General features: G+C 45.0%; 2 protein-coding genes across 8 annotated transcripts in view; one reads left to right on the forward strand and one right to left on the reverse strand.

Annotated features, from left to right (window-relative positions):
* Positions 1-2,925: 2,925 nt before the first annotated feature.
* On the reverse strand, positions 2,926-52,437 carry LOC308591275 (discoidin, CUB and LCCL domain-containing protein 1-like). 2 transcript variants are annotated; one of them, XM_081201952.1, is made up of 15 exons: positions 52,294-52,437; positions 42,297-42,518; positions 18,286-18,423; positions 15,434-15,485; positions 14,644-14,716; positions 13,125-13,258; positions 12,928-12,965; positions 12,452-12,646; positions 11,194-11,315; positions 10,904-11,084; positions 9,558-9,650; positions 8,882-8,972; positions 7,511-7,548; positions 6,293-6,415; positions 2,926-4,145 (listed from the first exon to the last, which is right to left on the reverse strand). In XM_081201952.1, exons 1-15 carry the CDS (start codon positions 52,364-52,366, stop codon positions 3,598-3,600), a joined length of 2,121 nt encoding a protein of 706 aa, XP_081058078.1. In that variant the 5' UTR covers positions 52,367-52,437; the 3' UTR covers positions 2,926-3,597. The 2 variants fall into 2 exon arrangements, with proteins under 2 accessions (XP_081058078.1, XP_081058077.1); XM_081201951.1 differs by having other exon boundaries at positions 7,511-7,551.
* A 5,916-nt stretch (positions 52,438-58,353) lies between these two features.
* The window catches only part of GMEB1 (glucocorticoid modulatory element binding protein 1), a 22,341-nt gene continuing 9,212 nt past the window's right edge, over positions 58,354-71,482 (forward strand). For 2 of the 6 annotated variants that reach the window (XM_081201966.1, XM_081201967.1), the window contains exons 1-7: positions 58,354-58,462; positions 62,910-63,076; positions 63,576-63,661; positions 64,341-64,465; positions 66,941-67,044; positions 68,461-68,615; positions 71,333-71,461. In XM_081201966.1, coding sequence (XP_081058092.1) covers positions 62,949-63,076; positions 63,576-63,661; positions 64,341-64,465; positions 66,941-67,044; positions 68,461-68,615; positions 71,333-71,461 — 727 coding nt within the window. In that variant the 5' untranslated portion in view covers positions 58,354-58,462; positions 62,910-62,948. Of the gene's footprint in view, positions 58,463-58,719; positions 59,220-62,909; positions 63,077-63,575; positions 63,662-64,340; positions 64,466-66,940; positions 67,045-68,460; positions 68,616-71,332; positions 71,462-71,482 lie in introns of those variants that run through there. The other 4 variants (XM_081201964.1, XM_081201968.1, XM_081201965.1 and 1 more) reach the window with 4 other exon arrangements.

The following is a 71,482-nucleotide window of genomic DNA, read 5'->3' on the forward strand; positions in this document are numbered from 1 at the left end:
GGTAATAGCAGCCTCTCGCCCAGCCGACCGACAACCGTCTGTGCACCCGCTGTATGCATCCCAACTCAGGCAAACCTCTCCTTTGCAGCTTTGCAAGAATTAACGTCGCGATCCTAGCAGACGCACTTACTTTTGAGTAAGCCCCATTGCCACATAGTTTGCAGCTACTCCCCCGAGCAAACATGCGAGCACCCGCATTGCAAAAGTACTGCGATTTCCCTTTGCACCGGTAGGGGTAAGAGCGAATCTTGTTTGCGGCCGCTGAAAAGCAGGGTTCGGAAAGGTACCCAGAATGCACTGCCTATATTTGCATATGTATTGAAACGTGGGTATCGATAACTTTCTACAGAAATACCGCTGGATATCGAGCGGAAGAGGCGGGTGGGGATCGAAGGGAACCTGAAGCCACTGTGGCATTATGCCCTTCCCAAATATTATAGCGGTGCAATATTATTCGCTGTGACTGTAAGAGGCGTCGCGGGCAGCTGGGCATGGTGTGAGCCTAAAGTCTTGTTAAAAAGGGCTTCTGCTGTGAGTGGCACATGGGGAGGGGCGGCTGTGGCTTTGCCTCTTTCTGTGCGGAATCGCTATCAAGAGATTTCGGAAGCATAATTTTTGTGCTCGGGGCAGCTGGTAATCGCTTGTTCTGGCTCCCCAACTTAATGCGGTTGAAATGAAAGAAGAGTGAAAATTGGAGGTTACAGTGAGCTTAGGGTTTTTCCAACAGACATACAGTGTGCTGATTGCTGATAATGAACTGCTTGTTTTAGGTAGAGAAGCAGCCAGTAAACTTTGGCAACTCTATTAAAGACACAGGAGCCTGGTTAAGTGGAGGGTGGGTCCAGTTTGTAACAGTCCCCTCCCATAATAAATTATGTCACTCAATATGTCGCTTTCAGGCCAAGGGAGCTGGTGTTTGTCTGCAGGCAGCTTTCTGGGTCAGGTGGCCAGCATGACTAAACTGCTTCTGGCACAACAGAACACCATGACAGAAGCCAGAGCGCATGGAAATGCCATTTACCTTCCCACTGCAGCAGTACCTATTTGTCTACTTGCACTGTTATGCTTTTGAACTGCTATGTTGGCAGGAGCTGGGACAGAGCAACGGGAGATCACCCCATTGCAGGGATTCGAACCGCCAACCTTTCCATCGGCAAGCCCAAGAAGCTCAGTAGTTTAGACCACAGCGCCACCTGCGTCCCTTGTCAAACACTTGCTATTCCACCACACTGGCTCATGTCTTGGCCCTTGACCAACAGTGATAGTGGAGGGCAGAGCTTCCCAGTCCCTGAAAGGCATGCTCTCCAGTTTGCATCTCAAACTAAGAGGTTTGTCTGCCTTGTGTGGTGAGTCACGAGAGTTACAGGCCCAGTAGTGAGAGTATCTTTTTTTGTAGCTGCTCTCTATACTGTGGGCTTGTTTTGTGGCCCCCTTGCCAAAAGCCTAGGCCCTTTGGTTCTTAACGAAGAGAATCCTTGTTTCGCCATCGTTTTTTGTCAGCATTATATGCCTGTTTTGGCCCATGGGTACCATGATATCACAGCTCATGTCAATGAGTATTTTGATGTATGAACGTCAGAAGAGCTGGCTGGATCAGGCCAGTGGTCAAGTTTCCTGTGCTGACAGTGGCTGACCAAATGCTTGTGGGAACCCTGTTCGCAGGACCACCAGAGTTTCCAGCAACTACTATCCTGAATGTCCTGCTGTCTTGAACCCTGGCATACCTTGATGTAAGTCTTGCTGGTGTACACAGTCACAAGGGCCATGTTAGAGAGTAAGGGTAAAGGGACCCCTGACCATTAGGTCCAGTCGTGACTGACTCTGGGGTTGCAGCGCTCATCTCGCTTTACTGGCTGAGGGAGCCGGCGTACAGCTTCCGGGTCATGTGGCCAGCATGACTAAGCCGCTTCTGGCGAACCAGAGCAGCGCACTGAAACGCCGTTTACCTTCCCGCCGGAGCAGTACCTATTTATCTACTTGCACTTTGACGTGCTTTCGAACTGCTAGGTTGGCAGGAGCAGGGACTGAGCAACGGGAGCTCACCCCGTCGCAGGGATTCAAACTGCCAAACTTCTGATCGGCAAGTTCTAGTCAGTCCTAAAGGTAAAAAAAAAACAACAGTCCAGTACCACAAGCAAACAGTAAGGCCAAGTTCCGCACCTCTGCAGCAGACCCAGAGTCAGAAAAAGTCCCTAAGTCACAGTCCAGTGGCGTTTGTGAAGCAGCCAAGCTGTGGTCCATCCACATCGAAAGCTGAGCAGAGTCTCTGCCTTGCTTCCCTTTCTCCTTACCATCTTGATGGACACATCTGGGTTTGCTCCACTTGATGAGGCAGATGAGATCCTCACCTGCTCTGAGCCTAATCCAACCGAGTGACCACAGACCTCCCAGAACTAACAAATCCTGTAATCTTCATCTGATCAACTAGTAAATTTGGCCTGTTCTGTTCCCTGTCTCAGTCTCCTGGAGCGCACTGTTCCCACTGTTCCCAAAGCCTCAGAGCCTGCTGTGTCTGTGGAGATGGGAGGGGGCACCTCTGATTTCTGGCAATGTGTCCCCCTCCCCTGACTCCCGTGACCTGTCAGCTGCCCCTCGCTGTCCTCTGATGTACCTCCTAAGCCCCCAACCACCCCTTCCCCATCTTCAGCTTGCCCTGGGGTGTTTCAGTCGTGGCTACACCCGTTCGCCCAGATTCCCCTCCCCTTCCTCGGTGTCCTACCATTTCATGACAACTGCCTCCCAGCTCATGGAATTAGTCGCCACTGATAGCTAGCAAACATTTTCTTGATGTATTAATGTTTTTGACCCTCCATGAAGTGGGGAAGGATATATCAGTGAGCAGCAAATGAATAGTTAAAGCAGGTAAAACAAAACATCTGGCGGATTTGTGGCGACTGCTGTTGGGAAGACGAAGAGAGCAAAGGATTTTGATTTGGTTTACGAAATGCCTTCAAGTTTTTAATAAGGGAATGTGATGGAGGATCAGGGAGCTACGGTGGCTCTGTTCTTCCTCCTAGGAACCTCATGTCACAACATGTATATATATATTATATATCTGTTATTCACAAAAAAAGTAATTGCAACCGCAGAGCAGTGATAATAAATGTTACCATATGAATGCAATTTTCCAACCCTCTGCCCAAATACATGTCTGGTTCCTTCAAGTCCTAATGAAGATAAGCCAGAGGAATTTGCTAAATTAAAGTAAGAGGGAACCCCAGTCAAGCCCCCTGGAACTGAAAGCTTGCCCAGGCTCCATAGGAGTTGAGCATGGGAAAAACCGAATTAATTTTCCTTTGCTGGTGGGAGGAAGAGTGCTATGTTTTTCCTACAAGAAGGACCACAGTTCAGGGGTGAAGCAAGCCCTTTGCACGTAGAAGGTCCCCGAACGTCAGTCAATTTTTTAAAAAAGGATCAGGTGTCAAGCATTAGGAAAGATCTCTGCTTCAGAGCTGCTGCCGGTCAGTGTAGACCATATTGGGCTAGATGGACAGAGAGCCTGATTAAGGCTTTCCTACGCCCTTGACCTGAAGATGCTCTGCAAAAATCCACCTCTTTCCTAGCAGCCTGGGCACCAGAAGATCCTTTCTGCGCTGCTCACAAGGGCTCGTGATAGACGTGTGTGAGCGGGGAGTCCGTGAGCTGGAAGCAGCGGCTCTGCGGAGAGGTAGCTGGCTGCGCCGGAGGGCGTTCGTCTCTCGGGCTCAGAGTCCGGTCGCCGTGAGGCTCTGTGTAGATGGTGCCGGTTTGGGCAGGTCCCTCCCGCAAGCCAGCCTCGCCCTCTTTGCCCTCTGGCTTCTCTGCCAGCCGTTGAGCAGGCGAGTCATATTGCGCCAGGGCCTCTGGGCAGACGGGCGAGACCAGGGGTCCTGCCTGGCTTTGGGGAGAGGAGATGATTTTGATGACGCAGACGTTCTTCCTGAATGCGCCTCCTTCCGGCTCCGCAGGAGGAGACTGATCTAAGAAGGGGGTGGCATACTCTGGCTCGGGAGGCAAGGGTTCTGCGTACTCGTGGTGTTTTCCCGGCACATCGTAGTGATTCACCACCAGGGGGAGCGTGTAGCCTTCGTCCAGAGCCGGCTTGAATGTGGACGGGATGGACTGGGTACTGGGGCTGACTTGGACCACATCTGGCTCGGCGTATTCTGTAAAGGGGGAAAACAGAAATCCTGGTGAAATTATGGATTCAGCACTCTGAGACACATCACCTAAAATCAGCCTATGTATGTACATACGTACATACAAGTGATAGATTGGTTCTCGAACAGCTTGGCTCCCGAACAAATCGGCTCCCAAACGCCGCAAACCCAGAATGAAGTGTTCCGGTTTGTGAACATTTATTGGAAGCCAAACGTCCGACGTGGCTTCCGTTTGAGTGCAGGAAGCTCCTGCAGCCAATCGGAAGCCGCGCCTTGGTTTTTGAACGGTTTTGGGAGTTGAATGGACTCCCGGAACAGGTTAAGTTCGAGAACCAAGGTACCACTGTATTCATTCATTCATTTACAAATAATTGTATGCCACTAATTTATTCTATATATCAGAGTAGATCACCACAATTGCACATAAAATCCATGCAATCAAAGCCATATTAAAGAAGTTGATTTTTTTATTTTTTAAAAAATCATGTCACTGTTGTGGAAAGATGTATTTTGAATTGCCTGTATCACCCTGACGGAATAAAAAGAGTTTTTCAACAGGCATATTTAAAAGTTGAATCGGAAAATGCCTGCTGAACTTCCATTGGTAGAGTATTCCACAATACTCCCACACTAGAAACCTTTTTTGTGTTTGACGTAATACCATCTCAGGATGTCTCTTGTCTGCATTCTTGTATTGGTGAACAAAGCCCTATGCGGCTCGGAACCTGAAGGACTGTCTCACCCCTTATACAGTGGTGCCTCGCAAGACGAAATTAATTCGTTCCGCGAGTTTTGCCGTCTAGCGAATTTTTTGTCTTGCGAAGCACGGTTTAAACGGCTTAACAAAGTCGCAAGACGTTTTCGTCTTGCGAAGCAAGCCCATAGGGAAATTCGTCTTGCGAGGCAAATCGCGGACGAAAAAACCTTTCGTCTAGCGAGTTTTTTGTCTTGCGAGGCATTCGTCTTGCGAGGTACCACTGTAGTCCTAGTCGATCACTGTGCTCTGCAGCTGAGGGCCTTGTGAAGCTACCATCTTATCATGATGTCCCTTGCACCCAATGTAGGAATTGGGCCTTTAGTGTTGCGGCACCAGCCCATTGGAATGCTCTCCCCTCCCTTTGAATATTAGACAGGTCCCACCTCTGTTGTCTTTTCCCACCTACTGAAGACCTTCCTGTGTCGACAAGCTGCCTAAATGGAGATCTTCATCCTAGTTTGCATCTGTATCATCCCCCCACCCCCAAACATGGATTCTGCCAGGACATATTTCCTTGGTCTTACTCCTGCAAGCACTGCTGACATCCTGCACTCACCCCTGAGAAATGTGCGGCAACAGGCCTTGTTCCAAGTGGCTTTGTATAGCAGGGACAAAGGGTTGGGCCATGGCAGGGTGCAAAGTGGAGATTCCCGCGAATTCCTCCCGCCTCCCTGCTTCCTTCCTTCCTGTGGGCCTGACCCCTTTGCACGAATGGCACTGCCACCAGCTGCTCCAGAATGCAGATGTTTGCTGATGGCCTCATGCCCAGTTCTCTTCTCTCTCCCCCCCCCCCCCTTATGCGTGCTAAGCATCATGGATGGAAATCGGGAGTCAATGGGCTGAGTGTTTGGTCCCATCTGTGTGGGGTGAATGGAGCGAATATGCTGAGCACGAGCTGGTAATAAGAGCTGTCCAAATTTGCCGGAGTTGTTTCTGCACAATGAGTTGCATTGGCTTGAAACTAATTTATGGGCACCCGAACCCGGTTCCTTAGAATTAACCCTGTGTTTTCTCCACCACAAAAGAACAAGACGGCCATTCAGAAAAGGCATTCTTTTCCCTCCCCGCATCCCCAGTGTTTTGGGGGGAATGAAGGGCAGGGGAAGAAAAACAGGTGTCTGTAAGTTGTATTCGGGATGGTTTGCTTGTAAATATTGTTATGCTCTCCCTACTTCTCCTTCCAGGAAGTGATTCCTGGGTGGGTAGTACTTACCTGGGTCTGTGGAAGCTTACAGCATTTCATAATGATTCACAGATATACAGATTGAATAGTGCTTGCATGTGGCTCCTGGAAGGCTATCCAGAAGGAATGTGGCCCTTGGGCATAAAAAAGTTCCCCAGCCCTTGCTATGGGCAACAGTGGACCTTTCTCAAACCCAAAACAGACACCACCTACCTGGAGACTGAGCTCTGCTGAGATCTACTGGTGTTCCAGACCTAGGAAACGAGGTGATTTCCGAGGTGGACAACTGCAGGCTCCCTCTGGGACACACCTGGCTGGCTTCTGATGTCGGGAAACCTAAAAGGGAATCCTGAGGTCAGCAGGAGTAACAAATGAACAGCTTGAAGCCACTTTGTATGCCACAATCAAGCAGTCCATTTTTCATTTTGGATAAAACTACGGTAAATGGGCAGACAGCTCACCACCACCAGAAACACACAGATTCTGAATTGGGGCTTGGACTAGAGCAGGCATGGCCAAACTTGGCCCTCCAGATGTTTTGGGACTACAACTCCCATCATCCCTAGCTAACAGGACCAGTGGCCAGGGATGATGGGAATTATAGTCCCAAAAGAGCTGGAGGGCCAAGTTTGGCCATGCCTGGACTAGAAGATCTCTAAGGTCCCTCCCAGCTCTGTGATAAGAAATAAAGGAATGTTCCTTTCCAGATACAATTGAAGCAATTTTTTATAATAATGAGCAGGCCGCAAAAGGAAATGACATTCAGTTTTGGAAGTTAGCGAACATAAGCTGATGGGAGGCTGTTATTTGTCTGAATTGGGGTAGGCAACATACATGCCCTGTAGATGTCACTGGACTCCAACTCCCACTGGCGCCGACCCACATGTCCTATGGTCAGGAATGATGGGAGTTGAAGTCCAGCAACAACTGCATTTCGGCTAACTCTGGTTGAGGAAATGCACGTACAAGCCAGCCTTTAGAATTTCACTCCTTGAGTGAAAATACACAGTGAAAAAGTAAAACCTCTCATTCTCCTCCAAAACCCAACAACAGAACAATTTAAAAGATGGAAAATGTCCTCATCCATTCAGCAGACCAGGCGGGAGCATAATAGCTATGAAAACCAGCAATTCAAAGAGCTGGAATGCCTTGTATTACCTGGAGCAAAAATACAAATTAGTGAGTGTTGGGCAGGTTTCTGTGGGGAGGGCATTCTAGACGCAAGGTGCCATGACTAAGATATTGGAATGATTTGTGGGTCAGCTCTAAAAAAAAATTTTTTTTGGGGGGGGGAGAGCTATTTCAAAACAGGTGTGCAGAAACACAAAATAATCTGTTTCCCTGCACCATAGACACTTGTACTGGAAAAGCAGGGCAATCTGCTCACCAGTTCCCAAACGTGACTACCTGTGCTAGTTCTGTATGCCTTACCTTTTATGAGGTTGCAATCCTGATCTGCTGGTGTCTTTCTGCTGGGGAGAGAGAGGGAGAAAACTTATCAAGCAGGTTCAGCCAGATTTTCCACCCCGACTCCAAGGTTCTGGATTTCCAGGAACACTCCCAATTCATGTACCTGCTCCTTCAGAGCAATTCAGGGCAGGCAACTGGATCCAAGAACCACACATTCACAAAGCCTCTGTCTTCTCAGGATTCAGACTGAGCTCAATGGCCCTCTCAAGGCTGCTACAGACCTCTCAAACCTAGAGATCTCTCCCATCAGCATGGCCAGTACTTGGGGATGATGGGAATTGTAGTGCAGCAGGAGGTTTCTGGAGGGAGTCAATTTGTGTGAAGTGAGAGGGCGACAGCTGCCTATCCCTAGTGCAACATGATCTCAGAAGGCGCAATCTATTTGCAGACTCTTTGCGGTGACTGGATGGGAGATTTCTTGTATGCATGTGTTCAACTTGTGTTTGTGGCTGTATGCGTATCGTACTGTTGAAGCAAACAGCTTTTCCCCAAGGAACCGTAGTTTATCTCTCACAGAGACACAATCCACAGCACCCTTAATTAATGATGATGTTGATGATAATAATAATATTTTTTTTATTTATACCCCACCCATCTGGCTGGGCTTCCCCAGCCACTCTGGGCGGCTTCCAACAAAATATTAAAATACAGTGGTCTGTTAAACATTAAAAGCTTCCCTAAACAGGGTTGCCTTCAGATGTCTTCTAAAAGTCTGGTAGTTGTTTTCTCTCTGTGAGAGGGCGTTCCACAGGGCGGGTGCGACTACTGAGAAGGCCCTCTGCCTGGTTCCCTGTAACTTGGCTTCTCGCAGTGAGGGAACCGCCAGAAGGCCCTTGGTGCTGGACCTCAGTGTCCGGGCAGAAGGATGGGGGTGGAGACGCTCCTTCAGGTATACTGGACCGAGGCCATTTAGGGCTTTAAAGGTTAGCACCAACACTTTGAATCGTGCTCGGAAATGTATTGGGAGCCAATGTAGATCTTTCAAGACCAGTGTTATGTGGTCTCGGCAGCCGCTCCCAGTCACCAGTCTAGCTGCCGCATTCTGGATTAGTTGTAGTTTCCGGGTCACCTTCAAAGGTAGCCCCACATAGAGCGCATTGCAGTAATCCAGGTGATTACAGTTCCCAGGCTTCCTTGTGTATGTTTATTAAAGCCAAGTGTCTTGAAAGTATGGTGTGTATGCAGCCCATTGTCAAGGGGAGATTGCCGGAAAGCTAAAGCTCATGGACCTTGTGACTGTGACATCTCCCGGCCTTCCAGGATGGGTTTGAAAGTAGCCCCCACAAATTACAGGGCTGATTGGTGAGAAGTGGGGGAGGGGGCGCTACTCACCTCTTCTTACGACAGAGGAAAACCAGCAGCAAAAGGGCTGAGGAGATGAGCACAAAGCCTCCAATCAGCAGCATCACCAGCAATGGGGGCCCTGGAGAGAAAGGAAGGGAAATAGTTCAGTGCAGAAAAAAGGGGAGAAATTGGCAATGTGATGGAAGTGTACAAAATCAGGCAAGGTGTGAAGAAAGTGGAGACACAGAGAAGGCTTTCTCCCTCTATCATAATACCGAAATGTGGGGTCACCCAAATATGCTGAACGTTGAGAGATTCAGCACAGAAGAAAAAAAAGCCCTTAGAAGCATGGAATCAGAAGGGATCGAAGGGTCATCTAGTCTAACCCCCCTGCAATGCAGGAATCTCAGGTAAAGCATCCCTGACAGATGGCCATCCAACTTCTGCTTAAAAACCTCCAATGAAAGAGTCCACCGCCTTCTGAGTGAGACTGTTCCACTGTTGAACAGCTCTTAACTTCAGAATAATTCTTTTGAATGTTTCATTGGAATCTCCTTTCCTGCAATTTGAATTCACTGGTTTGGGTCCTAACCTCTGGAGCAGCAGAAAACAAGCTTGCTACACCATCCATGGAACAACCCTTCAGCCCATGGAACAACCCATCCTTTCTGCCTCTGCTCCAACAGCTAGGCCAAGCCACTCCTTGCCGCCAGCGAGCACTTACCTGTTTTTTCCGAATTGATCACTATTCCTGGGATGCGGGTGAAAATGGCTGGGCTGCTGGTCAGGAGAGGGGACTCCTTGGGGCCACTGCGAACTGCAAAGGGGTAGAGCTTCAGGGGACGTACTTAACACACCACACTTCAGGTGTTCCCTCCTAACTCTTACTCCAAAAGGGTCCAAACACAACCCACTGTCAACCTCCGGCTGCAACATGGGTTATAGGGGGCAGGTTGCTTTTCTCAAGTCAGGGCATTTCTCCATCTGGCCTAGTATTGTCAAGCTCTCCAAGGTCTTAGGCAGAGAAGATTTTTTCCCAGCAGCTGCTCAACGGATGCTTGACAATATGGGCAAACCTCAGCCTGCCCCTGCTGTCTACCTTTTAAAATAGGGTTACCAGACGTCCCCATTTCCCGGGGACAGTCCCCAGATTTGCAAATCTGTCCCTGGACAAATTCTGTCCCCAGATTTCCTAGGACCCTCGTACCTACGGGACCGCCTCTCCCAGTATGCCCCACGGCGGACCTTAAGGTCCATAAATAGCAACACCCTAGTGGTCCCGGGCCCTAAGGAAGAGATTAGCTTCAACTAGAGCCAGGGCCTTCTCAACACTGGCTCCGGCCTGGTGGAACGCTCTGTCTCATGAGACCAGGGCCCTGTAAGACAGAGTTGTTCCGCCTGGCCTTTGGCTTGGAGCCAATTTGATTCCCTCCCCCTCTTTCTTTTTCCTTTCTCCTCCTGTGATGAGGCTGCATTTTAATGTTTCAATATTTTAATGTTGTATTTTAATCTTGTTTTTAAGTTGTATTCATTCAACTTGTTTTTATTATTGCTTGTTAGCTGCCCTGAGCCTGGCCTTGGCTGGGGAGGGCGGGGTATAAATAAAAATTGTTGTTGTTGTTGTTGTTGTTGTTGTTGTTGTTGTTGTTGTTGTTGTTGTTTTATTATTAAATGTCCCCGGGAAACGTGGCAGCGGCAGTCTCAGCAGCCTGGAGCCAGGCTTCAATGAAAAAAATCTGGTAACCATATCCTAGAACAAGTTCAGAGGGTGGCACAGACTTGTCACATTCCTCCTTCTCAGTCTCTGCATTGCCTTTCTAGGCCTCACCAGGGACAAAACTTGAACGAGCAGGCTCTGGCTGTCCTTGGCTCTGCCTCTTCCTGCCAGTAGCTCTGGCCTCACCTCCAGGCCGTGGCGGTGCCACCACCACCACCGGGGGCTGCCTGGTTGGCCTTGACTTGTGACGGCCTTATACAGTGTATAAAATGTTACAAACCCCATTAAAAGCCACAAATAAATAAATCGTCTTTCCAAGAACCAAACATACAGCCAGCCCCACCCCTCCTTACTTCCGCCGTCGCTATAGGGGTGCTGGGACTTCAGGCGAGCCACTTGGCACCCCAGAAGTGCCACTTTCAGAGCCACCCTCTGGTTCCAGCTGTGGGGCACGATGCGCAGGTAGCGAGCCAGGATCGGGGGGATGAAGGCGTTGGAGACTTCTTCGTGGCTGTTTTTATTTCCTTCGAAGACCTGAGAGGGTGAAATGGAGGGTCAACTGCGGGGACCATTCCAGAGCGAGCTTTTGCCACCCGTTTTCCATCCTGGCCTAAACCATTCACCGATACTAATCCCTCTGCACCTTCTCCTCATGACCACCGTTGGATTTGTAGACCTTCCAGTTCTTTCCATCCCTGCTGGAGAGGACTTGGTAGGACTTGACATAGTAGTCGTGCTTGTGAGACGATCCCTTAGTTATGATTCCTGGAACAGAGATGGGTTAAACTGGTACCTCACATACGGCAACGGTGCTAATGTGTGAAATAGGCTCTTTTCATGGAAGAAGGAGCGGTTGTTAAAAACACTGAGAACTGCAGCTGTGAGAGGGGAAAAGAATCCTCCTGACATCTCCCAGCTCCCTTAAAAAAAAACTACACTTCTTGTGAATCGCCCTGACATCTTAGGATGAAATAAAATAAACACACTTCCCAGGATTCTACAGGGGAAGCCATACCTGTTTAAAGTGGTATGATCCTGCTTTAAAAGTGTGGTACAGATGGGGTCTATGTTTGCTCCATAGTTTAAACTATGCCTTTCCTGAATCCTCTCACATTTAGCTTTATCGGATGGCCCCAAGTTCTGATATTGCGAGAGACTTGTTATATAGAACAACAACAGCCACCGTCCCTCCTCTGTGGACCACTGGGACCTGATTCTTGAAGCTTTTTGAGACCAATCAGCTTGTATGTTTAACCCTATCCCCTTGCTCTGCCAAACACCAGCCGGAGAGGCAATCAGATAAGCCCCCTTTCCATTCATGCGTTCCCTTCCTGCATTCCACTCAGCCCCCAGCCACTCGGCGTCACAATGCCTCTCTTCTTCCACACGCCAATTAACAGGCTAGCGTTCTGGGTTTGCCACAGCAGAAAGGGCCCATCTTGTCCTCAGGCCTTGCCAAACAATAAAGAATGACTCTGAAAGGACATAATATGAAATTTGTTCTGTGCAATGGTGGCCTGGGCCATATCCCTGAGGTAACGAGGGGCAGTGGAGGAAGGAATGGGGGAAAGGAAGCAGAGGAAGGCAAGAGGAAGGCCTCATCTGCACTGTGCATTTAAAGCAGGATCGTACCACTTTAAACAGTCATGGCTCCCCACTGCTGACAGCCAGGGGCACCCCCCTGGACTGGATGCAATAAGTAAGAAGGCAGACTGAAGTTGGGAGGGCAACACCCCTTTCCCCCTAATGGACCAGTCCCCACTGAAGTGATGGGAAGGATATCTGCTTAGGACTCTGGAAAGCTTCTGCCAGTCAGAGCATATTGGACAAGAGTCATTATCTATCTCCCTCCACTCCGCCTGTGGAAGCAAACAAACAAAAAGATGCAGATACTTACTGACCTGTGATGTTCCTCTTTCCACCCAAGTCTATTTCCAACCACTCATCTGCAGAGCTCCGAAGTGCTGCCCAGGAGGTGCCGTCGGCAGCGAAAGAGGCGTGCTCTGCTATCCAGGCCTTGTTCTCCCCCATGACGTTCTGTTCGTGCCAGTAGGATGAAGCGTTGAAGCCAGATACTTCCAGGAAACTGGAGCAGGCTGCGGAAGGAAGGAAAGGGTGGCTTTTGGCTGAACGCTAGGAAAAAACATGTTTCCAGTAACAGAAGTTCAGCAATGGGACCAATTAACTACAAAGCTGGACGTATCTCTCAGTTTCGTTTCTCTTTAAGTGTCTTGGTTTTGCAATCTTAAATTGGATTCTTCACATTTTTGCAGCAATCTGTGGTTGTTGTTTTTAAGGCTGAAGATTCATCAGCATCGTAGCGGGAACAGAAATCCCTCTAAACAAATACAGCAACAAATTAGTATGAGTGACATACCTTTGTGAAAGATGAGGCGTTTTTCAGATAAAGATCCCCTATTCAAAAGGAAACAGAAAGATGGATAAGATTAAGGATCTTGAGACTCAGGTTGCTTCCAGACAACCTTTTTATTGAGCATTCACCCTTATTTGTTTGCAGGGAGATTAGACAATGTTGGATATTTAATGAACATCCGCTCTGATTTGTCCCCTCACCTTTTTGAGTAAAGTCCATTGGCAAAGGTTGACTCGTAGAGAGTGATACCCTTCTCTCGAGACACAGTGACATGTCCCCCTTGCTCATCTAAGATTACGCCGGCATGGACAGCAGCTTTGCAAAGTACAGATGTCTGCAGGGAACATATATTATGAGACTGTGAAAGGAAGGAGATGGTGGTGACAAATGCTCAGGCAGCAGAAATCCAGCGGGAAGACACCACGGGAATGGAGAACATTATTTTATGCATTTAAAAAAACCACACACACACACACACCTCTAAGTGGTTTACAAAGTAGAATTGAAAATATTCCTTAAAAATACAAAAAACAATTAAAAGTTGTAAATAAGCAATCTTAAAACCACTCTACATAATACTAAAATTACATTCTGAGCTTATCCGCTGATATTCCCATACACCAGATGTGTTGCAGGGATAACTTTACAGAAACAATGGTTGTATCAGCATTGAAGTTATATTTATTGTTCACTGCCTTGGTATCTTTGAAGAAAAGCAGTTTCTAAATATATTAATAAAGAGAAATAAATAGAGGCAAAAAAAAGGAAATTGGGAAATAGATGTGTGTTTTGTCCATGGGAAGAACCATCTGTAAAGAATGTCACATTTCTTTTTAAATAACTATTTAAACCCTTCACTGATATCACAATTTGAAACATTTTAATCAGTGCAACTTCTGTCTTTATCACACAATATATCCTGTTTGAGGCTGGGGACTAGCAGGGTTTATTGGTTAGGACATGGGTAGGCAAACTAAGGCCCGGGGGCTGGATCCGGGCCAATCACCTTCTCAATCCGGCCTGCGGATGGTCCAGGAATCAGAGTGTTTTTACATGAGTAGAATGTGTGCTTTTATTCAAAATGCATCTCTGGGTTATTTGTGGGGCATAGGAATTCGTTCATCCCCCCCCAAAAAAAATATAGTCTGCCCCCCCCACAAGGTCTGAGGGACAGTGGACTGGCCCACGGCTGAAAAAGTTTGCTGACCCCTGGGTTAGGGGGCTCAGCAAGAGTTGAGGCTTGGCTGCAGAAGGTCAAGACCACGGTCAGCTCACTGTGGGGCTGGTCAGCAGAGACCTTGGGGGTATTGCTCTGGCCACCATCAGTGGCCAACTGTGAGCTTAAAGGGGGACATTTCAAGCCTCACTCTTTCTGAAGGCTACTTGAGCCTTTCAAAAACAGCGCAGTGTTGTCTGCAGCCCCGCAGGAAAACATACTCAGTCAGGGACTTTCCACTGTAACAATTTCAAAGCAGGGTAGCTATGTTTGCCTGTTGCAACCGAAAATAACCTCTGATGAGTCTTCTGGCTAATTAAAAGACAACAACAGCAAATTTGTTATGGCATAAGCTTTTGTGGATTATTTCATGCCCCTTCAGATGATATGGACTACAGCTCCCATCAGCCTCAGTTATCCTGGCCAAGGGTCAGGGATAATGGGTGTTGTGGTCCAAAACACCTATGCCTTTCTGAAAGCACGACTGATGCTGCAGGACTCACATCCCGGTAGCCTTGGTTCGTGTTGCCCCAGATGTCTCCCGTTACTCCTTTGCAGCCTGCAGGGCAGTAAACTCTGCAAGAAAATAAAAGACAACATAGTGTTGGGTCCTTCTCTCTATGTGGGAGCAGCTCTGTAAAGCGAGCCAGTTTTCATATATCCTCAAGTGGCATATGCAAGCTTTAGGGTTCCATTTCTACCATGCTATAACTACTCTGTGTCCTTGGGGCTCAAGGACACTAAGAAAGACTCCGTCCTAGTTGAACACAGATTCAAATCCCTACATTAGGGTAGCAGCAGAGAGAGCAGCAGCCCCACAAACCTGCTTAGAGGACAGGTTTATGCTGGCCTTGAGTTGTTGTAATTTTTTACCCTACGGTCCCAAGTCGGGTTACAACAATTAAAACACAGCATTCATATTAAAACACAATGTTACACTGTATGAAAAAAAATTAAAAACTTAAAATCACAAGAATTGGTGGGTCCTAAATCTCAAGCGTCAGAGGTCAGGGTAAAGAGCTGTACCTTCAGCATTTTCCGAAACCGGTATAATGAAGGTGCCAGAGGGACCTCTGTGGGAAGGGAGCTCCGCAACTTAGGAGCTGCTAGAGAGAAGGCTCTCTCCTGAGCCACCAGCCCTGGAGCTTCTGAGGGTAGAGGAACACCCCTGGGTGATCTTAGCACCCAAGAGAGTCTGTGGGGAAGGAGGCGGTCTTTCAGGTATTGGGGGCCCTTTAGGGCTGTAAGAAGAATCCCATCTATGCTTGGAGTCTCACGTAAGGGAACACTCACCTGATTTGTTCCTTCTCATAATGGATTCCCTTCTGCAAACAGGAGATCAAATCTAAAAGAGAAGGGGAGAGCTCCATTGGGTAAGAGTTCAGAACTTAGGGCCTGGTTGATTACAAGTCACAGTGACTCTGACGCTCTGACCCCTTGATCTGGATACAGTGGGTTCTTCAAATAAGTCCTACTCAGAGTAGACCCATTGAAATTAATGAACCCAAGTCAGTCATGTCCATTAACTCCAATGGGCTATTCTGAGTAGGGAAACAATCCAATGGCACCATCAGAGCAGGACATTTGGGCAGAAGTCTAGGACCAGCAGAATAGGCAGCAGGGTAGGCTTACCACATTTTAAAATAAATGATGAAATTCACACTTCCAGCTAAAGTGTGTGTGGTCCAGAATGGGGTGGGGTGGGAGAGTAAGACCATTAAGTCTAAAGGGTCTAAAACAGGCTTCGTCAACCTGGTGCCCACCAAATGTTTTGGACTCCAGTTCCCATCAGCTTTACTCAGCATGGCCTATGGTCAGGGATGATGAGAACTGTAGTCCACTAACATCTGGTTTGCACCAGGCTGGGGAAGACTAACCTAAAATTACCTAACTGCACCACTGTCTGGATCCAAATGTAGTCTGGGCTTATAGAAAACAATTCAGCTCTGCAGAACTCACTTTTTCCTCTGTATGTGAGGAAAACAGAGGCAAATCTGTAGTGCAGCACAAAATTTCAGGCAATAGAGACAGAATCAGTTCTACTAGTTCAAAACTAACAAAATGAATCCCAGTAGGGACAAATGTAAGGTTCTGCACTTAGGCAGGAAGAGCAAGATGCACAAATATAAGATGGGGCACCTGGCTTGCAAGGAGTACACACAAGTAGTGGCTCTAGGGCGTCTTAGCGGACCACTAGCTTAACATGAATTGGATATGTTTAGCCTGGAGAAGAGGAGACTGAGAGGAGATACAATAGCCATCTTCAAATACAGTGGTGCCCCGCAAGACGAATGCCTCGCAAGACGAAAAACCCGCTAGACGAAAGGGTTTTCCGTTTTTCGATGCACTTCACAAGACGAATTTCCCTATGGGCTTGCTTCGCAAGACGAAAACGTCTTGCGAGTCTTGCGATTTTTTTCGCTCCCCCCCTTTTCTAAGCCGCTAAGCCGCTAATAGCCTTTTAGCCGCTAAGCCGCTAAGCCTTTAATAGCTGCTAAACCGCTAATAGCGCTAATCCGCTAAGCAGCTAATAGGGTTGCTTTGCAAGACGTAAAAAACGCTAGACGAAGAGACTCGCGAAACGGATTATTTTCGTCTTGCGAGGCACCACTGAATCTAAAGGGCTGTCACATAGAAGATGGAGCATGCTTGTTTTCCCCTACTCTAGAGGGTAGGACGCAAACCAATGGCTTCGTGTTACAAGAAAGGAGATTCCAACTAAACACCAGGAAGGACTTTCGGACAGTAAGAGCTGTTCAATAGTGGTACAGTTTCCCTTGGGAGGTTGTGGACTCTTCTTCCTTGGAGGTTTTTAAGCATAGGCTGGATGGCCATCTGTCATGGATGCTTTAGCTGAGATTCCTGCATTGCAGGGGGTTGGACTGGATGACCCTTGGGGTCCCTTCCAACTCGACAGTTCTATGACTCTATGACTCTGTCTTCTGGAGAGTGCCATGGATTGGCTACCCCTGCATTAGGAGATTCAGCAGCACAAGCTCTATGGAAGTAGATGGGGAGCTGCACACCTATGAACCATGTTCTAGGAATCTGTTCCTGAGAGAAGAGAACGGGTTGGGCTAGAGTATCTGATTGACAGTGCTATGCTCATAGCAGGTCAGAAACAAATGTCAAGAATGCAGTCTGTTCCAAGATGGACACAACAGGAGTTGTTTTCCCTAATTCTCGTAAGAGAAAGAATACCAAGCAGTCTAATGTCCAAAGTTTCTCATCAACCCTGAGAAACTCATATCCTCTTACGATCCCTCTCAAAAAATCTCAAAGAGATGATGGGGTGGCGGTGGATGGTGACTCACAAATGTTTGTGGTGTGGAAGCCCCAATGACTGGCTGCTTGTGTGGGGCCTTCAAAGGCAAAGGCCAGCTGCAGATGTTTCCCATTGGCATTCTGCCTGCCAGTGTCAAAACACAAGGCACGATTCTCATGCATGTAATGGCTCATTTACACTGCTTTGGGGAAAGGCCATGGCTTTGCAGGTTCAACCCCTGCCTGGCATCTTCAGATAGGACTGGGAATGTCCAAGCTTGGAGCTCTGGAGAGCTATTGCCAGTCAGTGTGTAGACAATACTGAGCTACATGGACCAATGGTATGACTCGCCCTGAGACAACATCCTGTGTTTCTCATCCTTTGGGAAAGGGCCGCAGCTCAGTGGTAGAGCATCTGCTTTGCATGCAGAAGACCCCAGGTGGAATCCCAGACATCTCCAGGAAAGACTACAGGGTTTCCCTTGCTTGAAACCCTAGAGAGCCATTGCTAGTTAGTGTAGACAGTACTGACTGAGCAAGATGCACCCATGTTCTGACTTGCTGTAGGTTCCTACGTCCCATCAGCAGGCCCTTCAACTGGCAAAGGAGGAGAAACGGGTAACTAAAGTGATCAAGGGTCTGGAGCACTTTCCCTACGAGGAACAGTTTCACTGTATGAACAGCCACAAATACTTAAAAAAAATTATATAATTATTTTTATTTTTAATTAGAAAGGCATTCATCAAAGGGCAAGAGTGACAATATGGGTGAGCTCACTGAGATGCAGTGATGGAAGTGGAACTGGCAGAAGGCTGAAGAGGCAAAACTTTTCCCAGTTACCTCAAACTTTGCACCAAATGCAAGGTGCGTATCTCTCTTACCTGATTGGTTGCCACTGGCATAAGAAAGGAGGAAGCCACGTCCCGAGCGATGTGCTGTTGTGTTGAACAAGATGGTCACTGGGGTGGAGTCCATCACCAGGACTGTGCGTGGAGGATTTGAATTGCTACAATATGGGCCTGGAGAGAGAAAGAGAGAGAACAAAAACGAGTGACACTCATGAATCATTACATCAAGAAACACACTGGGTATTCAGCCCAGCCTTAAGCAATCATCTTCAGCAATGGATCAACAGAGAGCTCAGATTGCTTTTCTATCTTCAGTTTTTGAATGCAGAGAAACAATCAAAAAGATGATTCCCATACTTTTTATAAAAATATTTTTATTGATTTTCCATATTTATGACAAAAACTATGAACCAACATTTAAAAAACAAACAAACCCACAGTGTCATTGTCTTATTCCTGAAGTTCGCTTAGCAGGTCTCTCCACAGATTGCCATGAGTCAAAGGCAGATTCTGAACACTGTCCTCATGTTGTATGAAGTCAAGGAATGATTACCAAGTGTTGAAGATATTAAAGGGGTTTGAATTCTCATTGGCTGTTCATATCTGGCATGCCAGTTTTTCAGTCAATACTATTGACCAGATCCTCATGTACCACAATTCAATGTTCAGACCATCAGCTGTGTCAATTCAATGTTCAGACCAGGCTATCTCCATGCACACTGCAACTAAATGAATGGCCAAAAGTTCCTTGTGGTGGACCTGGAAAGCCTAGACTTCTTACAACGGCAGCAACACTTATTATCACCAGAGTGAAACACTGGACTATTTTGAAGAACAGTACAGTGGTACCTTGGTTCCCAAACAACGAAAACTCGGAAGTTAATTGTTCCGGTTATTAAACGTTTTTCGGAAGCCAAATGACTGATGTGGCTGTTGGTTATTGTTCCCGGGGCGCCTGCACCAATCAGAAGCTGCGCCTTGGTTTTTGAACATTTCGGAAGTCAAACAGACTTCCAGAATGGATTAAGTTTGGCGCTTTTGTTTTTGCTCTTTATTTTGCGTTTTTGTTTTTGAGGCTTTTTCGGTTAATTTGTTTTTGTGACTGTGTGGAACCCAGTTCAGCTACTGACTGACTGTGTGACTGCAGAAATGGATAAAAGCCCCCCATCCAAACAATGACTATCATCAGTGCATGTAAGAAAAAAATATTCCTTTTTATTTTTATCATCTACAATACTGTCTTATTTATTTTATAGTACAGTACATTGATTATTGCTTTCATTTTATGGATCAATGGTCTCGTTATATAGTAAAAGTCATGTTAAATTGTTGCTTTAGGGGTTGTTTTTAAAAGTCTGGAGTGGATTAATCTGTTTTGCATTACTTTCTATGGGAAAGCGTGCCTTGGTTTTAGAACGCTTTCGTTTTGGAACTGACTTCCAGCATGGATTAAGTTTGAGAACCAAGGTACCACTGCAATATCAAGAATGGACATTGGCTATAATGAAGGGGGAGGAAACCATATCAAGCAGTTGCACATCATAAGAAACAACAAGGTAGACAACTTTTGGGGGAAAATATACCACTTTGCAAAAATAGGTATTGCTTTATTGATTAAACCAGGTGAAGGGAACCTTTGGCCCTCCAGATGTTGCTGACCAGCAATTCCTATCAGCCTCAGCAAGCGTAGCCAATGGCTCTGTTGAAATCCTGAAACTTTTTATACAGTATTGTCAATGTTCCAGTTTCTTCTTCCCTCCTTTGTTACGCAAAGTGCAAAAGTGCTGCTCCAGATGGCAATAATCCAAGCTTCAGTTGGGTAAGCCTCGCAGATCGACTAATAAAGCGGAATGATGGATGGTCCAGTATAAATCCACCACTAAATGCACTATAACGGAATTGTTGACATGTTACAGAATATGCAAAAGCAAAACCAACCCTCTACCAGTCTGGAAGGGACCCAGGCTGGCGGCAGTTGGAGTCCAGCAACATCTGGAGGGCCACAGTTTCTGCATCCACAGAGGACAAAACCCTCTCTTTCGGTCTCCTGCGGCTGGGGACAGGTAAATCTGGCAATTTCAGTTCTTCTCTGTTTCTCAGTTTTCCACATTTCCACATCAGTTTGCAATTCTATTATTATTTTTAGGTGGTCATGAAAATTCACCAGCCAATTTCTCCAGATATTTTCGTAGGCCGTTTTGCCTAATATGTGCATTTTGTAAGCACTTTTCTCTAATACAACACACCTTTGCATGTTATTTTCACTGATGTATGCATTTTAATGCACACTTTACTCCAGTGTATGTCGCGTATTCCACGCGGCGTTTTCAGCAAAGCACTAAGAGTTCCAGGTTTTTCAGTGCAGTCCTTTTTAATGTGAGTTATATACAGGCATTTACAAAAGAAACAGTCCATACAGAGTACTTACAAACGAATACTCCCCACCACAGCACCACCACACTACAGCACAACCACCACCCCCTGTTAAACAGGCTTTCCTTTTTAAAACAGGTGATAGCCAATTACACTAATCACACTCCTGCTGAGTCACTCTGACCCAGCAGAGTATTGCATCATCCTGTTGAAGCCTGCAGACTTATCCAGTATCCTGCGAATCCCGACACTCCTCCTTAAGTCAAAGGCTTGAGACCCAATAATTCTCTTAAGTCTCGAAATTTAGGAGCATCCAAACATTTTGTATACAAATCTGCCACATTACATTTTGTGTTACAGTGCTGTACCTTTAACACATTTCTTTCCAAAGCATTTTTCACATTTCCGTATCTTATCGCAATATGTTTACTCTTGCTCTTAAAGTTCTGTTGGTTGGCAAGCTGTTGTGCAGCCATGTTGTCACTTAGTACAGTGATTGGCATTTCAGAAGGTATTCCAAGCTCTTTTGTTAGGCAAGCAAACCACTCTATTTGTGATACACATTCGCTTATGGCTGAGTACTCTGCTTCACAAGTACTTGTGGCAACAAATGTTTGTTTCTGGGATTTCCACTGAACCAAGGCATTTCCAATATATATGGCATAGCCAGTGGTAGACTTTCCATTTTCTCTGTCCCCCCAGCTGGCATCAGCGTATGCATACACTTGCTGATCATGTCCTGTATCCAGCACCAGTTTGTAATCTTTTGTGCCTTTCAGATACCTTAGGATTCTTTTAAGTGCTACCCAATCTCTCTGAGCCGGGTCTGCACTTCTTTGGCTTAACATGTGCACTGCCAATGTTATGTCGGGTCTTGTCCAACAACTTAAATATAACAGAGAACCCAACAGAGAATGAAACGCTGTTGCATTCTCACATTTTTGCCCTTCTGGTTCATTTTTGTACTGGGTAGTTATGGGAGTGTCAACCTCATTTGCCCTCTCCATTCCATAGGTCTTCAGTAACTTTTCAATTTTTTCCTTCTGACTCAGAGAGTAAACACCCTCTTCATTTCTCTGAACCTCTACTCCTAAGTAATTCTGAATCTTTCCCAAATACTTCAGTTTGTATTTGTTACCTAGGCTGTTTATAAACCAAGACACTTGCTTTTCTGCAGTTGTTATTAGACAGATATCATCAACATACAAAAGTAAATAACAAACACTTCCTTGCACCATTGCTGAATATAAACAGGAATCAGCCAGGCTTTGTTTGAATCCCATCTTTTTCAAAGTTGTGTCTATGCATTCATGCCATAGACGTGCACTTTGGTGTAAACCGTATAGTGCCCTTTGCAGTTTTAACACCATGCTGTCTTTTTCTAGCTCATAACCTGGTATTTGCTGTAAATATACCTCGGCGTCAATAGGAGCATTTAAATATGCTGAGGCAACATCAAAATGATTAACTTTTAACCCTCTCAGACTTGCCATTGCTAAAACTGATTTTACTGTTTCAGCCTTTGCTGTTGGGGCAAACACTTCATCATAATGTATCATTTTCCTCTGTGTAAAGCCCCGTGCAACCAACCTGGCTTTTCTCTGACAACTACCATCAGCCAGCTTTTTCACTTTAAAAACCCACTTACAGCTTATGGGCTTTTTACCTTCAGGCAATTCTGTAGGTACAAACACATTGTTGTTTAGCAGAGAGTTATACTCTGCCTGCATTGCCTTTAACCACGCCTCTTTCTCTAGAGTAGGTAACTCTTGCACTTCTTCAAAGTTTTCTGGCTCAGTTACACAAACCTGGTTTATGGTGGCTGGGAACCCATAACGATCTGGAGGTTGACCTTTATTACTTCTTGCAGACCTCCTTGGTTCATTAATCTCACCCCCTGGGCTACTTTCAGGACTGCTTTTGGGGTGGATTGACTCTGGAGATTTACCTCCTCCTGTCCCTGTTGCACTTTCTTCTCTCCCCTGCTCCATGCTAGCAGTTGGAGAAAAATGCTCAACCTTTACTTCCTCCCTTTCAGTTTCTCTGGGAGAGCTGCCAATTCTTAGCTTTGTTTCAACTGCCTTATCAGGTATGCTCGGCAGTAAAACTTTTTCTGGCAGCAGGTTTGCATGTATCTTGGGCCAATTTCTTTGCTCATTAAAGCTGGCTGATCGACTATAACTCAAAAGGTTTCTATCATCTTCAAACCTGTAGGCTTTCGTACCACTTTCATACCCAAGAAATAGCAACTGCTGTGCCCTTTTCCCACCTTTTCTTCGGTTTTTCACAGGTATGTCAACCCATGCCTTTGTCCCAAAGATTCTTAAATGTTGCAAACTGGGACTTTTGTTATAGAGAATTTTATAGGGTATGTCATCTAGTACCCTTGACCACAAGCGATTCCCAATATAATTTGCGGTCTTAATACTTTCAGCCCAGTACTTAATTGGAAGATTTGCATCTGCTAACAATGCTTTCATTTGTGTCTGCAAGACACCTCCCCTACGCTCTGCTACTCCGTTCTCCTGAGGCGTGGCCACATTGGTAAGCCTATGTTTAATCCCTTGGGAACGCAACCAGTTTCTTAGGGAGCTTGCCATAAACTCCCCTCCCCTGTCTGACTGAATAGAGGACACCTTTTCACCAAGTTGCCTTTCTACCCTTCTTACCCAGAACTTCAAAGTTTGGGCAACATCAGACTTTTGCTTTAATGGATAGACCCAGCCAAATCTAGAAAAATCATCCACTAGGATCAAACAGTACTTGTTGTGGGAGACACTTGGTGGAAAAGGACCAGTTACATCAGCATGAATCAACTCCAGTGGTTTTTTGGTTTCTCTCTGGCTTGCTCTTGCTACTGGGCAAGCCCTGCTTTTAACCTCCTTGCAGATATTACAGTCTAAGTAATTATCACAACTTTTTATGTTTTTCATCCCTCCACACAACTCCAATGTTTTGTTTAGCACCTTATAGCTAGCATGAGCCAGACGCCTGTGCAGGAGATGAATACACATATCATGGGTCGGGACATTTTGCACATTTGCAACCTTAGATTCACACTGCAGTACATACATATTAGTTCTAAGGCTAGCATTTGCCAACACTGCCCCATTTTGCTTTATGTGGCACTGATCTCCCACAAAATTTACTTCAAAGCCTGCTTTTGCCAAATCAGGAATGCTCAGGAGATTGTTTTGCAAACTAGGCACACACAACACATTCCTGAATGTGTGTCCCAGCTGTGGGAACACAACCTCCCCCTCACAAACCACATTAGCTTTCTGGCCCGTAGCAAGACTTACATGTTTTTTGTTTGAAGCCCTAGCATCAATTAGCAATCCTTTTCTTTTACAAAAGGTTTGAGAAGCTCCACTGTCCAGAACCCACAGCTCCTCATTTTCTTGACCATCTGCAGACACCCAAGCAGTAGACTCTCTCTGCTGCCTCCTGTGCTTCTGCTGTTTTTGTTGTTTTCTCGGGCAGTCCCGCAGCAGATGTCCACAGGACTTGCAGCAAAAACACCTTTTTACTTTGTTGACCACCGGCTGGTCTGCAGCAGCTCCTCCTGGCTGTTTCTCCGGCTCCCGACACCTCTGCTCTTCCCGGCTGTTGTTCCCTCTGGGATGCTCCAACAGCTGGGCTGAGGTCATCTTTCGCTCTGCACGCCTGTCCTCCTCTGCATACAACCGTCCGGTCACATATTCCAGAGTCAGCTTATCAGTCTCTACAGACTCGAGGGAGTTGACCAGCATATCATAGCTGTCATCAAGGGAACTCAGGACTATAAAGACTTTGTCCTCTTCCCCCACAGGCCTCCCTCTTAAGGCTAGCTCCTGGAAACAGCCTGTTAGGAATTTTAGGTGGTTTACTAGGGAGTCCCCCGGTTTCTTCCGACACCGGTACAGTCTCCTGGTCAGTGTTATCAGTGAGCCAGCTGTCTCTCGCACATGGACAGCCTTGAGCGCATTCCACGCCTCACTTGCCGTCACCTTATCAGCTACGTAGACTAGCTGGCTGTCGTCCACTCCAAGGATGATCGTAGCCAAAGCTTTCTCATCCTTTTCATCCTCCTCAGGGGGCTGCGGTGGCTCTTCCACCACTTTCCACAGGCCCTCACGCTTGAGGAAGTGTTGCATGCGGACCGACCAGGTGCTGTAGTTCGTGGCCGTCAGCTTCTCCAGCAACATGCCAGTTCTGGACTGCTCCATCCCTGCAGCTCACCTCCAGCACCCACGGCTAGATAACTGCCACCTGTACTCTTGCGCAGCGGAAGCGTGCTGGGCCCATAACCCTGTCGCGTATTCCACGCGGCGTTTTCAGCAAAGCACTAAGAGTTCCAGGTTTTTCAGTGCAGTCCTTTTTAATGTGAGTTATATACAGGCATTTACAAAAGAAACAGTCCATACAGAGTACTTACAAACGAATACTCCCCACCACAGCACCACCACACTACAGCACAACCACCACCCCCTGTTAAACAGGCTTTCCTTTTTAAAACAGGTGATAGCCAATTACACTAATCACACTCCTGCTGAGTCACTCTGACCCAGCAGAGTATTGCATCATCCTGTTGAAGCCTGCAGACTTATCCAGTATCCTGCGAATCCCGACAGTGTATGCATTACTGTGCACCTTACTTGGCCCTGCAACATCCTTCAGATTTAGAAGGATGTCTGTGTTTCGGTTCATGTGCTGCTTCAGGAAGTGTGACTCTGGGAAGCTCACCTTTAAATGCAAACAAATCTCCATTCCCCCCCCCCCCAGCCATACATGCGACCCAAATGTCTGATGCCCAACAAATGAAGAGAGATTTAGCTACCAGCTATGGCCACCAAATTCCCCCCTTTTCTCTTTCGGCTCCAAACAACTTAGAAAACAAATCCCCTCATGCTCTCAGCCATGTAATCCAAATTAATTTGCAATCTCCCTCTCCCCATTAAGACCCTGGATTAACAAACTACCAGCCTTTGCCCAGCACTTTGTAGGAAGGGTCTGATCAATAAGTCCCTGTTTTATAACGGGCAGATTTGCACGACACAGCTTCCCCCTCCCGCAAGCCCCAGCTGTCATTTCAGCAGGCAGGCCAGGAACACCAAGACCTGTTGCAATGCATTCTGCTCTTATTCGTTTTATGGCTCCCACTTCACTTTAACAAGGAAAGCCTCAGGCCCATGTTCACGCATTCTAATCTTCCATGGAATTGAATGGGCAACCTAGACGACAAGCCAGCTCTGCAACTTAAATGAGGGGCGGGGGAGAGGGTGACTCAATCTGCCAGTGCGGAGGGCCTGATCCAGATTAGGACTGTAGCTTGGTGTGTGTTGTTGAAAACTTTAACTCTTTGTGCCTCGATTCAGATTTTTCCATGCTGGTTATTTGAATTGGGGGGGGGGGGCGGATCCCATTCACCGTAATGTGAACTTATTCCCCTTAGGTCAATCGACTGGCTGGGTGGGGGCAGAGATCTATATTGGGATCATAGCTGGGGGCAAAGAGTTAAAGCTCTACTTCTTCCTATATTGGGAATTTGAGTTGTGTGTGTATGTGTGTGTGTGTGTGCTGCTGGATTCAGGGCATCTGAAAATATATACAGTGGTACCTCGGGTTACAGACGCTTCAGGTTACAGACTCTGCTAACCCAGAAATAGTACCTCGGGTTAAGAACTTTGCTTCAGGATGAGAACAGAAATCACGTGGTGGCGGCACGACAGCAGCGGGAGGCCCCATTAGCTAAAGTGGTGCCTCAGATTAAGAACAGTTTCACGTTAAGAACGGACCTCCAAAATGAATTAAGTTCTTAACCCGAGGTACCACTGTACAGGAAACACCCCATTTGCGAGTGGGTTGTGTTCCAGATCCTTGCGTGCTTGTGTGAAATCAGAAACCCATTGAAGAAACCTGCCAACACCCGCCCTGGCCTCCAGTCCGCCCTTTTAGTGACGTTTCAGTGATGACGTTTCCAGGTCCTTTTCAGGTTCGGCGCTGTACACGTATACACGATTGCACCAATGTAGGCCATGCCTAAAATGGGAGTTACCTGTATATCTTTTCATATGCCCTCAATCCAGCAGCAACACAGACACAAGAACTGGAGGCTGCAGAGGCACCAGTTAAGGAACTGGACCACATTCAGGGCTCCGAGATGACTGCTAGAGATCAGGAGACGACTAGGATGTATGAGAGGACCCTCCAGAAGAAGCTCCTGGACCACCAGGGCCTATGGGACCAGATCCAGAACCCTAACAGGATGCCTTCCCCTGAATCTGAGGAAATGACCTTCCAAAGCCCAGTCCATCCCTGAGAGTCTAGAATGAAAGAGAGCAGATGAGGCAAAGAGGAGCCTTCTAGGGAAAGCCTTCGCATTCACATGCTGGAATGGCCTTGCATGTCCTCTGTGAATCATCTTAGATGGACCATTAATGTTTGCATGGATGAGCTTCTTTCCAGTACAGACTTGAATATGGAAAGGAGGTGTAGATGACTAGAACGGGAGGATGGGGGTGGGATGCATTTGGGAACATTTCTTGCTGTGTTTCTCTCCTACTCTTTGTTCAGTCCTGCTTTATAGCTGGCTTGCGAGCATATGACACATTTTGCTGGCCCACCAGATGTTACACAAGCATTACTGACAGCTCTGGTATGTGCCATTGCAGGCCAGCGAGTGGGAGGGCGGATGGGAATCTGCGGTCTCAAAGCGCTATGCCAGGAACTCAGTAAAGGTGACCAGATAAGAAAAAGCACCCACTCCAAATCACACAACACTGTAACGTCTCAAAATCATTGGGAAGTGTGGGATATAAATTGCTTGATGCAAAATCATCTAACTTTCCAGCAAACAATTCAGAATGAATGCTCAATGGGGATGGAAGAGAAAATTCATTTTGTTTCCATTTTAATGAGAAAATATCTAACTCACACTTCTTGAACCAATCCCTGCACCAAAGCACAGCTATATTTTGAAATCTGCACATCTCTGAATTTTGCAATGCAATTCTTCAATCAAGCAATATGTATAAAAATGTGTCTGTTTGGGGGAGACAGTGGAAATAGCATTAAAAATCAGCACTTTATTATAAGAAATTGCTTGCAAATAAAGGTCAGTTATATCTAAATCTAAAAATCATTTATTAGGAGACTTTGCATGAAAATGCTGACAAATTTTCATGAGGATTTTTTCTTTCTTTAAAAAATTTCAAAGTGCTGCAGAAATACAGAGAAATGAATTTCAGATTGGAAAAATGAGAAACCTAGAGCACCAAAAGAGACAGATCTGTCCATTCTTAATGCTCAATGATTCGCTTATACTGTCTAATCTGCCTGCACATTTTCTGCAAACAAAGCAAGGAGAGTTATAATAAACAGATCAACTGAAAACCAACCTAATTCTTGCTAGTAAGGGCATGCAGGGCAGGCGGGGAGGGGAGCTCCTTGAGGCGAGACCCTGAACCTCTGTGCGGCAAAGTCTCCTGTAGATGCTTCACTCTGATTAAGCAGCCGTAAAACTATGGCTGAGTCAGAGTGAGTGATTCCCACATCCTCATCTTACCCAAACACCATTCTGCAAAGAGCTCTGACTGGGACAATAGGGCAATCATGAATTATAGAGCCATCACTGGAGTCACTGTGTGCCAGAAGAAAAAAAAAAGTGTTTTGCATCCTGCCTGCAGCTAGACACCCACACACCCTTTTAAAACAAATAGTCATGTGTGTCTCCATCCTGATCAGCCATTAAACACGCCTCACCCCAGCTCCTAACTCCAAACTGATCCATCTAGGAAGACGAAATGGTGGGGAAAGGGAACAGATTCAGAGCCAAAACAGATGAGATGTGTGGGACAACCACAACAGGCCATTTATCAACACTCTTCCTTTCCCCCCTTAGTCTGGCTCTCCTTCCCTTTGTTTGCTTCACTGCTGCTCTTTCAAATTGCGGATTCTTAGGGCATGGAGAAATATGTGTACATCACCCCTGCCCTGTGGGAATCCCTTGCAGACGAGAACAGTGACCAGAGGAGGAATGACCACTGGGAGGAGCCCAGGAAGAAGAAACGCAGTGATACACCTGCAACAGCCTTCATCTTCCCCAGATGCAACAAAACATGTCTCCCTCATATGTCTGCAGTCATACCAGGCACTGTAACTCTCCAACAGTTTGACTTTACACCAAGGCACAGTCTTCCATTGTCTCCCAAGATAGAGGGATGCCAACAACTCACAAGCACTGTGGGACACAGATGGTGCAATAAAAACTGGGGGTGGACAGTTTGCAGCCTCCATTAGGCCTTGGCCTCAGTTGATCTGTGTGGGAAGGAAGGAAACTACCAAGTGGGGAAGGGGTAATTGGAAGAGGGAGGGAGGGGTTCTCAACCCTCTGTTTAGTCCACCCATCACTGGGCCATGCCTTACCTGCCGACAATGGAGGTTAGTCCATTAGTGCACTGACTCACCTGCCTACCTTCCAACATAATAATAATAATAATAATAATAATAATAATAATAATAATAATAATAATAATATATTATTTATACCCCGCCTATCTGGGTGGGCTTCCCCCATCACTCTGGGCAGCTTCCAAAAAAATATTAAAATAAAGTAATACATCAAACATTAAAAGCTTCCCTAAACAGGGCTGCCTTCAGATGTCTTCTACAAGTCTGGTAGTTGTTGTTCTCTTTGACATCTGGTGGGAGGGCGCCACACAGGGAGGGCACCACTACCGAGAAGGCCCTCTGCCTGGTTCCCTGTAACTTGGCTTCTCGCAGTGAGGGAACCGCCAGAAGGCCCTCGGCACTGGACCTCACTGTCTGGGTAGAAAGATGGGGGTGGAGACGCTCCTTCAGATATACTGGACCGAGGCTGTTTAGGACTTTAAAGGTCAGCACCAACACTTTGAATTGTGCTCGGAAACGTACTGGGAGCCAATGTAGGTCTTTCAAGACCAGTGTTATGTGGTCTCGGCGGCCGCTCCCAGTCACCAGTCTAGCTCCCGCATTCTGGATTAGTTGTAGTTTCCGGGTCACCTTCAAAGGTAGCCCCACGTAGAGCGCATTGCAGTAGTCCAAGCGGATAGGGTCTCAGCTTGCGTACCAGATGGAGCTGGTAAACAGCTGCCCTGGACACAGAATGGACCTGTGCCTCCATGGACAGCTGTGAGTCCAAAATGTCTCCCAGGCTGCGCACCTGGTCCTTCAGGGGCACAGTTACCCCATTCAGGACCAGGGAGTCCTCCACACCTGCCCACCTCCTGTCCCCCGAAAACAGTACTTCTGTCTTGTCAGGATTCAACCTCAATCTGTTAGTCACCATCCATCCTCCAACCACCTCCAGACACATAACCATTTCAGAGGGAGTGATTGCCAGCTCCATTTCATTCAGCGTTGCCCTTCTAGAACTCAGCAGGGAGCAGGATGGGAGCAAACCTAGAATTGGTTGGTTCTGCCTATCTTTGGCTCTGGCTCCAGCTACTGCCCCAACTGCCACCAGTCACCACTGTCCACCTGCTGGTGATCACTCTGGCCTCCACAGAAAAAGGATCATCAGATAACTTCAGTTATGCTGCCCTGTTGTATATAAAATAATAATGGGACTATTTTTTATTTTAAGAAAGAATGATTCTGGCAAAAAACCCAAAACACTAGTGGCTGGCCAGCTTTGAAAGCATTCAGATGAGAAGCATGGGCTGCAAATATGGCCAAAGGAATCTGCTTCCAGGCCTTTGTAGTCCTCTTTGCCACAGGGCTGCGGCATGAAATCCTTCATTCCACCCCACTTGCCTCAACCACCGAGGAGCCTGCCAGTTGCATCATTTCCCACAGCACACTGGAACAAAGTGACGACCAAGAGACACAGCCAGAGACCCCTCTCCCTTCCTCGCTGCGCGCACACCGCATTGTTCCAAGGTCATGCTGCCCCAGAACGTCTGTTCCAGAGAACTTCCCGAAAGTCAGCCAGGAGCCAGTTCTGCTGAAGGCTGAATTGGATCAGAGAAGCCTCTGCTTTGAAGTGAGGATTTGCTCTGGGTGCTGCTGCCAGGAGTAGGAACTGGCCGACTGACGGGGGGAGAATCCCAGCAAAGGCACCACGCTCCAGTTAACTCAAAAAAGGCGCTTTCACTATAAACCCAAACTCGTGTGTGTTCTTTATTGAAAGATAAAAAGTACATAATTACAAGTGCACAGAGCAAGATAAGACACCAAAAAGCTATTGTAGTTAACCAGACCTTAACCTAATACAATATTTATAAAAATGAATTCCAAATATCATTGAATTTGTCCACAGCAAGTCTACGTTTGCACCCAACTTGTTCATGTGTAGCGAGTTTGTAGATATCTTAATAATAATAATAATAATAATAATAATAATAATAATAATTTATTATTTATACCCCGCCCATCTGGCTGGGCCTCCCCAGCCACTCTGGGCGGCTTCCATAAAAACCAAAAATACAGTAAAATGTCACACGTTAAATCTTCAATCCAGTTCAATCCAGCTGCATTCCCCCCCCCCCCCAGTTCATCAATACCTGTGTTTTTGCCGTAGTAACAGCGCTGGCCCCCGGCCTCTTAAGTGAGATGGGCGCACAACCCTAGAGTCGGACACGACTGGCCCGTACGGGCAGGGGTACCTTTTAAGGGTGAGGAATCCATTCCTATTGTCCCTTTGTTAGATTCCATGTATTGGGTATATCATTCAAAAAGATCTTTTCCTCTGCAAATTTGAGATTGTTCCGTACAGTCGTGTTGATCGTCTCTATTACCTTCACCCCAACTCACGTTGCAGGGAAGCAAAACCATGTAGGGAGCTGTTTTCCAACAATCCAGACCACCAGTCTGTATCAGGGATGCAGAGCTACAGTTTTGCATCCTCCTTCTTTTCCTGTTGCAGTTTTGCACAACTCTGCTCATGAATGTCTCGAATGCTGAGGCCTCTTATCTCCTACCACTTCCTGCATGCCTGGTGCTTCCTCCCCTTCAGTTGACATACTTCACACTATCAGACAGAAGCTGGCATTTCAGCAGTTTTCTGTGCATCTGTTCACTGGGGTCTTTCGGTCAACAGGACTCCTTCAGTGGTATTCATGCAGTCAGGCAGAAAGCACCTTCTTTTGGAACATGAAATTCTGTTCAGAGAAGAGGAAACTCAACCATTGTTGTGTTTGGAAGCAGGCAAAGAGGAATTCCAACCCTTTTTCATTCCAGGAAATGTAGGACCAAGATCAGGTCAAAATTATTTTGGTTTTTTCCCCTGCTATAAAATGAGAACACTATAGCTGATGAGTGAATAATCATTGCAAGGTTGGTAGGGACGGAGAATTCTTTGCATTTAAAGAAAAGTCAACCCAATTCCCATTTCCCCAAATGTGGTGTGAATCATAACACAGCCATCCTTTGAAATTTGCGCAGTTCTGTGAATCTTGCATTGCAATTCTCCAGCCAATGCATGTGTGTAAAAATTCATCTGTTCATGGAAATAACATGCAAAAAATTTGCATTTTAGGCAAAATTGCAAAGAAACATGAACATGCAATGAGAAATATGCACGAAGACACTGGTGAATTTTCATGAGAACCTTTTAAAGAAAAAAAATCATAAACTGAAGTTTTGAAAACCTAATTTAGGATTGAAGAAATGAGAAATAGAGAAAAACTGAAATGGAAAGATTCACCCATCCCTAGAGGTGGAGCTTTTTTATATAGCAAAGTGTGTACCAAAGAAAGATAAAAGAGCAGACAAACAAGGAATTTTACAAGGAATAAAAAAGAAAGAAAAAGAATTGATAAATTCCCCACGAAAAGAGATAGTGGAACAGGACATTAAGATATTGCAAACGCAATATGCAATGATAATAAATCAGGAAATAGAATGGAAAATTAAGTAATTAAAACAGAAACAATTTGAACAGGCTAACAAGTCAGGGAAACTACTAGCTTGGCAAATAAAGAAAAAACAAGAAAAAACCTGTATTAATAAAATACGTATAGAAAGAAGAGTAGTGGAAAAACCTAAAGAAATAAGAGACCAGTTTGTGAGTTTTTATAAATAACTATATCGAGCCAAATAGGGTAACTGAGAAAAAATTAGTAAATATGTAGAAGATAGTGGAATAGGATATCAAAAGATAAAATGACATCTTTGAATGGACCAGTGACAATGATGGAATTGCAGCAAGTACTTTTACAGGCAAAATTAGGAAAGGCATATTATAACAAGTTACAAGATTACCTAATAAAACATTTAAAGGACATTATGAATATGACCTCAAATACAGGGAAGCTGCCAGAATCCTGGAAGAGTGCTTATATAACTTTGATCCCTAATCAAGATAGAGATCCAGAGCTGGTTAAAAACTATTGACCTATACATTTGTTGAATAATGATTATAAACTTTTTGCAGATATATTAGCCAACAGGTTGAAAGCTGTATTAAAAGAGGTAATACATCAAGATCAGGCCGGATTCTTGCCAGGAAGACAAATGAAAGATAATATCAGAAATATAATTGATGTAATAGAATATTTAGAAGTGAGAAATGAAAAACAAGCAGCCTTGATGTTTTTAGAAGCAGAGAAAGCATTTGATAATGTCTCCTGGGACTTTATGTTTAAAATTTTGGAATATATGAACCGTGGAGACACTTTTATACAAGAAGTTAAGGCAATATATACAAAACAATCAGCAAAATTAATAGTAAATAACGTATTAACTGAGAATTGTAAGTTAACTAAACTAGACAGGGTTGTCCACTGTCACTTTTATTGTTCACATGAGTTTTAGAAGTTTTGGTGCAAAGATTAAGATGTAATCAAGAAATTAAAGGAATAAGAGTGGGACAGAGACAATACAAATTAAAAGCTTTTGCAGATGACGTGGTGATATCTGTAGAGGAACCAATAGAGTCAATTCTGAAAGCATTGGAAGTGATAAATTTTCTTTGAGAAATACCAGGTCTTAAAATTATTAAAAATAAAACCAAGCTCTTGGTTTAAAAAATGAATGATGAGAGTAAAAATGAATTACAAAACATATCAGGTCTAAAGATTGAAAAGAAGGTGTATGATTAACAGCAAAGAATATAAATCTGTATAAAGATAACTATCGGAGAACCTGGAAGGATATTAAAAGAAATTTGCAAATATGGGGTAGAATTAAACTCTCGTTGCTGGGCAGAGTGTTGACCATAAAGACGAATGTATTACCAAGAATGTTATTTTTGTTTCAATCAATACCCGTGATCGGCTAGACAGACTGCTTCAACAAATGGCAAAACCGAGAATGAAATATAAAATACTGATACACACAAAAGAGAGAAGAGGTTTCTCCCTGCTGGATATGAGATTATATTATGAAGCATCTTGTCTGTGCTGGTTAAAGGAATGGTTGCTATTGAAGAATCAGCATATTTTAGATTTGGAAGGTCATGATAATATTTTTGGTTGGCACACTTATATGTGGTATGAAAAGGTGAAAGTACGTAAAAGTTTTGCAAACCATATAATTAGGAAAAAATTGTATAGAATATGGGACAAATATAAAAATTAATTGGAAATTAAAACACCACTTTGGCTTTTACATTTGGAAGCCATAGCAGTGAAAAAGAAAAATATGACGGAAAGCTTGGCAACTTATAGAAATTTGCTAAGAGAGGAGGGTGGAGACTTTAAACTAAAAGAGTTTAAGGATTTACCAGGAATGTTAACATCATGGTTATATTATTATCATTTGAATGAAATGTTTTAAAAGGATATGACGTGGGGGTTTGGGGGAACAACTATCACAATTAGAAAGAGACCTGTTAAATTGTAATGTTAAAGTGATATCTAAAATATTATAGATGCCGAAAAGGCTTTCGATAATGTATCTTGGTACTTCCTCATAAAATGTATGGAGAGGGTAGGAATAAGAGGGCCATTCTTAGAAGGCATCAGGGCGATTTACTCAAACCAAAGAGCGAAATTAATTATCAACAGCAACCTGACAAACTCATTCACGATCACAAAAGGTACAAGGCAGGGGTGCCCATTATCACCCCTGTTATTTATCATGGTCCTGAAAGTTATAATGAACAAGATTAGAGAAACATCGGAAATAAGAGGGATTAAGATAGGTAAAAAAGAATATAAAGTAAAGGCTTACGCCGACGACCTAGTAATATCAATAGAAGAACCTTTAAAAAGGATAAATACAGTTATAGACTTATTGGAGGAATTTGGAAGGTTATCCGGGTTCAAACTAAATAAAATTAAAACAAAGATGTTGATAAAGAACGTAGATGAACAATCAAAAAATAAAATCGAGCTGGAATCCGGGATAAAGATATCGAAAAAGGTCAAATATTTGGGTATCTGGGTATCCACAAAAAATATAAACTTGGTGGAAGATAATTATAACAGAACTTGGAGAGAGTGCAAAAAAGATCAAGACAGCTGGAGCAGACTGCACCTCTCATGGGAGGGGAGAATGGCTGCCATCAAAATGACTATCCTCCCAAAAATGATATTCTTATTCCAAAACATTCCAGTAGTCAGGGGCACAACAATGTTCAAGGACTGGCAGAGGACCCTATCCAGATTCATCTGGCAGGGCAAAAGGGCCAGAATTAAATACAAGTTGCTCACTGATAGAAGAGACAGAGGTGGGTTCGCGGTCCCGAATCTGCAACTATATTACGAGGCCTCGTGCCTCTGCTGGGTTAAGGAATGGATAGTTTTGGACAATACCGACCTATTGGACTTGGAGGGCTTCGATGCTAGGTTTGGGTGGCATGCATACCTATGGCATGATAAAGGGAGAGTGCACAAAGGATTCTCCAACCACATCATAAGAGGGGCGTTGTTGGAGGTCTGGAATAGATGTAAGAGACTGGTAGAAAAAGACACCCCATGGTGGCTGTCACCCAATGACATCCTAGCAATCAAGAGATTAAACATGGAAGGTAAAAGGTGGACATATGCCGATCTTCTGAGAAGATCCGATAAAGGATGGGAAATCAGACCCTACGAAGAGCTAAAAGATAAACTAACAGGGTGGATACAATTCCACCAAATTAATTCCTTATGGAATGAACATAAAAAAAGCCGGAATGAGTAAGAACAAGTCTAAGTTCCAGCTAGAAATAATAGAAGGGAAGTCTAAACTCTTAACCAAAATGTACAACCAACTACTAGACTGGGACACCATGGATGAGGAGGTCAAAGAGGTCATGATCAAGTGGGCCATAGACTTAGGATACCCCCTAGATTATGAAAGATGGAAAAAACTATGGAATAAGGATATGAAATTTTCAGCGTGTGTCGGACTCCGAGAAAACATGGAAAAGATGATGTACCGCTGGTACATCACCCCAACAAAATTAGCTAAAATGTATAAAACCGGGGATAAGACCTGTTGGAAATGCAAAAAGAAAGAGGGAGATTTTCTCCATATGTGGTGGTCCTGCGACGAAGTAAAGAAGTTCTGGGGCTCCGTTTATGATGAACTAAAAAAGATTCTAAAGTACACCTTCCCTAAAAAACCTGAGGCATTCCTTTTGGGAATGGTGGGGAACGAGATCAAGAAAGACGACCAAACTCTATTTCAGTATGCAACAGTAGCCGCTAGGATACTGTTAGCGCAGAACTGGAAAATACCCAACATCCCAACAATTAGGGAATGGCAAACCAAGTTAATTGAATATATTGACTTAGCAATGATGACACAGAAGATCAGGCATCAGAAAAACACCAAATTTATTAATGATTGGAATAAATTTCTTTTATACATGGAGACGACATTAGGGAACATCAAACTCTCAGTAGGTATAATATAAAAACCGCGAGGTAGAACATGACGGTTAGCAAAAGACTCTGCTGTACATATTGTTGAGATATAGCTCACGTTGTGGTGGTGGGAAGTCAAATAACGTAACAGATTTGTACAATTATTTGGTATCTAAACAGTTTGGAATTTGATTTTGGTTTTGTATAATTCTTTTTTTTCTTTTTTTGTTTTGTTTTATTTTATCGAAGATGTACATGCGTTTTTAGATGTTGGAATAAAATAAAGGTTTTAAAATTTAAAAAAAAAATGTATAAGGTGCTATTGGAATGGGAGACAAAGGATGAACAAGTGGAATCTTCAATGCTACACTGGGCAATAGATATTGGTCATAATATTATAAATAGAAGCATGGGAACGATTACAGAATACGGATGTAAAATTTACAGCATGCTATGGTTTAAGAGAAAATTATATGGAAATGCTATATAGATGGTACCTAACAACTAGTAGATTGACAAAAATGCATAAATCAAAGTCAAATAAATGTTGGAAATGTAAAGAGAAAGAAGACACCTTTTCACATGTGGTGGTCTTGTATAATAAGGTTAAAGTTTACTGGGAAATGATATAAAATAAATTGAAAAAGATGTTTAAGATAACATCCGTAAAAACCCCCAGCTTTTCTGCTGGGAATTATAAGATTAGACCTATCCAAACAGCATAGAAATTTATATATATATGCAACTACAGCTGCAAGAATCTTATTCAACCAAAAGTGGAAGGATAAAGAGGTCCCGACAAAAGAAAAATGGATACAGAAACTAATGGAGTATGCAGAAATGGCGAAACTTATCGGAAAAATAAGAAATCAAGACAACAAACTTTTTAGAAAGGAATGGAAGTGGTTTATTGAGTATTTACAAACAAACTGTAAACAGATCAAGACATTGGCAAGATTCTGGAAAAAACCTGCAGATTTAAAAATATATATGAGATATGAGAATAGATGATTAAAAGAATAAGCTAAAGCAATTTGGAGTACAGAAAAGGACGAAAATAAATGTAAGGAACCACTGAAAGAGGGGGAAGGGAGTCAAAATCGAACATGTTAAGACTATGGTTGAATAATTGTTGTAATTTATATAAATGAAAATTTTAAAAAGAAAATAAATTCCTTGCAGGAATCCAAATTCCATGGGCACACAACAATTTATTGTAGGGTCAGTGCTGCTCATTTTTTGTTTATTTAACAAAATGTATATACCACTTGATTGTATAAAGAAGAAAAACCTTCTGCCAATTAGTTTTATTGATTAAATAATGAAAAAAACCTTAATTGATTAAATAATGAAAAAAACACCTTACAACAATATAAAATAAGACGCTGACATTCTTGATTAAAAACAGGTTCGTTAGAAGCAGGTTTTAAAAATATTTAAAAAGATAACTGAAATCAGCGCTAACTAACAAGGAATGAAACACATGGAACTTCCACTTGTCTGGATAGGCTTTGCCTAAACAAAAATGTTTTCTGCAGCCATTGAAAGGAATACAGTGAACATTTATTTATTAATCCAAGCAAGCTTTGCACAGCATCCACACAACATCAACCTCATCAAAATGACGCCCCATATTATTTTCCGTTTAATCTGGATTTAATGTTCCTGTGGAAAATCCAATAAGTAAAGAAACAGCACAGAAACAGTAAATCCGGATTAAATGGGGTAGGGTGGGGAAGTATGAGATGGTATCTTCACGCAGACACCATTGTATTCTTCCTTGGTCGGGCTCCCCTTGGAGTCGTTTGCCCAGTTCTGGGCATCACATTTTAGGAAGGATGTTGACAAGCTGGAAGGTGTGCAGAGGAGGGCAGCCAAGATGATAAAAGGTTTGGAGATCAAGCCTTATGAAGAACAGTTTAGGGAGTTGGAGAAGAGAATACTTGAGAGATGATAGGGTAGCTAACTTCAATAACTGAAAGGGCTGTCACATGGAAGATGGAGCAAGCAAGCTTGGTTTCTCCTGCTCTGGAGGACAGAACCCAAACCAATGGATTCAAGTTACAAGAAAGAAGAGTCTGACTAAATATTAGGAATAACTTTCTGACATTAAGAGCTGCTTGACAGTGGAAGGTGATGGTCTCTCCTCCATTTCGGTTTTTTTGTGGGAATGTTCAGGGAGGCAGGAGAGGATATATTGTTTATAACTTATAACTTATATAACTTTATAACAAGTTCTATAACTTAGCAGAGTTTTATATTCCCCTTTTAAAAGCACAGCAGATAGCTGGTTGCAGGCTTGTTTAAGCCTCTCAATATTAGTTTCCTGGTAAGTTTCCTTATATCCCTCTTAAAAGAATAAACACGCCACAATCTTGTGTAAAGTATATAAAAGAAGTTTACTCACATCATCATTTCACAGTTGGATCCCTGAAGGCAGACTTAGTTACAAATTACATACATGTGGATCTATCCCATATGGAGATAGTCTCAGTGTCCTCTGTTGGCTGAGAGCCAACAGAGCAATTCTAGCTAAAAGCTGCTGCTCCAACGACGGAGGAAGTCAAAGAGAGGGTCTGTGCTGTGTGCCTTGTCCTTTTGTTACCTGGGCAGGTAAGGTCACGCCCACCTCTAGTCACATGCAAAGCAACTATGTCCCAGCCAGGAGGAAACAGGAAGTTTTTGACTGGCTGGACCAAACATTCCCCTGCATGTCCACTCTAGGAAAACAAGGAATGTTGTACTTGACTGCTACTTATGTATCACATCCCACAGTTTTTAAACTATAAAAAAGTGCAGGGACGAGCAGCACTAAGTCCACATTAAATGTCTGTATGGAGGCACCTATAGCCTGAAAAGGAGTGTCTGTGTGTTCATTCAGTGTAATGTCCTAGACCAGAACAGGATCAAGTGATAGGATGGGGGGCCCTAAAGGCCTTCGGGATGTCCCTGCCAACAATGCTTTTTAGGGAGGTATTCTCATATGCAACAGCCACAGCTCGGACTTGGTTGGCAAAGGGGTGGAAGGAACAAGAGGCCCCGACAATAACAGACTAGCATTACAAGCTACAAGAATTTGTTGAAATGGCGCAGTTAGCAAATACCCTGAGAGACAATTCAAAACAAAAATTTATGGAAAAGTGGGATAGATATAAAACATATGTTCAAAAATACAGTAAAGGTTCGCTATCTATGCTAGCATTTGATTGACATTGTAGTGAGACTGAACTGAGAAATAAGACACATACAGTGGTACCCTGCAAGACGAACGCCTCGCAAGACGGAAAACCCGCTAGACGAAAGGGTTTTCCGTTTTGGAGGCGCTTCGCAAAACGAATTTCCCTATGGGCTTGCCTCGCAAGACGACAGCCCATAGGGAAATCTCCGGGACAGCGGGGAAGCGCAGCGCGTCTTCCCCACTGTCCTCGTACCTCCTCCCGCCGCGCGGCATCGGAACGAAGCTCCAATGCCGGGCGGCGGGGGGGAACGCCTCCTCCCGCCGCGCGGCATCGGAACGAAGCTCCGATGCCGGGCGGGGGGGGAACGCCTCCTCCCGGCACGCGGCATCGGAACGAAGCTCCGATGCCGGGCGGGGGGGGGGAACGCCTCCTCCCGGCGCGCGGCATCGGAACGAAGCTCCGATGCCGGGCGGGGGGGGGGAACGCAGGTGTGTGTGTGTGTGCGCGCGCCAGTTCATTAAGTTTACCCCCCCCCCCCGGAGCAGTGCTTGAAATGTTTTCAGGATTTTCTAGGGAGATTTTATGGATTTAAAGGGAGATTGGATGGGCCTTGAAGCAGCCTGTAGAGAGGGAAACTGAAAGAAGGAAGGAGGCAAACAAAGCTAGCCAGGAAGGATGACCTTTGGAAATGTCTTCCAGGAACCGTCTCTCCCAAAGAATCAAGTGAAATCAGCCTCTGCCAGGAATCGGAGGTGATGGGAGTCGGAGAGGCAAGGGGTGAAGGAAAGGGTGGGCGAGTCCCCATGCCAAGAGGAAGCAAAGTTAATTATAGGATGCAGCAGGAAAAGAACTGTCAGCCAAGGAAGCAAAAAGGGACAAGGGCCCAGGAGCTCCAAGTGTATATTGCAAAGAGAAGGCCCCTTTGTGCTCTGCCAGAGCGACACATGAGAGGGTCAGCCAGGAGATCATTCAACGTTTCCCCTTCTTCTGTCTGAATGGCCATAGAAATAAGAGATGGAAAAGACCGGTTCGTTTCACTGAGCTCCTCTCGCTTTTCCAAGCAGATAAGGGAGTGGGGGAGAGCCACTCTATTCCTGGGACAATAATGCGCTTTACCTGTATTTAAGATTGAATTTTAAATTGTCGTAACAAAATGGCAGGAGAAGGGCAAGAGCCTTTTTCAAAAAGAAACTTATTTCTGGCTAGCTGTATTCTCCCCTATAGCCATGCCAGTCTATATGTATCTATGGAGCAGGGACACTCTCTGCTCATGTTTTAGTCCGTTTCTGTGGCTTTTAGATTTCTCCCAGAATAGAAGTATGCTGGGGACAAGACTGAATAAGGGTCCACTGTGGTGGGTAGATCGGATGCCCAGCAGTTGCCATCATAGCAATAGCCAGGGGCCCAGAAAGTGATGGCAGGAGCTTGGCTGTAGCAGGTGAGACTTAGATGGACCAGGCATGCCACATCACACTCACCCCTCTCCCTGCAACCAGACACAGGCAGGACCAGATTTAGGTTTGATGAGGCCCTAAGTTACTGAAGGTAATGGAGCCCTTTATATGTCCAGCTGTCCTTTGTCAACAACAACTAGTTGCTGTTTTTTGTGTTGAATATATGCTATATGGTAATTTATGGACCTCATAGGTATCTAAAGCCATTTGCACATGCAGAATGTAGGTACCCTATATACAGAAATGAGCAAACGAGTGATATTTTAGGGAGCTGGCTAGCAGGTGGGGCCCATTACTTACCTCATAGGAGCCTACGCAACACAAAACACTGTTGCTGTATGTAGGTTTTATTTTATTTGGTTTTTATCTTATATTTTGGAAATGTACATCCAGTTTTTTCCCCTTTAATTTTTTTGGGGAGCCCCCAAGAGAGCGAGGCCCTAAGCTATAGCTTGTTTAGCTTATATGTAAATCTGGCACTGGACACAGGGTTAGGTCAGAGGGGAAGTTCCTTGCTGCTTTTCATTCAGTGGCAATGCTAAGGCAGCACACTGTACATAGCCCTGTGAATTGCTATTTTGAGACTAATAATGTGCCTTGCTAGTGCTATTAAGCATAAATTGAAAGGGGATACGTGAATGTGGGAGTCTCAGGTCTGGACTGGTTGAAGACCATTGGTCTGCACTGATTGGTAGTGGCTTTCTAAGGCATGGGTAGGCAAACTAAGGCCCCGGGGCCGGATCCAGCCCAATCGCCTTCTAAATCTGGCTCGTGGACGGTCCGGGAATCAGCGTGTTTTTACATGAGTAGAATGTGCCCTTTTATTTAAAATGCATCTCTGGGTTATTTGTGGGGCCTGCCTGGTGTTTTTACATGAGTAGAATGTGTGCTTTTATTTAAAATGCATCTCTGGGTTATTTGTGGGGCATAGGAATTCATTCATTCCCTCCCCCCCAAAAAATAGCCTGGCCCCCCCCACAAGGTCTGAGGGACAGTGGACCGGCCCCTGCTGGAAAAGTTTGCTGACCCCTGTTCTAGGTTTTCATGGAAGGGACATTCCTAGTCCTACCTGGAGTTGCCAGGAACTGAACCTGAAGCTCCTTTGCAGGCAGAGCAGATGCTCTCCCACGGAGCCACCGTCTTTCCCTCTTACCTCCATTTGAAAAGGACATGTGCGTTTCTCCTTCCTGACCCCACTGCAGAGTGTGCACCACTCCCATGACCCCAAGCTGTCCATGACTCCTGAGATCCTTACGACCGAGAAGTCAAACAGTTGTCCTTACCGAAGCGAGCTCCATCCGATGGGGAAGAAAGCAATAGGAAGCCGGATTTGCATTGCTCTGAGGCTTCAATGTCCATGTCTCCAAAGATCAGGCTTAGGGAGCTCCCTGCAGCTCCGTGGATCTTCCACTCGCAAGACGTGAAGTTGGGATAAGTGCCAGGGTAGTTCTTGGAAGTCAGAGTCCCGCTGTAAGGCGTCAGCGTCGAGTGACCGCAACCATCCCCTGGAAGGCGAGGAGATAAGACCGATCTTACATCAGGAAGCTGCTTTGCATCATGTCAAATGATCTGGCCGGCTACTCAAGAATTGCCCACTCTAACCAGCAGCTTCTCCCTCACTTGTTACCTGATCCTTTGCAGGCTGCATGACTAGTAGACTACTAGTCATGATGGGGGAAATTAAGAGAAAGGGCCATAGCTTGGTGGCGGATAGCATCTGTTCTGCATGCAGAAAACCCCAGGTTTGAACCCCAGAATCTCTCATTAGGCCTGGGAGAGAATGCTGCCTAAAATTTTGGAGAGCTGCTGCCAGTCAGTGTAGACAGTACTGAGCTAAATGGACCAATGGAGCACACGATGCTCCTACCACCTCCAATCTCATTTTCCCAGTCTTGAACCTGGGACCTTCTGCAAGCAAAGCGGATGTTCTACCACTCAGTAAGGCTTAGCTGGGATCAACTACCTTCATCTTTCTGCTCTCCCATAACTATCTACTGCAGTGACCATTCAGCACTAAACTGCAAATTTTCCCAAGGTAAAGCGTCAACACAAACTGGATAAGTCCTCAGTTTGCTTAATTTTCTCCTCCAATTCCTTTTCGCCTCTTAGAACATAAACCCCATCATTTTATTTAAAAATGTGACTGGCTAGGAATAGATCAAAGCCCACTCTACTCCCCCACCATCACATGGTTGGTCCAGGTCTTGCTCAACTTGATCAGAGATCTAGATAAGATCCTGTGTATTCGTACATCGGGGCTTATTCCCAAATGAAGTGTGTACCTGGTTGCAGCTTTGAAAGCCACATAATCCTTCTCCCAAACAGGATGGTTAAGGGGAAACGGCATATTGTGTTTCTCTCCTACCTTTTTGACAGGGGTTCTATAATTTGGGGGGGGTGGGGAAGCTAAGGCCCTCCAGATGCTCTGCCACTGACCTGTGGCCATTCAGAAGGGGAAGGGTGGGAGCTCAGTGACAGCGTGTCTGTTCTGCATGTTCAACCCTCCAGCATCTCCAGATAGAGGTGGAAAATTCCCCATGGCCTGAAAACCTGGAGAGCAACTGTCACTTAATATAGACAAAGCTGAGCTAGATAGATTAGTGCTCTGACTCAGTAGAAGGTAGCCTTCCTATGTCCATGGACTACAACTCCCATCATCCCTGACAATTGGCCACCCTGGCTGGGGCTGATGGGAGGTGGAGTTGAATAATATCTGGAATGCACCAGGCTGGGGAAGGCTGCATCAGATGATTCGATGATTAAAACACAGGGCATGACCTGTTAAAGTACACCTTTGTCATTCCATCGGTTGCAACTTTCTTACAGACAATCTTTTAGCATGCAATACTGACACTGTTTTAATGCAGAGCTGTGGTGCTTTATCAAGGTTAGAGATATAAAATCTTGGATTACACAGGTAAGAGCATTCAGTGTGCTCTCAGTTCTGTCTACTATCTGATCATCGGTCCATCTACTTATTTATTTTTTTTAGCAAAAGGCAGTGTGTGTGTGTGTGTGTGTGTGTGTGTGTGTGTATCAACATAATTGTCTTTGGTCGGGGAGTAAGGTATTTATGGGAATTGGTTTTAGACTATGGCCCACTATCCTGATTGAAGATGCAGATGAATGAGATTATGAGTCGGGTTAGAGTTTAATCAAGGGCCTGGGAGAGGGAGAGGGTAATCTGCTTGGACAAAGATTTCCTACAATTCCACAAGTTTCTGGCTTTGCTGGTTATCGGCTTCCTTCTTAGCTGTACAACATTGCGGGTGGCAAATGCATGAAGATGAAAGGTCCAATAAAGTATTGACTCTGCCTGCGTTCAGCAGGAATGGGGGAGAAAAACAGTGGAAGAACACCAGCAGGAAAACTAGACCAGATAACAAGTGCTTGACAATGAGCACAATGGAATAAATTGTTTTTAAAATACAAAGCAATATAGAAACAAGAGGTGGCTCATTTGGTTATGCTCTGAGAACTGTTTGCGGGGGGGGGGGGGGCATGGAGAGATGAGGGGTCTGAGCTTGGGGAGGGAGCCAGCAGGTTGTCACCCAGTAGGTCCATGCCAGCCCAACCCACAGTCCCGTTAACCATCTCCCAATGTTCTTCAGCTGTCCCCAGATGTTGGACTATAATCATCCCTGACCACTGGCTATGCTGTTTGAGGCTGCTGAGAGTAGCTTCCAGACGACCTGGGAGGTTGCAGACTCTGTTTCCTTGGAGGCTTTTAAGCAGAGGTGGGATGGCCATCTCCTGCCATGGATGCTTGAGGCTCTGGCTCCACATACTGTTTCCTCCTTATCAGTACCAATGGGCATCAGCCAGGTGTGAACAGTGGATTCCTCCCACCTTTCTCTTTTGTTCAAAACCTTATAGAAAGCTGTAAGCAATTCTGCAGAAAGGAAGCCCTGCAGTGGGATGGAGGGTTTCTCCCATGATTGAACAATCATCAGGTTATGGGGGCAGAGTTTTGTAGTGGCAGTGGAGTATGCATGCCTAAAAACATAGGTGCCTGCTTGTGGCTCACTGCCTTGGCACCTTTTACTCAGCCTTTGCCCCTGATGTTTTTTTGTGTGTTTTTTTTGCAGTGGCCCAAAGTCAGAGAAAGTTGGTACTGTATCTGTGGATCTGAATTTATGTTATATATATGTTGTTGTGGTTAAACTGTTTACAATTGGTTTTAATTGGTTTTTATATATAAGCAAATGTTTAAACTGTTTTCACACATGCAGGTTTTTCTATATACATTTTTACTGTAGTGCAAATCGCTTTGGAGTGCCTCGTGGGAAGCCATTCATAAATGAAATATACCGCAGTACGTATTTTGGAAAGTTGTTTGTTGCTATGCAACAAAGCCATTATAAAAGATAAACTAAATAAAACAGAATAAAATACATTCCAAAGTTAAAACAGTTATTAAAACCAGACATTCTGTCAGATAAGAGTTTGCTCCCATGAAGAATTTAACTTATTATCCCCCAAACTTTACTCCTTAAAATCATTGCTCCGAAGGCGAAACAAGCCAATTTTTCAGAGACTATGGATTTGGACACTTCTTAAGACAAATGATGCTTTCTGATATCAAGGAGCAGGTTTCTCTCTATGTTTGGATACATTTGCACACCACTGTGAATCAAGATGAAGGACTGAACCTTTCAAGACTACTCTGATTTTAACCACTGATTTCAAAACCAGAGTGGTGTTTTTTTAGTGTCGTAGAATTTCTGAGCAATGCTGAGTACAAGCTTGCTAGATGATAACAGCAGTAGTGATACAGCCCATCCTTTCGTTTTCTGGATCTGCTCTTATGGATGGATGGCTGCTACATCCCTGACCTGGCATTAACAGCACACCCCCCCCAAAAGCAAAAAACCCCCATTTTTCATAACTATGTTGGAGAGAAGCAGCGGGAAATTCCAAGTTAGAAGAGGGAGTCACAATTCCCAGGAAATTTCACTGGCAAAAAACGTAAGCAAAAAACCAAACAAAAACCACTTATAAAGAAATTAGACACAACTCAGATACTGAAGGTTCCCAGTGCACAAGTCATTGCATTTTTCTGGAGCTCATTCAGCAGGAAGACATTACCATGTTGGTCAGCAAATTCCAGGCGGTATATTTTTCAACAGGATGTGGAGAAGACAAAATACAACAGATGCTACCGGGGGGATGGGGGTGGGGAGTCCTTACTTTTGGATTAAGACCTAAAACCTCAGAACTAATATTTTACACACAGAGAGAGACACAGAGGAATAAAATTTCATCAAGGCCGCTGTGCTTGTTTCATTTTTTTGAGATGAGTATATAGAAGGGTTATTTTGCAATTTGTTTGCTGTGGTTCCCAGAAGTGATGTGAAGCACCACTTGAAGATCATCTCTATACTGGCTTAATGGTGTGTGTGTGTGTGTGTGTGTGTGTGTGTGTGTGTGTGTGTGTGTGTGGACTAGACATCTATACCTATCAGGAGTAGGTATTGTCTTCTTATGGTTGCTGGTGATGTTGAAATCCTCCTCCTCATCTATTAAAGTTGTAAGTTCTTTGTAAAGCCATTGGATGAGCACAAGCATCAATTTAAAGCAGTCCTATTTGAATGGGCATCAACTCTAGAATACTAAGGGACCGACTTCTTTATGGAAGGGTACAAAAATGCAAGGGAGAGAGAGAGAGAGAGAGAGAGAGAGAGAGAGAGAGAGAGAGAGAGAGGTACAGTAGCAGCACATAGCACAATACCTAATTTATTAGGATCAGCTGGCTGTAGTCCTATGCCGTTTCCTCTGCTTCCCTTAAACTCAGTGGTGCTTACTTCTGACTGTAGACTGCAAAGCTTCAACTTGTGAAGCACAAACATGTCAGACTTTATTGAACAGAAGATTTCCAGACAGCTGAAATTCAGCCTGAAAACTTTCAACAGGAACTGCAAACCATTCTTGCGGAGATTGCTTCGTTCAAAGTTTATTGCTGCTTTAAAGTCTTTCAGAATTATTCAACTCGTTGTTTTGAACTGTTTTTTCTTCCACCTATGATTTTATTCGCCCACCAGCACACACCTCTTTGTAAACCACTTTGAGGTTTCTTTTACAGTCAAATAGTGGTGTATACACCTAAATAAATAAATAAACATTGTTCCTCTGCACCCAACCAATCTATGACAGCAATGGATGCGAATTTTATCTTTGTATGGTAAGCTGGTTTCTACGGGACGAAATATTGGGAAATACTAGAAAAAGATGGAGATACTTGGAGATTACAGAGTTTTGAGAAACTAAAGGATAAAGTGCGAGATTGGCTACATTATGCTCAGATTAGGGAGGTTTTTAATTTGGATAAAAAAACAGGTTTCCAGGTGGAAAAATCGAAACTAGAAACAGAATTGTTAGAACCTAAGACTAAGGTACTTTCAAAAATGTACAACTTGCTGTTAAAATGGAATACTCAAGATGAAACAGTTAAATCAGCCATGATAAAATGGGCACAGGACATTGGGTACAACATTATGTTTGCTGACTGGGAAAGGTTATGGACCACCGGTGTGAAGTTCACGGCATGTTTGAAAGAAAATATTATGAAAATGATATATAGGTGGTACATGACTCCAGTCAAGCTTGCAAAAATATACCATCTGCATGATAACAAATGTTGGAAATGTAAGGAGACTGAAGGAACATTCTTTCACCTTTGGTGGACTTGCCCGAGGGTTAAGGTCTTCTGGGAAATGATTTACAATGAGTTAAAAAAGGTATTTAAATATACCTTCCCTAAGAAACCAGAGGCCTTCCTTTTGGGCATTGTTGGCCAGAGGGTGCTAAAGAAGGATCGAACTTTTTTTATGTACGCAACAACAGCAGCAAGAATACTTATCGCAAAACACTGGAAGACCCAAGATTTGCCCACGCTGGAAGAATGGCAGACGCAACTGATAGACTATATGGAGTTGGCAGAAATGACTGGCAGAATTCGAGACCTGGGAGAAGAGACAGTGGAAGAGGACTGGAAAAAGTTCAAGGACTATTTACAAAAACATTATAAGTTGTATGAATGTTAAGAAAATGCACGTTAGAAAATAACATGGCATCAGCAATTTGGTTGAAAGATTATGAGAATAAGTGATGTTTAAGAAAAAGATGAAATTTGAAGTAATATTATGTTTAAACTAAGCAGTTAAGTACCCGATAAAAATATTTAAAGTCTGAGACATAATATTTGAGAATTACAAAATAAGAATTGAAATAAGGTAATAAATTGCTGCTTATAACTTTATTATTGAGAACGCAGGAAAGGGAGATGTGAGGAAGTCTAAAGGTTATGGAAGTATGATCTATGGACAATTGTTTTTGCTGTATTGTTTCTATTCTATGTTCATTTTTCTGTTTTTCTTTGCTTTCTTCTGTTTGTTATATCTTTCTTTGTTTAAAATTTGCAATAAATATTTTATAAAAATAAATAAAAATAAGCTGGTTTCTACGACACATGCTCACCCCCTTCTCTCTCTCTCTCTCTCTCTCTCTCTCTCTCTCTCTCCTCCCTCCAGGCAACCAAGAGACATTATCAGAGTTCTAAGACATGCTCCTGCCAGATGAAAACACTCAAGACGAGTGTGAACAGGGTGGGTGGCCTGGAATGGGTCCAAAAGACCAGCTAGAGAAGGGGCCAGGCTTCCCCATCTATCCCATTCTGCTGCCCAAGAGTCAACACTTTTCAGGTAAGTGGCAATCTGCGCTGCTTGCCAGGTAAGTGTGCATAGCAGGGGCAGGAGAATCCATGGCTCCGCGTAACTTGTTGCATTTTCCATCAGCTACAAACAGTTATCAGGGATGATGGGAGACATAGGTTGTCTATACAACATGATACACATGAAGCACACTTCACCCCACCACCCTGAAAAAAAGGATCCTGGGAAATGTAGCTTTATTAAGGCTGTTGGGAATTGTAGCTCTCTGAAGGCTAAACTATAGTGACGCGGGTGGCGCTGTAGGTTAAACCACAGAGCCTAGGACTTGCAAATCAGAAGTTCGGCGGTTCGAATCCCCACGACGGGGTGAGCTCCCATTGCTTGGTCCCTGCTCCTGCCAACCTAGCAGTTTGAAAGTATGTTAAAGTGCAAGCAGATAAATAGGTACGGCTCTGGCGGGAAGGTAAATGGTGTTTCCGTGTGCAGCTCTGGTTCGCCAGAAGCGGCTTAGTCATGCTAGCCACATGACCTGGAAGCAGCACGCCGGCTCCCTTGGCCAATAAAGCGAGATGAGCGCTGCAACCCCAGAGTTGGCCACGACTGGACCTAATGGTCAGGGGTCCCTTTAGCTTTACCTGAATGCTAAACTACAGCTCCCAGGCTTCTTGGGAGAGGGAATGTGCTGTAAATGAATGGCGTGCATGCAGCCATAGTCCAGCAGGATTTGAGGGCCATACAGGGGCGCCGACTTATAAAAAATATTGGGGGGGCCCATACCGGGGTCCTGCCGCTGGTTCGCTCGGGTAGCCGGGAGAACGCAGTTCGAGGTGGCGGTGTTGGGGAGAGACCCTCACTCAGGGCGCCACGAGACTTGGCGGCCGGCGGCCTATCTGGGGGGTTTTGGAGCGTATTTCGGCGGAGCGATTGGGGAGGAGGGGGCTTGTTGCCGGATTCTTCAGCTGGGCCGGAGATCCGCTGCTGGGGGGTCCCTGGGCCGAGTTGTGAGCACGGCCTGCTGAAGGGAGATCCAGCCGATTGCGCGACGGGGACGGCCGGGGCTCTCCGGCTAGGGCGCGCGGCTGGCTGGCTGGCTGGCTGGCGAGGGAGCAGGTGGGGAGGAGGCGGGGTCCACGGCGGCGGCGCTCTGCTGGAGGGGCGCCCGAGAACACTATCATGATTCATACCACTCTATAACTAATAATTTTCTTAAATTATTGGGGGGGCAGAGCCCCCCCAAATGAATTTTTGAGGGGGCTCGGGCCCCCTCAGGCCCCATGGAGTCGGCGCCTATGGGGCCATAGGTTCCTCACCCCTAGTTTGTTGTGTGGGATTGCAGCTGAGTATCATTCACTGAGCTGTGCAGCTCTGCAAACGAGCTTACAAGCTCTGAAGGGAACAGGAATAAGAAAACAGGAACTGCAGGCAGAAGCCTCTAAGATTTGCCCAGCTGTTTAACCCTAAGCTCCACAGATCCTCTTAGTGCTGCCATCTGGAATGAGAACCTAGGCCAGCAAGTTCGCCAAGGCGAGTCTCCGCAGATGTTTTGGACTACAACCGCCATCAGCTGATGGGAGTGAGTGCTGGCTAGGGCTGATGGGAGTTGTAGTCCAAAGCATCTGGAGGTCCCCAGGTTGGCAAAGGCCGGCCTGGGAAATTATCGCCCCATAATCATGGCTCCAGACCTGCGTTGCACATTTCCCCAATAGGATGGGCAGGCTCCAGCAGCGCTGAGTTGCACCCAGCATTGGGGGGGGGGGCGAATGCTACATGTGCATGATGTCACATATGTGATGCCCCCCCCAATCCAACTCTGTCCGCCATCCCACACCCACCCATCGCCAGCCAACCTATCTTTGTGAAAGGGACATGCGGGGCGAAGTTGCTTTGCCCTGTGTTTCCCTGGCAAAGCTTGCCAACGCAACTTCCAGGAAGGCGCTCTGGCAATCATTAAAAAGGGACACAAGGGGTGAAGATGCCACGCTAAATCCTATCCCATTCTTATTCCTTTATCTATGGAAGAATAGAAAAGAGTATCTTTAAATGCACACTTTGACCAACGGAACCTAGAGAGTGGCTTACACACTTGTGACATTGTCATTAGGATTCCCACCTGCAAAAATGATTGGTCTACCATTTCTGGCTCACCCCACCCATGGGTGAAATGTACTGCCACCGAACCATGTCTGCCAAACAAACATAGGGCAGTACACAACTCAGTGTTACTCAGAGGGGATCTGTTGAAACGAATGGACCTAACTTAGTCCTGTTCGTTCATTTCAGTGGGTCTGCTCTGGATGAAACTCAGCTGACAAGTACCGCTAGAGTTGGGAGAGGTTTCTGAGTTCGTCTGGTTCAGTTCCTTGCTCTGGGCAAGAACTGCAATGCAGGATACAACAAGGGCACCCTTGAATAACATCCATCCAAATTCTGCTTAAAAAGCCCCTCCAGTGAAGGAGTGTCCACCATTTTGCAAAGCACTAAGCCCTACCATGAGGAAGTTTATTCTAACAATTAGCCCACGGAGACTCATTTGGACAAAGGGGGGGGGGCAGTGCTCCACCAGCCTCAGTCTGCCCCTACCTATTCCCTTGCACCCAGTCCTAGCGGGGCGGAGGCACTGGCTCTCAACTTCTTCCACCTTAGTTTCAGCGTTGCCCTTGGAGAACTCGGCAGTGGGGAGGAGGAGGATAGGGACAAACTGTGGCCCTTGATGTTCAGCCCCAGACAGAGTAGCCAGTGATCAGGGATGATGAGAGCTGTCATCCTGGCCAAGGGATCTCCATCTCAGGTTGCTTCCAGACAGCCCTGATTCCATTGCAGGGAGATTGGACGATGTTGGTTATGTATTGAAATCCCTCCTCCCTTGGAGGTTTTCAAGCAGAGAATGGTTGACCACCTGTCATGGATGCTTCAGTCGACATTTCTGCATTGCAGGGGGTTGGACTAGATGACCCTCGGGATCCCTTCCAACTCTACACAGTTCTATGATTCTGCGAAATGAGCATCCATCAACTACAGCAGTGGCGTAGCGTGGGTTGTCAGCACCCAGGGCAAGGCAAGTAATTTGCGCCCCCTAACCCGTGGATTTGCGCCCCCTAACCCTAACCCCCAGATGTTGCGCCCGGTGCGGCCGGCCCCCCCTGCACCCCCCACGCTACGCCACTGAACTACAGGGAGGTTAGACGACGTTGCATCACCGCAAGTGCGTCCCAGGCTCCCCAGCAGCCACTTTCCTTATCCCCGCTCAGGCATAAAAATAAAACAAAATCGGATGTTTCCGAGAAGCGGGATTGTTGCGCAAGGTTTGCCCATCAGGATGCAATTGTGCAACCGGAATTTGCCATGTAAGATTGCAGCCCGCCCGAAAGCAGCAAAGCAGCCTGGAAGTGCCCCCCGATTTCAAGACTGTGCGCTTATCGGTCTTATGGATCGCCCTTTCTTGTGTCGGCAACAGGCATCGCTTCACTTAGCATTTACAATGTTGGCTTGGCTTCCCACCGCCGCCTCTCCCAACTCCTTGCCCCTTCTGCCAAGTCCTGCTCGGACGGCGTCCCACCGGCAGGAGTTCCCCAGCCCGGCTCCCAGTCCCTCTGCCGCCTCGGCCACTTACCCGTCTGGCCGCTGGCGAGATCCAGGTGCTGGAGCAGCTGGAGGAGCCCGAGCGCGCGCAGCGCTGGGCGCATCGTCGAAACGGAGCGTTGCCCACGATGCGCGCGAGCTCAGCCCGCCGCCCGCTCCACACCCGGCGCCTCCACCAGCGCCGCGGCATTCCCGAGCCCCACAGTCCCCGCCTCCCGATTAGCTGCCGGTGCCGAGGCCAGGGCTACTGGCCCCGAGGAAGAGCCAATCACCGGGCAGGGACTCCCCCAGCCCAGCCCACCCCCCGGCAAGCTGTGCCCACCAGCAGGCAGGGAAATAGCGTGTGGGCGGCTGGGGAGGGAGATTACCGCCCCTCCTCTCACTGACATACATAGCACGGGGGGGGGGGGAGTGCAAAAAGAGGGAGGCTGGGCGCGTTGCACATCTGTTGTGTCTGCGTCCAAAAGTCTCAGCACCTCCCCTTCTATAGGTATTCAGAATCTATTTGCTTCCACACTACGAGTGGTAGCACCAGTATTACTGCCAGTGTTACCAGTACTGCCAGGTACCGGTGTTATTTTTTTACCTATACTTTGCTTACCTGCCAGGTACCAGTACTATTGCCTGTGGTGCTACCACTGGTGCCGCTAGCATACAGTGGTACCTCAGGTTACATGCGTTTCAGGTTACATACGCTTCAGGTTACAGACTCCACTAACACAGAAATATTACCTTGGGTTAAGAACTTTGCTTCAGGATGAGAACAGAAACCGTGCTCCTGCGGTGCAGCAGCAGCAGGAGGCCCCATTAGCTAAAGTGGTGCTTCAGGTTAAGAACAGTTTCAGGTTAAGAACGGACCTCCGGAATGAATTAAGTACTTAACCTGAGGTACCACTGTACTTAGGTAATTTTTGAGTCCCACTTTTGAGTGTATGGGGATGGCCGGTTCCTTAAAACAGGGGTAGCCAGTGCAGAAACCTCCAGATGCCGTGCTGGGCTAGAGAAAAATAATGAAGGGGGGGCAGGACAGGTGCATATCAGCTGGTGCATATTTTTCTGCCCCTGAATAGGGCTTCTTGAGAAACTGGTTTCACTCTGAAAATAAAAGCTCGTTGCAGATTGATCTAGTCCAACCACTGCAGTGCAGGAATCTTTTTGCCCAACATGGGCTTGAACTCTTGATCCTGAGACTAAGAATCACGTGCTCCACCAATTGAGCTATCTTGGAGCTAGCATGTTGAGGACAAGCACAAACTATTTTGGATTAAGAAAAACTGCATTTCAATGCTATAACTGGGTTAGCGTATGTACAGCCATTCTCTGATTTTAGCATCCTTCTGCCTCTCCTGGAACCAAAGCAACAGAAAGGGTTGCAAACAGAATGGAAAATAAAATATCTGGACTTCTCCGTCTCTCACTGTAAAACTGGGAGCTGCTTCCTGAAATTGCTTTTATTTAATGTCTAATACTTGGCAGTGCCTACTTTCAAAACTTGGCATTCACTCTTTTTCAGTAAACAGACGTCCGTCCCAACACGCCAGGTGGCATTTGGCGCCATCAAGTGGTCATGACATTTGTCCTGCTAAAAGTCCCTTAGAACGAAATCACTTGCTTTGCCTGTGCTGAGTAGCAACAATTTGTGGGCCACCTTGAAGAAATAATGGGTTACAGGGCAAAGGCTAGCTTGCATATTGAACATTTACTTGAGCAGCATTTAATTGCATATTGAGGAGTAGGTGTGCAGAGCTCCTTTATGTGAGGTGGGATCGTGAGTGGCCCAGGATCCCGCCCCCCCCCCCCGTGTAGATCCCCCTTCATATGATCCCCAAACATACAACCAGGGGAGGTATAGCTGATGTGTTGGGGCTACACAGTGTGATCCCTCACATGCACTTTCAGTGTCTGAGAGGGAGGGCCAAATTGAGCTCTCACCATTAGCCAGTAGTGGCTAGTACTCATGGGAATGGTAGGGTGGAAGGTGTGGAGACCAACAATAGGTGGTGCCACCACTAACCAGACCCAGAACCAATGGCAGGCAGAGCCAACTAATTCTGGTTCTGTTCTCCTCCCTCCTTGCTGAAATCTACAAGGGCAACACTGAGACTGAGAGGGAGGAAGCTGACAGCTAATACAAACCCCTGGACTTGCTACAAGTAGGAAGGGAGACAGGTGTGGGCTGGCTAAGGGCAGACTGAGGTCAGTGGGTCATGGCGCATTCACACTAATGGACTAGCCTCCCCTGGTGTTAATTCCCAAACTATGGTCTGTGGACAAGCTTCATTAAGCTGGTTTACGGTGCGTCTGCAAAAATGCAATTGAAAATCAGACAGCAACTACCACAGTGCACTGCAATTGCTGCAACAGGCAGAAAAATCATTGTGTGGTCTGCCAAGACCCTCAGCAACTTTTGAGTGGTCAGTGGGGAGAAGAGTTTCACAACCACCAGTTTAGCCTTGCGAATGGGCGTTTTTAAAAATACGATTTCTTACCTGCCCTTTACCATAAACACCCAGGGCAGGTTACCATGTAATATATAGTTATGAAAACAAATGAACAGTTATAACTCTACAAGTTAAGCTCTTCCGGCTAGAACAGAACAGTATAGATTCAGCAAAAGAGGTGGGTCCCACAAAGCAAAACAAAAGCTGTCAAATTGCATGTTGATTAAGCCATTAATCTCTCCTTTACATTTGGTTATGGGTAAAAAGCAAGATTGATACAGGATTGTTCTGATGTCTTTGCTATCCTGAGCAACATCTTAAAGGCACCTGTTCCCTTTGATTCAAAAGAAAAGAGGCTATGTGAATTATTATTTTTGCCCCACTTTTAAAAAACATGAATAATAGCAGTAATCATAAAACAAATTATCAAAGGCAGGATAAAACAAAAAAACCCAAAAAACTGCTTAAACAGCCCAGCATAACAAATAGAAGCTAAAAGAAACCCAAGGCTTGGTAAAACAGAAGTTTTGAGTTCATGTCTAAGGCAGACATGAGAAACCTGTGGTCTCTCCAGATGTTGTTGGACTATGACTCCCACCATCCCTTCCCATTAGCTATACTGGCTGGGGCTGATGGAACGAGGAGTCCAACATTAGGAGGGCCACAGTTTCCCCACCCCTGGTCTAAATATTAGAACTGGCCCTAAAGATCTCAAAGGGGAGGAAGTTGCTTTGGAACACTGCATTGTCTGAAACTATCGTATTTAACTGAATGGTGCTTTGAGATATACTGGGTTGTATGTAATTAAATGAAAAGATTTACAGACTTTATAAAGAATACATCTATGGCTTATGGAAGATACAATAATTAACAATCTGCTGTGCCTTCACAACACTGAAATGCAGACGCTGTATATAGTATCACATCCATGTCTGCACCTCAGAGTCACGAAGTCTCATACAATTGTTCCGTTATTATTGCATTGTTGTGCACAATCCCAGTCTCTGAGCCAGAGACTCCAGTGGTTCATGTGCTTATTTGTTTATTTACCATATTTGTATACAGCCTGAAGATCATAGGTCAGCTCACAACAGAAAAATGCAAAACAAGAACATAAAACACATAAAACAAAAACAACACCACCCCCCAAACACATTTAAAAGGCCATAGAATGCTAATTAGCCAAAGACCTGATTATAAACGTTTTCGCCTGGCACCTAAAGACATGTAATGAAGGCGCTGCGGAGAGCACTCCACAAATGGGGAGCCACTGCAGAAAAGGTCCATTCTCACGTTGCCACCTTCTGGATGTCTCATGGAGGAAGGACATGAAGGGCCTCAGATGATTATCACAGGGTTTGTTTGGGAAAAGGTGGTCCTTGAGGTATTGCTGTCCTGAGCAAAGGAACTGGTTTGGCTGGTTTCCTCTTATAAATCCTACCCAACATATGCAGGATCACAGGTTTCAAAGGGACCCATGGGTATCATCTAGACCCCCCCCCCAAAAAAGCCCCTCGTATATTCCTAGACTTATCCTTTGTAAAAATAAAAAAATTCCTTCCAGTAGCACCTTAAAGACCAACTAAGTTAGTTCTTGGTATGAGCTTTCGTGTGCATGCACACTTCTTCAGATAAGAAGTATCTGAAGAAGTGTGCATGCACACGAAAGCTCATACCAAGAACTAACTTAGTTGGTCTTCAAGGTGCTACTGGAAGGATTTTTTTTTATTTTGACTATGGCAGACCAACACGGCTACCTATCTGTAACTTATCCTTTGTAAAGGTTTTATAATTTTCTCAAACCTACGTTACAGAAATACGAGTATTTATTTAGTTACCTTGACTTCACTCACTCTTTTGCATCTTTTGATTTGCCTGGAGTTCTATTAACCAGTTGCTTTTTTGCAACTCACTTCTACTCAAGAGTAGACCCCACTGAAATTAATGAACCCAAATTAGTCATGACCATCCATTTCAATGGGCCAACTCTTGACTAATGTTGGGTACCATTCTATGCCTTTTTAAATGTCTTCCTGGAAGAGGGGTTTATTGGTTTGTTCTTGTTCTTATTTATGTATTTTGTATTGTTTTGCATTTTTATGCTGTGAATCACCCTGTGATCTTCAGATGAAGGGCAGTAAAGGTAAAGGTAGCCCTGCCTGTACGGGCCAGTCTTGCCAGACTCTAGGGTTGTGCGCTCCTCTCACTCTATAGGCCGGGAGCCAGCGCTGTCTGCAGACACTTCCGGGTCACGTGGCCAGCGTGACAAGCTGCATCTGGCGAGCCAGCGCAGCACACGGAACGCCGTTTACCTTCCCGCTGGTAAGCGGTCCCTATTTATCTCCTTGCGCCCGGGGGTGCTTTCGAACTGCTAGGTTGGCAGGCGCTGGGACCGAACGACGGGAGCGCACCCCGCCGCGGGGATTCGAACCGCCAACCATGTGATTGGCAAGTCCTAGGCGCTGAGGTTTTACCCACAGCGCCACCCGTGTCCCCATGAAGGGCAGTATACAAGTATAATAAAAAAAATGAAAATAATCATCCTTCCCATTGCTGAAAAGCGGCTGCAACCCTTAACCCTCTGCAAGGTCTACTTCCTAAATTTCTAGTTACAGGTAGGTAGCTGTGTTGGTATGCCATAGTCAAAACAAAATAAAAAAAATCCTTCCAGTAGCACCTTAGAGACCAACTAAGTTTGTTATTTCCTGCCAACCTAGCAGTTCGAAAGCACGTCAAAGTGCAAGTAGATAAATAGGTACCGCTCCAGTGGGAAGGTAAACAGAGTTTCTGTGCAATGCTCTGGTTTGCCAGAAGCGGCTTAGTCATGACCCGGAAGCTGTATGCCGGCTCCCTCGGCCAATAAAGCGAGATGAGCGACGCAACCACAGTCGGTCACGACTGGACCTAATGGTCAGGGGTCCCTTTACCTTTAGTTTGTTATTAGTATGAGCTTTTGTGTGCATGCACACTTCTTCAGATTCCTGAAGTTGTTGAGCTTTCTTGGGGAGATCACAGCCCATTTAAAAGGATGGGCATGACTAATATGGGTTCATTAATTTCAGTTCATTAATTTCTAATCTTGAGTAGAAGAGAGTTGCAAAAAAAACGAACATCACAGGGGGGCAGGCTTCTGCTGGGGAGGGGCAGAACCTCAGTTAATTTAGTACTGTACTTTCAATGCTTTTCAATAATTTTTGTGGATGGGAGGGGGGGCAGCTACGCCCATACGCCCTGTGCATGTTTATCAGGGAGTAAGAGCCCGTTGGGTTCAAGGGGCTCTTACTCCCAAGATACTCCCTGCATCTGACTGCGGCCTTAGTGAGATAAGAAACACATGCATGCAGTGAGGTGTCAGGAGTTTTGCGTGTTACTTTTTACCCGATGCTTTGGACGAAGAATAATGAATAATTGCAAAAGCAACGATATTATTCTGGTGGTCCCGTCGCGGCTGTTGCAGCTGAGAAGCGACTACCGGCTCCCGACCACCCGCCGCCTCGCACCGACCAATTTCCCCAAGGGTTGCAAGCCGAGCCCCACCCGCCTCCGCCCACCTCCCCAACAAAGTTAAATCCGAGCTCCCCCACATTACGGCCGTGGGGAGCAAAAGCAGTATTTGCTCGCGGCCCCTTTAAGGCAGGAGGCAGCCGGAAGTGCTGGCGGCCGAGTCGTGGAGACTCCTGCGCATGCTCGCTCCTTCCTTCTACTCCCCCTCCCCCCCCCCCACTGCTTAACAGCCCCGGACTCGGCCGCTCGGAGACGGTAAGGGGGGGAGGGAGCAGAGGGCGACGTTGCTGCCGCCACCGCCGCGCTACGGGAGCCGGGAGGGACCAGGACGGGACGCAGAGTGCGTAGGGACGAGGGAGGGGGGCTGCGCCTAGAGTTGCGCACGGCCACCGCCGCCGTACGTGCCGCCGCCGGGAGAGCGGACGTCGCCGCGCCACTGCGGGAGGAGGGGAGGGGGGAAGGAGGGAGGGAGGGGGGAAGGAGGAGGAGGCTGCTGGCGCGTCGTCCGCTGGCCTGGAGCGAGAGGGAGGTGGTGGTAGTGGGCGTGGCCGCGGAGAAGCCACACCTCTCCTCCGGGGATCCCCGCCCACTTTCTTTCCCCATCTTGAGGGCCTGTGAGGGGGCTTCGAGGGCAGGGAAAATGGGCGCGGAGCGGAAGCCGCGCTTTAGGGTTTCCCTCAGGCACTTTTGGGGCAGGGGTTTTTAAAATAGTAGTAATAATAATGACGACGACGACGACAATACTGAGCTGAGATGCTCTGGTCAGAGGCGAAGTGACCAATGGTGGGGAAAGGATTACTTCAGCTGCTGAAATTGCCACCTTTTTCTTAAAAAATAAAATTTTAAAAATTGCTTTCCTGAACTGGACAGCAGTGCCTTTTAGCAGAGTCAAGATATTATTGATATAGCTGCACATTTGTTTGTTTATTTATTTTGAGAGAGAAGCTTCATGTCATGAGGCTCTTAATAAAGAAATAATGTGTCCCTCAAGAAACTGAAACCCTCTAAAAAGGTGAGGAATGCCAGACATGGATGGAATTAAGCATTTAAGTAAAAACATTATAAAGCCCCTCAAAGTTAATAGAATAAAGTTCTGGAAAAGCCTTCTAGCACTGGGTTTATTATTTATTTATTTATTTATTTCAGTTATAGCAAGGAGCAGCATAAAACAACTGTCCTTCCAAGTACATAATGGAAATACCTCTGCAAATGCATAAACAATATATGAAACTTGCTCCCACAGAATGTGGTGGCGGCCCCTAACTTAACTTCAAAACATGGTGCTTGGGTAGTTTGTGTTCAAGAGGAAATTATGGGTTCAAACAGCATCGTTGGACAAGTATCCCCTTGCTTTAGGTCCTATTCCTTAAATAGTTTTGATGTAATAAGATCTGTGGGGTGGGTATGTAGGCAAGAAATGGCTTTCATTTGTAAAAGATAAATAATGATTAAAGGGTAGTTGTGATTCCTGGATTAGATATCAATTAAAACCATAAAATGTGCAATTTATTTTTTTTGTCAATGACGTAGCGATGCCAATGGGTACAAAATTATGCCTCCGATGACCCCGATGTAGACTGCAGTTCTGGTGAATGTGCAGTTTATCTCAAAAATATATGCCAGCTGGAATCCCAATCCTTTAAAAGCCTGTTTCCTGGTACCTAGAGTGTTTGTCTCATCATTTCATTATGGCTTCAATTTCTGGGCTATATGATTATGGGAAATTGGTGGTGGAAGAAAGCAGGGGTTTTTTCACCTGAAGAATAGAGGATTGTGAAAGAGCAAACATTACCTGTTAACTGCTTGAAGGAGATGGGAAGGATAAAGGCAGAAATATGATTTCATGGACTATCTCAACATTGAAAGCACACCCTTTACCCATAATAATAAGCAGCTAGGCATTCTGAATTGTCAAACATAGTATAGTCAATGCCTATGACCCTACTTATCATTATTAATTCTAATCAACCCGAAACTGTAGCTGTGGTCTGTTGTATACTTACCTGGATGTAAACACTATTCAGTAGGACTTCTGAGTCTAGGAAGGCTGCAAGTACTGTGATCACTTCAAATCAGTGGACTTTTCTTTTCAGTAAATATGCATAGTACAGTACCTTTAATAATTTGTTTACTGAACTTGGTTGTCAACAATTAACTTCCAGATCTACTCCTTCATCCCTGTATCTAGCAGACAAAAGGGCCTAATTTGTGGACTTCATTTCTACAAGATGGGATGACCATCACTAGCTCAGATCACTTTAAAATTCATTGAGGATGGGTTTATCAACAGCTATGAGGCATGATGGCTATATGCAACTTTCGGCTCAATGGTACTATGTCTCCAAGTTAAAATAGGGAAGCCCAACAGTAGATGCCTGCTGGCTCATATCCTGTTTGTGGACTTCCCAGAGGTATCTGACGTAGAAATAAGATAACCGACCAAATGGACAGTTTGTCAGACCCCCTGATGGCTATTCCTATGATCATAACGCAAAAAAAGCAAAAAAAGAAATTTTGCTTTCTGTGTCTTACCAAGCCAAATGAATAATGGAACAGATACTCTTCTTTCAATAAGAGCCACATAGTAAATTTTCTTAATAGGGAGGAACCATAGCTCAGTGTTAGAACTTTGAAAGTAGAAGGTCCCAGGTTTGGGGCCCTGTCACTTGGTTGAAAATAGCTGGTAGCTGGTGAGGTGGGATGGGGAAGGACCCTCTAGCTGAATAACCACTGCCAGTCAGAGTAAACACTGTTGAGTTAGATGGACAGCTTTTTAAGAATATATATACACTGTACTTTTAAAGCACATTCAAAACCCATTTTCTGCCTTAAAGAATTTTGGGCACTGTAGTTTGTTAAGGGTTGCAGGGAATTTGTTCCTTTGAGGATTAAACTACAGTGGCCATAATTATTTGATGGGGGAAATGTGCTTTGAATGTGATATCAGTGTATATGGTATGTACTCTGCCTGTGATAATAAACCAAGCTACACAACTCTTTATAGTTATCAGGGACGGTCCCTATTTTTTGTTACTGGTCTCTGTAAAAAATACTGTGTTTGCGTTTTGTTGATGCCTTCTTAAAATAATGCTCCTAGTGTTGTCTTCTTCAGGGTCTTTAGAACTGTGTGGGGCAATCCTATAAGTGTCTACTCAGAAATAAGTCCCACCCATTTCTGTGAAACTTCCTCTAAAGTGCATGAAAACTAAGGCAACATGTTGAACAAAGTCTGCCATTTCACACATGACAGGCGCTGAAGTACATTTTGCATTGTAATGTTAATATTGTCAGACAACTGCAGTTTTGTAATATGAACCATTGGGGGGGAGCCATGTTGGTTTTTAAATGGATGGAGGGTATTGATTGAAAATGAAGTTAATGGGCGTATAGTTTTTAGCAACATGGAATGGTGGTGGTGGGCTCCTCCTGCCCAGACAGCCTGCATCTCCTGTCTTCCCTAGCCTGACTCGTGATCACTATAGCAGTAGCCTTCTAACATTTCAAACCTGGTACCTACCTACCTACCTTTCAGCCAAACATGCATTTTAGGGAGCAAGCATTTTTTTATTTTGACTATTTAGCTGTACTGTAGCAGAGTTGCTGTGTAGCCTGTGACCTGGTAGTGGTCCTGACCTACTAGTTGAAGACCAATGCAGCAGTATTATTAACATTATTGTTTTAATATTTATTGCTCATTTTTCAGTTTAAGGTTCCAGGGCAGGTTACAGCACAACACAAGTAATGCAACTTAAAACCAAATAAAAATCACAGATGTACACAAAAATCAAACATTTTGGGGCTTCAATTTTGGACACTGATGTTCGCTTCGGCTGAACCCTTTCATGTGATTCAGAGAGGGGACAGAGAGAAAGCACAGGCATATATAATCTCTTGAATCTTGAACTGCTAAATGGAGTGTCTGTGTGTTCCCTATGCTCTAGTTGCCCCATAATATAATTTTGAATTGTGAGAGGAATCGTAGGAGTGTTACTTTCTGTCTTTACGGCACGTGGTATGGCTCACAGCTTGCTAGGACTGTTGCTTAATTAAATAAATCTGATAGAGAAATCCTATGCATGTGTAGTGAGTCTTAGACTCACTTAGAAGTGAGTCATGTTGAGTTTAAAGGACTTTACTCCAAAAAATTGTATGTAGGATTGCAACCCTTAATCAATGAACTGTTTGAATAAATTTGCTAGTTCTGCAGCAAGATAAAAATTCGGTCCTTCCAGAAGAGGATAGGACTCCTGCATCTTTTATAGTTGTCTTGCAAGATATACCTGCTGAAATTCATTCTACACAGCAGGCAAAAGTGCAGGCGCCCTGTCATCGTTTGCATCTGACCATATTGCACCAGTTTGAGAGAAAGGGGCATGTCTCTGAATAAGGTGATGAATGTTCTCTGCAGTTTTTAGATGTGCTAGTATTAGAAAATATAAATAAAATAAAAAGAAAACAACTTTGGGCAAGCCTTGGCACTTTTCCCTTCCTAGGACTTTAGTGACCTAAAGACTGAGCAACTCAAATGTGATTTTTATGAGCTGTTGCTACAAGTGGTAGTGCATGTGGTCACTTATGACATGTTAAGGTTGTGCTAGAAAAAAATCTCTTTCATTATTTGGCCAGAGATTATAACTTGTTTGTCCTTGCAAAAAAAAAAAAAAACAAAAACCCAAAGCCACCTTCTTATTTTTTGCTACAGCACACTTGTCTTCCATTCTCTTGGACTTCATGTGGGCAAATGGCAAATGCTGAAGTAAGCATCCCTGTAGGGGATGTTGTCGTTGTGCCAACTGAAGGAAATGAAGGGGAAAACCCAGAAGATACCAAAACTCAGGTGATATTACAACTGCAGCCAGTGCCACAAGGGTAAGTTGGCAAGTCATCAGCTAGGTGTGTTTCTGTGATTCTGTGTAAAATTCAGTCTTGGGTGCAGCATTTAGAATTGTTGAGATGTAAGTCCACAGGGTAGACCTAAAGGAAGGCAGTTGTGTGCAAGAGGGAATTTCAACTAAAGTTTCTAGATCTCATGCCTCCAAAATAGTTCTGAAAATGCGAGGGCAATACCAGTATGTTGTAGGGATGCAATTTTGAGCTTTCATTTCACAGCTGGAAAGGGGACATGTATTTGCAGCCCCCCCCCCCAGTCTATGATTTAGGGTCTGAGGTTGGGAAGAGGAAGTTAGTTTATAAACTAATTCCATTTTACTTGACTCGCCGAGAAAGGCCTCGGGTGGTGATCTCAGCATTTGAGCAGGCTGATTATGGAGGCAAGTTTTCCTTCACATTCTCTGGTTTAAAGCTATGCAAAGCTCTAAAATCATTTCTGTGCTTTACATAATGCGCTTACCAGTGGGTACTTTCACAGCAGGGTTTATCAAGAGAGCTCTGAGACCAGTACGGCTGTAGTGGCCGTGGAAACGCACACCATACACAAGCTTGAAGAAGGCATTGGTAAGTTTCCTCTGTGGCGATATGATCCATTGACACCATTTCAACAGAGTTGTCATGGAGCATAATTTGCGGCTTTTGTGTACCAAGGTTCTCCTACTCCCATGGTTGGGTGGATATGAAGGTAGGGCCCCAAGTGTAGTAATAAGAGTGCTATGTTGTCCAAAACCAGTTCAAGCAAGGTCTTATAGAAGCCATGATGGTTAATGTAGGCAGAGACTCCATTCAGATGTAATGATAAGTCATGGTTATCCATGATCATGCCATCCCTTTCCCCTTTGCATGTAAGGTGAGAAGAGTAGCCTTTACTTCTAGTTAGCATCAAACCATAGCTCAATGTTTTCTTTGAGTGCAGCACACTCCGGTTTGTGTGACCATAGCTTGGTGCATTTGGTTAAGTGAGCCAAACACTTGCCTCTCCCTTTAAGGAAGGGGCTGTAGCTCAGTGGTAGGGCACGTACTTTGTGTGCAGAAGGTCTCGGGTTCAATCTGTACATCTCCAGGTAAAAGGATATCTGGCAAGCAAGCTGGGGGAAATGTCTGCTTGAGATCTTGGAGTGTCGTTGCTGCTCACTGATGAAGCAGTAGTCTGACTTGATACAAGGCAACAGCATATATTTATATAAATGGCATGTGCTTTCCAGAGGAATGGTCTCTTATTTTCCCTTGCTTCTACCAACAGACCCCAGCACCATCGAAACAAATGAAGAAATTGAGATTGCCTACCCCATCACCTGTGGAGAGAGCAAAGCCATTCTGCTCTGGAAGAAATTTGTTTGCCCAGGAATCAATGTCAAATGTGTCAAGGTAACAGCACAGTAAAGCTGTCCTTGCCAGCTCCCCACCCCCACCCCGTTCTCTGTTGCTTGTTTTTTGACATAACTGTTCTCATTTATTATTTTCTAGTTTCACTGGAATTTCCATAGGAGGATTATTTGAAGTACATGCAGGCCCCACTTTCCAAATGCTCATTATACAGAATTATCTGAATATAAGGAATTAGTACCCAAACTGCACTATACACACTGCAGATTCAGATATCCAAATAGCTGGACCTATGTGTAGTACTGTAAGCAAATAAGCAGCCTTAAGCATGCTTTAATTTTTTGTGTGTTTTGCTGGTCTGCGACAGCTGTTTCAACAGAAACCATGAGGAAGGGGAGGGGGAGAGATTGGATAAATAAGAAAGCATTTTGTTTCCTTCCTTGTTTGCCTTTTGGAAGGTTTTACAGTTTTTCCCCCATAGCTTGGGGGTCAAAATTCTGTGGTTGGGAACACGTTAGAAATTTCCCCATTGGAACAAATGAAGACCGCCAACTCGTTATGTGGACACCCACATAACGTACTGTGTTTGGATAGTGGGATGTGTGTGTGTGCACATTTCCTAGTGTTAGCACTATCAGTTCAGGAGGCAGAATCTTGCTTGTAGGCTTTCTGGAGGCCACTATAGAGAAAGGATGCTGGACTAGGTGGACTTCTAATCTGACTCAGCAGGATTCTTCTTATGGAAATCCCACCTGGGGCACATGTAAGGGGTTTGGGAGGTTTGAACCATCTTATTAATTAGCCTCTGTTTTGCCTCCAACCCGTTTACGCTGGGCAGTTGGTTTCAGCCAGTAATTGTATGCCCCAACTTATAGGGAACTGGCAGGGGCCATCTTGTAGCAGTGTTGGGAAAAGAGAATATGGAATCCTGAAGGTGCTCCATTGGTCACCGCTATCCATACATTTTGTGATAAAGCCTTGAAAGACAAATGTGAAAAGTCTGGCATGTAAGTCTGATGGAGGTAATAGTAAAAGGGGCCCAGTTTCTAACCCAACATTAGAGGAAGCACATCACACCAACTAGTCAGTGGTGGGAAGTAGATTAAGGTGTGTGAATAGCTGAGCTGGCCCACTTAGCACGCCTGCCATGTCTGCTGATTCTCTGGTACGCCACAGGACTGACCAATGGGAACCAGAACACTCTGTCCAATTAACCCAGCGATGGACCCAGTTGTGATTCCAGTGAGACTTGAAATTGCTTCAATTTGCTGATTCTTTTTCCCCGTTTCCTGTAAGCCAGCCCTGCAGCTTATCAGGGCAGTAGCATAATTGGATCCTGAAGCAAGATTGGATCCTGAAGCAATGGCAGGAGGTGCCTCTGGAAATGACTAGGAAATGAGACCTCACAACTTCTCTATAACCGCACACTTGAGGCAGAATAGGAATGCAGGGTATCTTACCCTCAGTCTTGAATTAGGAGATGCCGTATTTTGACGCGAGTGTTGGGGCTCACAAGTGAGTTGTGCCCTGGCCTAAGGCAATTCATAGTAGTGTCATTGCCACTGTCTTTGTTTCTTGTTGCCTGGGATGTTTTGCTTTGTTTCTGAAGGCAAATAAAAACAGGTGATCAGGTGCAAAGAATGACAGCACAAGAGCCCTGTGGGACTAGACCTAAGCCCTGTCTAGCTCAGCATCCTGCTTTCTGCAATGGGCAGCCAGATGCTTCTGGGAAGGCCACAAGCGAAATGCGAGGGCATGATCCCTCCCCACTCTCCTACTCTTGTTTCCCAGCAATTGGCATTCAAAGCATTTCCCTCTGATCCTGATTAAGCCTGGTGAACCTGTAATAGCAGTGTTGGAGTTGAGATTTTTGCAGATGCTGTTTGTCATGTAGGATGAAGAAAGCAGTGTTAAAGATACAGTATCCCTCCTGTTCTCCCTTGTATCTGATCATTGCAGAGAGAAGAGCAGAAAGATGGCCTTGCATCATTTAATATTACATTAGTGTAAGAGAGGGTACCGAGAGAGAAGAATAAAGTACTTTTTTTCATGCAATGCAAGTTAAACTGTGGAACTCGCAGGAGGTAGTGATGGCCACCAGCTTGGATGGCTTTGAAAAATGATTGTACAAATTCATGGAGGACCAGGCTATGAATGGCTACTCGCCATGATGGCTATGCTCTGCCTCCACAATCAGAGGCAGTATGCTTCCGAATACCAGTTGTTGGGGAGAGTGCTAGTGTGCTCAGGTCCTGCTTGTGGGTTTCCCACAGGCATCAGATTGGCCACCGTGAGAGTAGGATGCTGGACTAGATGGGCCACTGGCCTGAGATAGGATACTGGGATAAAGGAAGCCCTGTTGGCCCTTTCTCTCTCTAGATGCGAAACCTAAGTTTACTAGTTCCTGGTGTGATTTGATAAATGTCCACCTGTGATTGATGGTGGCTGATGTGCTGACTTGGAGATGGCTTATGAGACAGAGTGCCTCCCATTTACCCTCTTCTTTCTCTTCGTTAGTTTAATGACCAGCTTATCAGCCCAAAGCATTTTGTTCATCTGGCTGGCAAATCTACCCTGAAGGACTGGAAGAGAGCCATTCGCCTGGGAGGAATCATGCTGAGGTAATGGCCTTCTGCCACTGTAGCAGCCTTCCACCAAAAGCATAATTTTCTGTGCAGTATTCCTCCCGCCCCAATTTAAGTTCCCATCTTTCATTTGTTGGTTAAAAGTGGTGCTGTGGGTTTGGCATGGTGCACTTTGAGATAACAAATGTTTAAGATAGGATTGAATCCTTTTGGCAATTGCATGTTCCGCCAAAGAACGTCAGAAGAGTGTCCTAGGGCAGAAATATGAACAATAAAAACGGAGGGAGTGGCCAATAAATAGCACTTCTTTTTACAGCCTGGACATGCAGTCCCTATCAATGTCAAATGAGCATTTCCTCTGACCATGATACCCTGGACATGATGTCTACTGAGATTCCAAATACCTTGGCCTCAGTAATGGAGCAAAGAGCAATCGCTCCATGGTAGCTCCCACACACTAGACTAAATCTGGGGTTGATAACAATGTCTGGATCAGGATATCAAGGGTACTGTTGCTGCCAAGTCCTTCCTACCGACAGCTGACTTGACGGCAGTGTCCCCTGCCACAAAAGGGGGGTGTTCATGGAGTTGCCATTCTTTCTCACCAATGCCAGTGGTAATTCTGGGTTGGCTCGCTTTGGTGATGAGTCAGAAAGTAGCTGAGTCCCAGAAACAGTCCTTCCTGGACTAAATGTGTATGTGGAGCAGATAACCATATTAGAGCTTTACCTTTACCTTTTTATTAGAGCTTTTGCTATGGGGTTGTCCCCACAAAATCTGAATTCTTCAACTTTTATAGATCACAGTCATATACCCTGAAAGGTGGGATAAATATCTATTTGAGAAATAAATACATAAATCTTGCAAATTTGTGATTTGTTTAGTCTGTTTCTTGCAGTTATAAAAGAGGGCAAAGAGCTATGATGGGCACAGAAAGGCCTGCTCAGCTTCCTGATTGGCTTTTGAGATTTTGCCCAATGTTGCCCATAAACTTTTCTAACCTTTCTTTGCTAATTAATTAATTGCATGTATATACCACCTTTCCTTCAAGGACCGCAAGGTACTGTACTTGTTTCTCCACCTCCTCTTATCTGTACAACAACCCTGTGACGTAGGTTAAGCTGAGACAGTGACTCGCCCAAGGTCACCCATGACTGAGTGGGGATTTGAACCCTGGTCTCTCAGGTCCTAGTCCGACACTCTAACCAATGCACCACATTGGTGAAAATTACACCGGGTAAAATTGACAAGAAAGAAGCATGCTGAGCAATACCAGGTTCTGGCATTGTTCTGTGTGATTGCAAAAGTGCCCACTGCCACACGGCCCTGAGTGCCTCAAAAAATGCATCATGCCAAAATTCTTCCATCTTTTTGGCTTGAGGACTTCAGGCAAGAATCCAAACAGAAGGTTCATTTCCCACGGTCTCTTCTTTTTTTCCATTCTCCTTGCAGAAAGATGATGGATTCTGGGCAAATTGACTTCTACCAGCATGACAAGGTTTGCACAAACACCTGTCGCAGCACCAAGTTTGACCTCCTGATCAGCAGTGCCAGGGCACCGGTGCCAGGGCAGCAAAGCCTGGTACAGACTCCCACCTCCGCTGACGGTAGGGAACAGGTGAACAGGAGTAGAATTCATTCCTGCCATGGGGCACTGCAGTCTACCATTTCCCATCATCCTGTTTTCTCTTAATGAGCTAACGTTAAAACAGTTTTCTTCCTATTCCCTTTCCCCATGAGATTTACTTTGCCTGGAAGGGAACCCAGTGACAGAACAGTAACGTGGGAATGGGGCGAAAGCAGTAGACCTTCTGAATTTCCTATTCTTGGGGAAATCATAATGATTTATCTGTTGAGGACCTTACCCCCCCCCCCCCGCCTCCTCTACCCACTGCTGGATCTCTCTGTTTTTAATGAATTCTGAACTGTTTTTCTCTTTCTTTGAGAAACACTTGACAAATAAAGGGGAATTTCCATGGTTCCAGGAAACAATTTTTAAGTGTATAGACAACTGAGAACCACCTTCTCAGTGTGCTGAATCCTCCCCCTTAATTTTGGTTCTTAAAAATGTGCAGAATGGTGTATTTTACAGCTAAACCATTCAGGCTTTCTTCTGGCAGATTAATACTCTCTGGAGCCTTACCACTGTTGATGCTACAGGTGGCAACAATTGTAGCTTCAAAAAGAAAGGAAGAAAAAAGGGGTTGTTGTTTTTTAGAGTGCCACATACAGTACATGGCATGAGTTCCTTTGTAATACAGATTCTAAGAAAGGGGTTTTTTCATTTAATTTGCATTCCTTATTTCATACGAACAAGATTATGATATTTCGCCAACCTTTTACTCAACTTTTAGTCATGTTAGTGAGAGAAACTTTTCCATTTCCTCTTTTTTCCTTTTTTTTCTTGCTGCAGTTAGAAGATTCGCTTCAAAGTCTTTATCTGTGGGTGGAACTGAAGCTTTTAAAAAATGCATTAAATCAATCTGATCCTGATTCAATCCACAGCTGGTACATTTTATGCACAGTACCTGGGTTTATTCATTTTGCATCAAAAAAAAATTTTTAAAAAATGTTTTCACCAACGTAGCCCAAATGCTGTGTCAGTACAAGCTAATTTTTTTAAATAAATCATGCAAATTTGCTTGTAATTCCATATATTTGCTTAATTTACTTTGCTTCTCCTAGTTGTAAAAAGGAGCAAAATGCCAAGCAGAGCAGTGAAGCCCTACCCCTGACCACTGGACATCCTGTTTGGATTACCTGCTGGCTTCTGAAATGTCACCGAATGTTGCCCACACACTTACAAGTGCATCGATATGGACTAGAATTTTGCAAGAAAGAAAGAAAGAAAGATTAGATTCTCAGCATGCAGAACAATTTGCCCGATACTAAATCATGCCATTGTGTTGTGCAGTTGCAAAATGGCACATTACTCATGCCCCTGAGTGTATACCAAAAATGTGAATTGTCTTTCACTTCCACCAAATGTGTAAAATAAAATAAGAATAAGAATAATCAGCTGTCCTGTGATTACATTTCAAATATTTAGCTTGTTTTGCCTATGTGGAGTCAAATACCTTGGTTCCTTTTGAAATGTATTTATTTCATTTTGACTTGTAGCTCATCTCATCTCAAAGGCTTGGGATGGGTAAGAAACAGTATGTTAATCATAAAGCCCCAATTGCCAACCTTTAAACCCATGTCTCTCAAATCCAAACATTACCATAAAACTGTGCCCAAGCCACTTAATATAAGCCTGTAGGCATTATACACACACACACAAATATTTGATTATTTTTCTTATCATAATCCTCCATTGCTTGATGAGCACATAAAAGTTATTTATGCATTTACTGAATTTGTGTACTATCCCTCATCTGTGGACGGTTCACAACGTAAAAATACAAGATAAAAACAAAATACGTAATAAAAACAAGAACAAAACCAAAACAAACCCATAACATCCCACTCCAGCTGTACCTGAGACTCTACTATTTGTTGAAATTCCCTCTGTTCCCATAGATTTACTTTTTCCTTTACACTTTTTGTTAATTCAGTGCCTTGCTCATTGATGGCGGTGCAACTGAGATCTTGATCCTATTGCATTTTGGGACGTTAGAGCACATCACGGTCCCTTTCTTCCATGAATGGTTGACCATGGCCTGGGCCAAGTGAGCCTTGCCTTCTGTCATCTTTGTCTCATCTCAAGGCCAGAGAAAGATGGTGCCTTCTTCCAGTTGGAAAAGGGAAACACATGTAAAATCACACATGCATAGGTCACCTCCCGGACTGTATGTGAAATATTGGCTTGAGCAACTCAGGCCTGTACATGACGGACTCTACGCATGTAGGTCACATGAAAAAATTATGCCCATGCATAAGAACATCCAAAGAGCCCTCAGGCGGGGAGGTGTGCTCACTGAGCATGGGAATATGATCTGGCTTCCCTCATTACACTGTTGCTTCTGGATAAATTTGTCTCCCCCCCTTAACCAGCCCATTATGGCTTCCACATGGAATCTCCCCCCAATTGTTTACCCAGAGTGGACATAGTTTAAAAGACAATTACACCCGCTCAGTATCTGCATGGCTGATGCTTGGAATATACAACATGGGTTTTGTGGTTTTGTCAGCTGCTGTCGTTATTGATCTTTAAACTGGCCCTTGGTTTTTTTACTTTGCTTAGTTCAATCCATGTATTACGAATCAGGGTGGCCGTGTGTGTGTGTGTGTGTGTGTGTGTGTGTGTGTGTGTGTAGGGGGAAGAAGCTACAGTGACAGCCTGGGCAGTGAAGCATCTTCAATTGTATCCTCCCTTCTGCAGGAAGCATCACTCAAATTACAGTGTCTGAGGAGAGTGTGGAGGAAGGGATTGAATGGAACCGTGCTCTGACAGCAGCAGTCACCATGGCAACTGAGGAGGGAATCAAGAAGGACCCAGAGGAGATTTCAGGTATGTCTCTGCTGTTTGCCT

The sequence above is a fragment of the Podarcis bocagei genome, assembly GCF_964188305.1.
Source record: "Podarcis bocagei genome assembly, chromosome: 7".
NCBI classification, from domain to species: Eukaryota; Metazoa; Chordata; class Lepidosauria; order Squamata; family Lacertidae; genus Podarcis; species Podarcis bocagei.

Bases quoted from the DNA above. Each gene is read 5' to 3' on its own strand.
- LOC308591275 (XM_081201951.1), bottom strand. From the start codon at position 52,366: ATGCGCCCAGCGCTGCGCGCGCTCGGGCTCCTCCAGCTGCTCCAGCAC. The intron at 12,966-13,124 runs GTGAGGGGACAA...CCTTTTGAATAG, and splicing joins AATGGACTTTACTCAAAAAG to GGGATCTTTATCTGAAAAAC. The intron at 8,973-9,557 runs GTAAGTGCTCGC...CTTTCTCTCCAG, and splicing joins GATCAATTCGGAAAAAACAG to GGCCCCCATTGCTGGTGATG.